We start from the raw sequence: 60,749 nt of genomic DNA, 5'->3' as shown, positions 1-60,749 counted from the left end.
GCGGCCGTGCTGTTTGCAAACACAGGACTCTGTCGCTGTGCGTGCTCCAATGTTATATGCCTGCAGTGTCACGGGCGTGCTTACACCTGCACTGCACACGCATGTGAGAGCGTCTCCCTGTGCTACGAAGGCGACAGGACTTCTTCAGTCTCGTGATCTCGCGGGCAGGCCAGCGTACACGGGATCTATCATTGGTCAAACCGTCAGCACGCAGTGCGTGACTATCGCTCTAAATGCAAGCCTGGCTTTGTTTGGAGCACTGTGTGAGCGAATGAACCACAATAGATGCTTGTTGGCTCTAAAGCGTGAGTGACCGATGAGAGTGGAGTTTCATCCTCCCTAACTTGGTGGTCCTTGCTTTGCAGGCTCCATATATTTTCAGAATGTAATATCTTTTTAAGCACTTTTGCCTTCTTCTGCTGCTTTCCTAAGGCCATTAGCAGGGAGCTGGACTGGAAGTGGAGCAGCCAGGACTTGAACTGGTGCCCATATGGGTCACTGGCACAGCATGTGGCGGCTTTACCCATTATACCACAGTCAGACCCCAGAATGCAATTTTTTTTAAAAGATTTTATTTTATTTATTTGAAAGAGTTACAGAGAGAGGTAGAGACAGAGAGAGAGGTCTTCCCTCTGTTGGTTCACTCCCCAGATGGCCACAATGGCTGGAGCTGTGCCAATCCGAAGCCAGGAGCCAGGAGCTTCTTCCGGGTCTTCCACGCAGGTGCAGGGGCGCAAGGACTTGGGCCATCTTCTACTACTTTTCCAGACTATAGCAGAGACTGGATGGGAAGTGTAGCAGCCGGGACTAGAACCAGCGCCCATATGGGATGCCAGCGCTTCAGGCCAGGGATTTAGCCCACTGCACCACAGCGCCGGCCCCACATTTTTAAATTCACACAGAATCTCAAAGACATGGAGGCTACAGGTGCCTGAAGCTCTCTTAGTCCAGGTGGAGGCGGTGAGTTGACGGAGGGGCTGTCCTTTGCAGGGCACCAGGCTCCGTCTACCTTGTGGCTCAGCCATCCCTGGGCATTTGTCTGCTTGGCCCAAGGCAGTGGACTCCAGGGCCTGACGAGGGCAGAGGGAATAATGACCCAGCTCATATTGGACAGCACTGCCCGAGTCCACTATCCCCTCCTCATTGGAGTGACCCGTCCCCAGGCTGCAGGATCCCTGTAGCTAGCTGGTTTACCATCTGAGCCAACAATCTCTTTGGAATGTTTTCTCATCAGAGTCCGGGGGAGCCCCCTCCCACATTTCTGAGCCCCTGCAAAAAGAAGTAAGAAGGAACCCGGGAGGATCCAGTGGCAGAGGTGTCCTGTGCATGACAGCAGAGAGCTTTGCCGTCCTGTATTCAAAGTGTAGGCTGGGGGCCAGCAGCACCTGCGAGCTTGTTAGAAACAGACTCCCTGGCAGGCTTCCGGCCCCGTGGTTAAGGCACGGCTCGGGATGCCCTCAGCCCATATTGGGGTGCCTGGGTCCTGGCTCTGCCCTTCATTCCCGTTTCTGCTGATGAGCACCCTGGGAGGCAGCAGGTGCAGGCTCAGGGAGCTGGGCCCCTGCCACCCATCTGGGGGACCTGGATGAAGTTCCTGGGCTCTGGTTTCAGCCTGACCCACTCCCAGCTATTGCAGACAGGCGGGGGATGAACCAGTAGATGGAAGATCTCTCTCCATCTCTATCTCCTTTGCCTTTCAAATAAATAAGTATTTAAGAAAGTAACACAAAACCTTGGGACCCTGCCAGCCTCACTAATGCAGAATCTGCATCCTCACTGCCGCCCCGATGAGCCGCGGCCCCGGCAAGGCTGGGCTCTCCAGGATGGCGAGCCTGTCTGTGCGCGGTTTCTTTCTCTCTGGCCTCTGCAGAAGGTGGCTTCCAACCAGGCTCTCCCTCAGCACAGCCAGGGCCTTTCAGAATCTGAAGGTGCAGAGGGACGTTTTTCGTGCCTGCTTTTGTCTCGGCTGCACGTGGGCTTTCTTATAAGCATGCGCAGAGTTGGTTCCTTCCAGTATTCCACAGATGCTCACGGAAGGAGCCCTGCACCAGGGGGGACCCAGCAGTGAGCGGAGCCAGGAGTGACCCTGCGCTGCAGGTGCTGCCGTCTCTGTGGGTCAGAGCAGTGAGTGCCTTCCTTAGCCTCACCGGGAGGGTCTCCGGGGGTCTCCGCACGTTTTCTGTAAAAGCCCAGAGAGTCAAATTTTAGATGAGAAAGGGCACATGTGATGTCTGTGTCTTCCTCCGCTTTCTCAAGCTTCCAAAACTGCCCAACTCATTCCTAGCTTATGAGACGCAGGGCAGGCCTGTGGGCTGGATGCGCGTGGTGGGCCAGGTTCGCCAGCCCCTGATGAGATGCGTGCAGGGCTGGCACAAGGGGACGAAGGCTTTCGCTCTCCTGGCTTGGGCTCCAATCACAGCTTGTGGCCCATGCACTGCCACGGGGGGCACGGCGGCCAGAGTGGGTCTAATGAGCTCTTCCTGATGGCCATCTGTCTGTGCAGCACAGGGTCATTCCCAGGGCAGGACACGGAACTTGCTTTGCTGATTCCCACTTCGCTTCCTGGATGTGGCAGCAGGAGCTGTAGCAGGAAGCCGGCTGCCAGAGCGTGAGCCCGGAGAGGCAGCTCAGCTGCGTGCTACGCCGTTCGTTCGGCTTGCTCAGCCACCATCAGGCAAGCAGGTGTCGGCAGGAGCCGGGGCCCCACGGCCAGTGCGTCCTCCAGGCTCAGCAAAGCTTCCCCGGGGCAGATGGCCTCCGTTTACAGCGCAGCTGAAGGTGTTCCACCCCCGGTTTTATATCCCGGCGGGTGACGTGGATCTCTGGACACCAGCGCTCAGAACCTCCTGTTCTCCGAGAGATGAAGATATGGCCCGGGCTGGTCCTGAGCTTCCTTCCTGTCTCAGAGGGCGGTCTTCTCGGCCACTCGGGAACTTGTCCTCCTGAGCGCTCCAGCCGACCCCCACCCTCTGATCCTGCTAAGTCCATACTTGCCCCTGGCAGGGGTCAGATCGTCACCCCTTCTTTTAGTCCCATCAGATTCTACCCTAGGTGGTGCCCAAGTGAGTGCAGACTATCAACCAAATGATGGATATTCCCACGTGACCGGGACGGACTGCCTTTGGGGGCGTCCGTGTCTGGTCACACTGAACACGTCTCCCTCCTCTCTCTCTCACCTGGAGTTTTATTGGCCAGCCTCGGCCTGTGTCAGCCTCCAGGTATGGGGTCCAACATGGAAGCGTGGGACTTGCCCAGGTGCCCCCCAGCGTACGTGGTAGAGCTGGGAGTGGAGCTTAGGGCAAACCACGCCAGGGCCAAATCCAAGCCCCTCACCACCACACCCTGCCCTTGTTTCTTAAACAAGGAAGCCAATTTCACCCTCGAAGACAGAGGAGAGAGTGACAGTCTTACAGAGACGGGGGTCGCCGTTTGTTCCACCTGGACCTGTGCGAGTTGTCTTTCAAGTGGGCTGGGATCCCAGCTGCCACGGAGCTTTGTCTCCATCAGTCACCACCCTCGTTCCTTTGGCTGTGGAAGAACCTGTTCCTCTGACGTGAATGCGCCCAGGTGGGCAGTGCAGGGTGAGCCGGAGACACACCTGGCTTTGGTGAGGGAGGGAACAAGGTCTCCGGAAGCCTCTCTCTAAAGGTCAGGAAGTCCCCAGGGCGCAGGGTGGAGACGGGTAGAGGTAGCAAGTGGCACCTGCCCCTGGGGCCTGTGTGACCGTGGCTGTAGCACCTGCCCCAAATGGGCCCAGGACCCGGGGCACGCAGGGGCCCTGTCCCAGGGTCACATGGTGTCAAGGCGAAGCTTGGGTGCTGCGAGCTTGGTCACGCTGTCCCCTTCCAGCCCCCTCCTGTGTGGTGCTGCCTGCGCCGCGGGGCGGGTTGGCCTGGGAACAGCTCAGGGAGTCCTTGACCGGGTCCCACGTGGACAGGGAGGCGCCCACAGGTGGACTTGGCAGGAGCGGGGTGATTTCCTGGTCCCGATGTGCACACCGCCTACTCTGGGCTCTGTCCTGTTCTCCGGGAGGGGGCGGCAGCCTCTACTGCGAAGCTGCTTGCGTCGTTTGCACCTGTACATTCCTCAAACACAAAGACCAGTTGCCGCCTTCTCACGGGACAATCTCGCTCTCCCTCTCCCTCCACTTCCCCCACCCCCTCAGGAGTCCTATCTGAGCTGCCCTATGAATAGGCCCACACGGTGAGAAGCCAGGCCTTCTGCCAGTAGTCCCGTGAGTGAATGGAGATGTGGAGCTGCCGGCCCCAGGCAGTTCTTCCGGTTCTGCAGCCTTGGCCAAGAACTTGAATAAGTTCTTGAGAGGCGGTGCCCCAGGCCCCCCAGTGAGCCCCTGCTGGCCCTCGGCAGCGCCAACACGTGTGCGGGGCGGTGGGCTGGGACGCAGCAGCCACAGACCGAGGCAGGTCCACATGCCGGCCCTCCTGGCTCTCAGGCCGGAGGCAGACTGTGGGAGGACACGGGAGGATTATGCCACTGAAGCCCCACTAAGTGGGAGTTCCTTCTGCCCACCCCATTCTTAAGTGGATTTGCCTTCCTCCACCTGACACGGGCCCAGTGGCATCGGTGACGGCCCCCCTGTGCTGTGTTCTTTACACTTAAGAACTCTTCGAGGGGCTGGCGTCGGGGTGCAGACGACTGAGCCACAGATGAGGCATCGGCGTCCCACATCCAAGCGCCCGTTTGAGTCCTGGCTGCCCTGCTTCCGAACCAGATCCCTGCTCACGCACCTAGAGAAAGCAGGAGAGGACGGCCCGAGTGCTCGGGCCCCCACCACCTTCATGGGAGGCCCAGATAAAGCTCCTGGCTCCTGACTTTGGCTTGGCCCAGCCCTGACTGCTGTAGCCATTTGGGGAATGAACCAGTGGATGGAAGCTCTCTCTCTCTCTCAGTCACTTTTCAAATAAAATGAATCTTTTTAAAAAAGATTTATTTATTTTACTTGAAAGGCAGAGTTACACACACACACACACACACACAGAAAGAGAGAGAGGTCTTCCTACCCCGGTTTACTCCCCATGGTCTCAACAGCTGCAGCTGTGCTAATCTGAGGCCAGGAACTTCCTCCGGGTCTCCCACACAGGTGCAGGGGCTCAAGGACTTGGGCCATCTTCTGCTTTCCCAGGCCCCAGCAGAGAGCTGGATCAGAAGTGGAGCAGCTGGGATTCGAACCGGCGCCCTTATGAGATGCCGGCACTACAGGTGGTGGCTTTACCCTCTACGCCACAGCGCCGGCCCCAAACAATCTTTTAAAAACAGAGCTCGCCAAGTCCTCGCAAACACCAGCTGAGGTAGGTGGGCTTGCTCTGTAGCACCTGAGGAAACAGCACAGACAATGGAAGCGCGTTTCCAAGGCCACACAGCGGGTCCATCGGAGCCGAGCTCGGGTTCTGAGCCTCTCTCCAGGGAGCACAGCTCCAACCCCACAGACCTGCGCTGGGCCTGGCCCTGGAGCCACAGTGACTGCAGAGACAAGGAGCCACCTGCTGGAGGCCCAGCCAGAGCGTGAGGGCATGGAGGTGGACGTGGACGTGGGCGTGGGAGGCTCCTGGGATGTGAGTCAGAATCACGCTGCCACCCGGCCGTAGCAGCTGCTGCCCCCACGTTGCACCTGGGGTGATCTTTCCGGTTTCGGGGTCCCCCTCTGGCCAGGGCTTTGACCCGACTGCCCCCGACAGCTCTCCTCATGCCGGGCACACCCTAAAGCAAATCCCTGCTGTCCCTCCTGCGCCGGGCTCGGCCAGAGACCCCTTGCGCCCTCCCACTCCGCGTTCCCAGAACCCACCCCTTCCCCTCTGTCAGTGCTGCATCCCCACAACCCTCACGTTCCCTGGGGCCGTGACCTCCCAGCTGCCCCACACTTCCTCTCCTGCCCCATCAGTCCGTGTTCTCTTCCCTCCCTCCCTCCCCCCTTCCCTCCCTCCCTCCCCCTTCCTTCCTCCCTCCTTCCCTCTTTCCCTCCTTCCCTCCTTCTCTTTCTTTGAAAGATTTACTTATTTGAAAGGCAGCATTACAGAGAGAGAGAAAGGGAGATACAGGGAGATGCTTCCATCTGCTCGGTCACTCCCTAGATGGCCGCAAAAGCCGGGGCTGGGCCAGGCCAAAGCCAGGAGCCTGGAACCCCCAACTAGGTCTCCCATGTGGGTAGCAGGGGCCTGAGCACCTGGGCCACCATTTGCTGCCTTCCCAGGTGTATCTGCAGGGAGCTGGCTTGGAAGTGGAGCAGCGAGGACTGAGCCAGCACCCATAGAGATGCCCGCATCTCAGGCAACGGATTAACCACTGCGCCACAACACTGCCCCCCCCCCCCGCCAGTCTGTTCTCTACAAGGTCACAGAACACCTTTAAGAACACATGTTGTGGGGTCGGCGCTCTGGTTTAGCTGGTGAAACTGCTGCCTGCAGTGTCGGCATCCCATATGGGCGCCGGTTCAAGTCCTGGCTGCTCCATTTCCAATCCAGCTCTCTGCTATGGCTTGGGAAAGCAGTAGAAGGTGGCCCAAATCCTTGGGCTCCTGCACCCGCGTGGGAGACCCTGAAGAGGCTCTTGGCTCCTGGCTTCGGATCGGCACAGCTCTGGCCGTTGCAGCCATCTGGGGAGTGAACCATCGGATGGAACACCTCTCTCCTTCTCTCTCTCTCTCTCTCTCTCTCTGCCTCTGCCTCTCTGTAACTCTGCCTTTCAAATTAATTAATTAATTAATTAAAAGAAAAACCACATTGTTCAGCTCACTCACCTGATTGATGACTAAGAAACCTAAGCCTCCCCTCAGCCTCCCTCCTTTCCCTCCTCTGGGTCCGGCCCTCCCCCCTCCAACATCCCTGCCTCCCTGTGGTCTGATCCCCTCTGACCTCTGCCACTGGGTCACCTGCTATGTTTCCTAGAGCAGAGTTCTCCCTGCAGAGCCCTTGGGTCCCCCAAAGTGAGCCGGGGGACCGAGGGACAAGGGGCTCTGTCCCTAAGGGAGCTGGAGCAGAAGGCTCTCTCTGCTGTCACCTGCTGGCCGTGCTCGGCACGTGCACCACCCCCTTGAGAAACCCGTAGGGATCAGCTCCTCAGTGGTGGACAAGGGGACCTCCGAGAACGCTTGAGCCTGGCGCAGTCTCAGACGAGTCGGCCAGTGCAGGGCTCAGGGCTGCCCCAATGTAGCAGGGAGGCCCTGGGGCGCTGCCTGGAGCTCACCCTCCTGGACACTGCTCCTACTTCTACTCTGCCTGCGGTCCCTTGCCCTCTGCTCCTCCCCACAGGGGGCGCTATGGGTTTCTGGCCATCGGGGCCCTGCTTCTGGCTCATCCCTGCTCCCTACAGACTGGATTGCCAGGCCGAGCCAAGAGAAACACCTCCAGGGACTTAGGCTACACAGTGGCTCGCTGTGGGAGGGCCACACTGCACTGGGCGCCAGCCCAGCCGCCTGCCGGGCCTGCTGGGAGTGATCCGGGGCTGGGCCGGCACAGCCACCCCGGGCCTGCTCCATCCAAGGCACCTGAGGGCCGGCTGCAGACCCTGAGGCGGTGGAGGCTCCCTGGGCTCTGGGCCTCTGGGGCCGCCGTGCCGAGCTGAACGGGGGGCCCTGCCCTGCCAGTGCCTGGCAGTGGTCGACAATGAGACCTCTGTGCATGCATCCAAACCCCACGGCGGAGCCTGCAGGCCCCTGGCTGAGACTTTCTGTTTCGTTGGGCTGGGGCCCAAATATGCATTTTGAAAGATGCTTATGTATTTATTTGTTGAAGCAGAAAGACAGAGACAGAGAGAGCGCTGTCATCCACTATGCATTCCTCAAGTGTCCATAACGGGTGGGGCTGGCCCAGGTGCAAGCCGGGAGCTGGGAGCTCATCCAGGTCCCCAACATGGGTGGCAGGAACCCAACTACTGGAGCCATCACCGCTGCCTCTGAATGACACCTGGGCAGTAGGGACTCCGTTCTGGAGCACCTGGGACTCCATCTTGAACCCCCCCCCCCGCCCGCCCCCCGCCGGCAATAAAGGACGTCAGATTGTGCCAATGTACGGAGTCCTCTGCTCTCGCTCAAGTACAGTGGCTCCCAGGGTCTGCATGAGCCAGAATCCAGAATCGGGAGTGGAGCCAGGACTCTACCTGCTCCCCCAACCACGCGTCTTTAACAAGCCCCCAAGCGCTGTCCACCAGTGTCGCAGGAGCTCACAGCATCTCCCCTTGTCAGGTGTCTGAAGCAGGTGCCAACTCAGCCCCTCCCACTGCACAGCAGGAGGAATGCACGTGCTGTGTCTGCTCCACGGTTCCACGCCTCTGACGCGGGGAGCAAGAATTGCAGCTCCAGGCCCCCACTCCTTTCCCTCACACCTGCACCTTCTCCTGCCCTCCGGGCCCCACTCCTGCCAGCCCAGGCCCTTTTAGTGTCTGTGAAGGACCTAGAGGAGGAGCGCTTACCTGCGGGTGCCATCTGCACGGTTCAGGGCAGCCTCCGGGGTGAGGGCAGAGAGAAGCAGGGCTCGGCGCTGGACGCTCTGCAGGAGCCTCCGGGGTCCCTGGGCCTTAGAGTCCTGCGTCCTCACTGCGGAGTTGAGAGGGTTAAATGAACTGACACAGGGGAAGTGCCGGGCACTCAGAACGCTCAGCTCTTAGTGCAGCTGGAGGCTTACGGGCTGTGTGGGGTGTGGTTGTGGGTGTCTGTGTGTCTGTGAGTGTGTGCATGCCTGTGGGTGTGGGCAGGTGGGTGAGTGCCTATGTGTGTAGGTGTCTGTGTGTGTGTGCATGTCTCTGTATGTGTGTCTGTGTGCATGTGTGTGGGGGGGTGTCTATGTGTGTAGGTGTCTCTGTATGGGGATGGATGGGTGTCTGTGTGTGCGAGTGTGTCTCTGTGGGGGGTATCTACATGTGTAGGTGTCTGTGTGTGTATCTGTGTGTGTGTGTGGATGTCTATGTGTGTAGGTGTCTGTGTTTGTGTCTCTGTGTATGTGTGGATGTCTATGTGTGTAGATGTCTGTGTGTAGGGGGGTGTCTATGTGGGTAGGTGTGTGTGTGGATGTCTATGTGTGTAGATGTCTGTGTGTAGGGGGGTGTCTATGTGTATAGGTGTGTGTGTGTAGGTGTCTGTGTGTGTGTAGTGGGGTATCTGTGGGTAGGTGTCTGTGTGTGTCTGTGTGTGTATGTCTATGTGTGTAGATGTTTCTGTATAGGGGGTGTCTATGTGTGTAGGTGTCTCTGTGTGTGTAGGTGTCTGTGTGTATGTGTGGATGTCTATGTGTGTAGATGTCTGTGTGTAGGGGGGTGTCTATGTGGGTAGGTGTCTGTGTGTGTCTCTGTGTGTGCATGTCTATGTGTGTAGGTGTTTCTGTATAGGGGGGTGTCTATGTGTATAGGTGTGGGGGGGTGGGGGGGTGTCTATGTGTGTAGGTGTGTGTGGGGGTGTCTATGTGTGTAGGTGTGGGTGTGTGGGTGTCTATGTGTGTAGGTGTCTCTGTGTGTGTGTGTGTGGATGTCTATGTGTGTAGATGTGTGTAGGGGGTGTCTATGTGGGTAGGTGTCTGTGTCTGTGTCTGTATGTGTGACAGCGCAGGTGTGTGTGTGGGAATATTCTGTTTCCTACAGTCCACGTCCTTCTAGACAAGCACCACCAGGTGAGGTCATGGAGCCTCCTGACCAGGTTCCCCCGCGGAGTGCAAGGACCCAGGTCTTGTGTTTGTAGCTGTTGCCATCTTGGGGTTTGGGCCATAGTCCCTAAAGACACAGACACGATACCAAGCACCATACCGCCTAATGTCGAAATCTCCAAAGATCAAAACCCCTGATGCTAAAATCCTGAAAGGGCAAAATCCCAAAAACGTCATTCTGGGGAGAAAAACTCTGTGCATGACAGTTACATGGCTTTTTCAAGGGGCTTTATTGGAGTCGTAGCGGAACTCGAGAGAACGCGTCCCAGGGCTCTCACACAACACAGGAAGCCACGGGAACCCGGACACTTCCGCCAGCGTCAGCACTGGGGTGTGCTAACAGCAAGGGCAGGGGTTCCAAGCTAACAAACCGTATTTGGAGACACAGGTCAGAAAGAGAACTGTTTGCTGCCCATCACTGTGGTGGGTAACTGGGCCCCCCCCCACGTCCCCCTACGACTGCAGCGCGAGGCGGACAACCCACACCTCCTGCCAAGATCCATCCCAAACCACGTGGGTCAGCACCCACATGCCGCCGCCCGAGCAGCCAGGCCCCAGGAAGTTTTCTCTTTCGTAATCACGGATGTCCCGAAAGGACAGCGCTGCCCACCAAGGGAGCTTCAGCGTGTTTGTCTACGTGCACGGGGCTTCCATGCAAGGTCAAGGCTGCGATGAGTCTCTGGCAGAGGCAGACTTGGAAGACGTGCCTGAGACACCCGAGGACTTGCCGAAGGTCCGGACACAATCAGATGAGGCGGAGGTGAGATAAGCAGTCTCGCAGAGGAGTTTAAAAATAATGCCAACGGCTTAAAATCATGGAAAAAACTAAAACAACCCCTCCAATTAAAAAAAAAAACCTTATAAGAACATTCCAGAAGGTGTGTTTAAAAGGGAAGCAGGAAGAAGTGTGCTACAGGGATGTATGCGGGCAGCAGTCCCCAGAGCGGGCCCGCGCTCCTGACCCCCAGCTGTTGTGCAGCCCGGCACCATGAGCTAATGCATTTGCTGTTAAGGGCACACTTTCACGGAGAATACGCTCACATTCTTTTCCTGTGGGCGGTCCCTCTGCCAGAGGCTTCAGGCCTTCACACTCACCCACCTGCACCTGCCTCTTCACCTGCCCATCCGCCAGGCCACGCCTCCGTGTTGGCCCAGGTACCTGGAGCTGCATCCTGCGTGCGCCCTCCATGGACCACAGACCCTGCAGGGACAACACTGTTGACAGCACAGAGCTGCACCCTGCATCTTCTTGCCCACAGAGTTTTCACACGGGCGCTTGTAGTTGCTGTGTTGTGTGGCCAGCCTACTTACCCGAATTTCCCCTTCCCCACCCAATTCTGCTTTCTACTTTTCTTAAATGACATTTTTATTCCCCAATGGCAATTGTGCTTTTTCAGGATTTTAATATGTAGGGTTTTTTTTTTTTTTTTTTTTTTTTTTTTGACAGGCAGAGTGGACAGTGAGAGAGAGAGACAGAGAGAAAGGTCTTCCTTTGCTGTTGGTTTACCACCCAATGGCTGCTGCGGCCGGCACGCTGTGGCCGGCACCGCGCTGATCCGAAGCCAGGAGCCAGGTGCTTCTCCTGATCTCCCATGCGGGTGCAGGGCCCAAGCACTTGGGCCATCCTCCACTGCACTCCCGGGCCATAGCAGAGAGCTGGCCTGGAAGAGGAGCAACTGGGACAGAATCCAGCGCCCCGACTGGGACTAGAACCCGGTGTGCAGGCGCCGCAGGTGGAGGATTAGCCTAGTGAGCCACAGCGCCGGCTATATGTAGTTTTTCAATGTTCAGGATTTTAATCTTTAGGAATTGCGATTGGGGAGTTTGATCTTTCAGGATTTCAGCACTGGTATAGCATTAGGGACCCTGTCTTTTGGGAATTTGTTCAACACCAGCCCCCTGGACACCCCCTCACTCCCACCCTCCTGGTCTTGGGGAACAGTGGCCGATGGTCAGGGCTGGGGAGGGCCAGGGCTGTCACCTGCTGACTGCCGCCCCCACCCCAGCTCGCTGTGCAGTGTCCTGGTGGCCCATGAGGGACTGAACCTCCCTCCCCCACTTCCCTCCGCAGCCCCAACCACGCAGCCCGGCTGCCCGTGTCAACACACCCTCCCCGCCTCTGGGACTGTGCTCACTGGGCTGCCACTTAATCTTTGCGCCTTCTTCTCCTGCTCGCCCTGCAACCCCAGCTTCCCGGCACCACCAAAGAGAGCCCCCCGTTGGCACCCTGGCTACAGAACCCCCCCGCCCCCCATTGCTCAGAGCCCTGTTCTCCGCCTTTACAATCCCCAGCTGGACTCCTGTGCGTTTCTCTGCCCCACCCCCGGCTTTTTTTTTTTTCTACACATTTTATTTAAAAAAAAAAATGCATCAGCTTCCTGTTTTGAAACACCTTTGGGTTTAGAGAGAAGCTGTGCAGACCACACAGGGAGGTCCTCCCGTGCTTCTCCCATTCTCCCCAGAAGTCAACATGAACATCTCAGGGAACCACGGAGACTTTCCAAGACCGAGGAGGGAACGCTGGCCCAGCCCAGAGCTATTTGGATTTTGCGTTTTTCCACACAGTCTGGTCTGTTCCGGGACTCCTTCCAGGACCCCCCCAGGACAAGCGCCGTTCTCAGTGGGACTGGTCAGGCGTTCTGTTCCCTGTGCCCCACCCTCTGGGTGCGGCTCCTGCTCCCCCGCGGCTGGGCTGAGGTCATGGATTCGGGGGCAGTCCTTGGGGGGGGTGCCCCAGCCCACCCACCCAGGCCCAAGACGTCGGCAGCAATGTCGACCTTGGCTCCCCGGCCGAGGCGGCGTCTGCCAGGTCTCTGCTGCAGGGTCGCCGTTGTCCACGTTCTGTGCTCAGCTCTCAATGCCTGTCACATGCCGTGATGCCTGGCGTCGGCCCACACGTGATGGGGTTCCCTTTTCCGTTTTATCCTTTAACTCCTTTCAATCTGCCGCCTCCACACCAGGTGTCCCTGCCAAGAGCACGGACTTCTGTTTGCTGCTTCCCCCAAACAAGAGGGATTCTGGCTGGGGCTTCGGGCACTCGAAGGGCTGGGGTGGCCGAAAGGGACTAAATCTTGTGCCCCACCCCCACATTCACAGATTGCAGTCCTAACCCCAGTCCTGCAAAATTGGAACTGGATTTGGAGAGACAATTAACTTAAAGCAAGGCCGTGAGGGTGGGCCCTGCTCCGAGAGGACCGACGTCCTTCTAAGAGGAGATGAGGGCACAGACACGCACAGGGCATCCAGGGGAGGACATAGGAGGAGGCAGCCAGGAGCAGAGTCCCCCAGAAAATCTTGAGCTTGGCCTCCAACCTCCAGGCCAGGGGGCAGAGCCTCTCTGCGGTTGAAGCCGCCAGCTGGTGGCACCGTGAAGGGCAGTCCTGGCAAACGCGCACCCAGGCACAGGCCTGCCCCTCTGTGCCCTCTGAACCCTTGTTCTAGAAGGCGTGAGCGCCCCCTGGAGGGCTGAGAGGCGGCACCTGCTGATGTGCAGATGGGACAGCCAGGGACAGACACGCAGGGCACGGGTGGCTCTGAAGTCCAGATGAAAGCAGAGACTCCACTCTGGCCCCGTGTCCAGGGCCTGTCACTGAGCTGCCAGTGCGTCTCCCCCTCCTCTTTGCTCTCCTTCCGCCCTGTGCTGTTCCACTCTGAACTCTGCTGGAGTCCCCGCCACACCTGGGCCCCTCCCCCCACGCCCATCTGCAGCTGGGCCCTCTGCCTGGGAGTCCCCAGTACGCCTTGTTCCTCCAGATCTGTTCTGTGTTGTCTCTTTCTCAAAACCCAACCCCTGCAAGCCTCACCCTCTTTCTCTCTGTCCCTGAGCTGTGACACCATTCTGTGCATCCCAGGACCCAGCACTGGTGGAGTTAAGCAGCACACAGCCTGGGACGCCCTGCCCCTCTCTGGTGCGGAGCTCTGATGTGTGACACACACGTGTGAGCCCACCCTGGCCCCGCACACAGTAGCTGCTGTCTGACTGGCCTGTGGCCTCGGAGCAGTGCTGGACTTCGGCCTCTTGCAAGACACGCCAGCAGAGCCTCCCCCTGGCCTTGGACTGGCCAGGTAAACAGGGAGAAAAACATTTGCCAGTCCAGCCCAGCCATTGCACAAGAGAGAGACCCATGGGAGGGGGGAAGACCACACCGAAAGGCTGGATCTTAAGGAGCCGCCTGGCGCCTGTGGCACAAACACAGACAAGCTGGCCACAGCCACCTGCCCTGCCATCTGGCCCCCACTGCCACCAGCTGTGACATAGGGACAATGGTAGACTTTGCCGCTCTGTGGAGGGGTAAGGGCAGTCACCATCACCAAGTGCCCGACGTGGCTGGCATATGGTCAGTGCTCAGTGCTCTGGACATGGCCCCCATGTGACATTCTGAGTTTGTCACCTCTAGTGGGCACCGCCTGGAATCCAGTGCAGACCCTGGAATCAGAGCAGTGCAGTGCTGTGGCATGGAGGGTGAAGCCACCGTCTGTAGCACCAACAGCCGATACGGGCACCGGTTCGAGTCCCGGCTGCTCCATTTCTGACCCAGCTCCCTGCTAGTGCTCCTGGGAAAGCAGCAGCAGATGGCCCAAGTCCTTGGGCCCCTGCACCCACGTGGGAGACCTGGAAGAAGCTCCTGGATACTGGCTTCGGATCAGCCCAGCTTTGGCCTTTGCAGCCATTTGGAGAGTGAACCAGTGAATGGAAGACTCTGACTTTCAAATAAATGAATAAATCTTTTTTTTTTAAGAGCAGTGGGCACAGCCTCCAGGAAAGCATTAGAAGGACACGCAGGCTGGGGCAGGCAGGCGCTTCAGGGTCAGATTTGGGGGTGCTGCTCAGGGGGCAGTTGGAGATGGAGTGTGCAGCTTGCTCTTCCAAGAGTCTGGTGTCCTTCGTTTGGCCAACGAGGAAACATGCTGGCTTGGTTGAGGTTGGGAGGGAGCTCACCTGGACCCCGCACAGGGGAGCTGTGCGGAGATGCACTTGGTCAGGGCCTTGTCCATTCCCATTGTCTCCCCACAGGGCAGAGCACTGGGCCGTAGTGGGGCTGGCTGGTGGCCCTGAGGCCACATACCCTGCTCAAACCCCGGCTGCACTACGTGTGAGCTGTGTGACTAGGGAAGCCACAGCCTCTCCGAGCCCCACCTTCCCTGTGTGGAATCCCTGTGGAATGGGAGTAATAGAGGCACCCCTCCCCCAGGGCGGTTGGGAGGGGGGTAGATGTGGCTGTGCAGCTGAAACCCAGAGGCTGTGTGGAGCTTTGCCCATCACTGTTCCCAGAGCTGCTTCCGTAAAGACAGAGACCCCCAGTGTCTGCAAAATCCTTTATTGTTATCACCTATATAAAACCCCAAACGCGAGTCTCCGGCATCTGCAGCTGATGCGCGGCTGTGTGCAGAGGCCTCCATTCTCCCCTCGCCTGCCTGGCCCGCGGCGTTGTAACTGCAGCTGGGAGGGTGCAATCTTCCGCTGGCCCACTTCCGGTCTGAGGCGCCACTGTCGTGCTCCAGGGATGAGACCGCCGGGGAGCGCCCCGGGCTTCCTAGTGATTTCAGGGTCCGGGACCGAATCCTTGCCAGGATGCTCCGATGCCCAGAGAGGGAGGGAGGGATGTCCCCCGACGTCACACAGCAGGTTAGGGCCGGGACAGTGGTCCCTTTCCAGACACCCTGGGATGGTTCTTCCCAAGCACAATGAACTGGCAGGTGTTGCTGATGGGTGGGGACTAGGCTCCGACATGTGACTCCTGGGGGTGCTCATTGCTAGAACACCTCTCCCCACCCTCCTTGGACCGAGCACCACTGGCCTGGGCTGCAGGCATCTCTGCCACGAGCGTGCTATGTGAGCATGGGCAAGGCAGGCGCTGTGTGTGTGTGGGCCCGGTGCTACCCTCCAGCGACAGAGAGTGAGGGGGATGGAGCGGTCTCCAAGTTCTCAAAGGTGCCGCTGTCTTGCGGTCGTGTGCGGAAGCCACCCTCGGGACGGGACGGGAATCTCATGGTTACGATTTGCGATGCCTCACCAGCCAACTACACGGGGGTCGATCGCCAGCTACCAGCAGTGGAGAGATGGGGGCCTGTGCATTCGGGGGAGCCGCCCCTCAGGGCTGCACCACTTTGCCAGCGAAGAGGATGTTGCTGTGGCCGTCCACAATGAGCAGGAGGAAGGGCCTGTTGAACATCAGGGTGGGCACGCCGATTCGGACCGACCTGAACAAGAAGATGGAGGCCGTGGCTGCAGCCGCTTTGGTTCCCGACTCGTCCACCTCCACCACGGCCTTGTGCACCATCTGCAGGGACACGGGCACCGCACATCACTGGGCCGCCGGGGCCGGGAGAGGCCAGGCAGAGGGCCGCTCCGGGCGTCACTGTCCGGGACCCACGTGCCTGAGAGCGCAGCAGGTGGGACGCGGAGTGACCGGGCAGCCGCCCCGCCCACCACATATCACACACACACACACACACACCCCACACACCATACACACACACACAGATACACACCACACACACACACACCATACACACAGATACACACCACACATACCACACACACACAGATACACACCACACACACACCATACACACAGATACACACCACACACACACACCATACACACACACACACCCTACACACATAGATACACACCACACACATACACCATACACACAGATACACACCACACACATACAGATACACACCACACACACACCACACATACACAGATACACACCACACACACACACCATACACACACACACACCATACACACACAGATACACACCCCACACCCCACACACACACAGATACACACCACACACACCACACACACACACCATACACAGATACACACACACCCTACACACACAGATGCACACCACACACACACAGATACACACCACACACACACATACCATAAACACACAAATACACATCATGCACATACACAGATACACACCACACACATACAGATACACACACACACCATACACACACACAGATACACACCACACACACACACCATACACACATACACAGATACACACCACACACACAGATACACAGCACACACACCACACACACACAAAGATACATACCACACACACAGATACACACCATACACACACAGATACACACCACACACCCAGATACATACCACACACACACCATACACACACACAGATACACACCACACACACAAAGATACACACCACACACAGATACACAGCACACACACAGATACACAGCACACACACAGATACACATATAGATATATACCACATACACAGATACACATCACATACCACACACACCATACACACACATACACAACACACACAGATATACACCACACACCACATAGATACACAATACACACAGATGCACACCACACATATACACAGATACATACCACAACACACCAAACAGATACACACTACACACACATATAGATATACAACACACATACAGATACATATCACATACCACACACATACACAACACACACACACAGGGAGGGAAGGTGGAAGGGAGATGGGATGAGAGCACAGAATTCGAGAAGAGAATGGGATTGACAGGAAGGGGTGTGGTGGGATGGGACAGGGTGGGGTGGGGTGGGGTACAATAGGACGGGGTGGGATGGGTTGAGGTGGGACGGGGTGGGGTGGGGTGGGACAGGGTGGGGTGAGGCGGGACTGGGTGGTGTGAGGTGGGACAGGACGGGGTGAGGTGGGGTACAATAGGACGGGATGCGATGGGTTGAGGTGGGATGGGGTGGGGTGAGGTGGGGGGGACAGGACGGGATGGGGTGGGGAGGGGTGGGTGAGATGGCGTGGGGTGGGGTGGGGTGGGGTAAGGTGGGACAGGATGGGGTGGGTGGGATGGGACAGGGTGGGGTGAGGTGGGATGGGGTGCGATGGGGTGGGGTGAGGTGGGGTGGGACAGGACTGGACGGGAAGGGGTGAGGTGGGGGGGACAGGACGGGATGGGCCGGGATGGGGTGGGGTGGGGTGGGGTGAGATGGGGTGGGGTGGGGCGGGGCGGGGTGGGGTGGGGGGAGCTGGGGTGGGGTGGGATGGGGTGGGGTGGGGCGGGGCGGGGTGGAGTGGGGGGAGCTGAGTTGGGGTGGGGCGGGGCGGGGTGGAGTGGGGGGAGCTGAGGTGGGGTGGGGTGGGGGGAGCTGGGGTGGGGTGGGGTGGGGGGAGCTGGGGTGGGTGGGGTGGGGGGGACAGGACGGAATGGGCCGGGATGGGGCGGGGTGGAGTGGGGGGAGCTGGGGTGGGGTGGGGTGGGATGAGATGGGTTGGGGTGGGGTGGGGCGGGGTGGAGTGGGGGGAGCTGGGGTGGGGTGGGGTGGGATGAGATGGGTTGGGGTGGGGTGGGGCGGGGTGGAGTGGGGGGAGCTGGGGTGGGGTGGGGTGGGATGAGATGGGTTGGGGTGGGGTGGGGCGGGGTGGAGTGGGGGGAGCTGAGGTGGGGTGGGGTGGGGGGAGCTGGGGTGGGGTGGGGTGGGGTGGGGGGAGCTGGGGTGAGGTGGGGTGGGGTGGGGCGGGGTGGGGTGGAGTGGGGGAGCTGGGGCGGGGTGGAGTGGGGGGAGCTGGGGTGGGATGGGCCGGGATGGGGTGGGGTGGGGTGGGGTGAGATGGGTTGGGGTGGGGCGGGGCGGGGTGGATTGGGGGGAGCTGGGGTGGGGTGGGATGGGATGGGGTGGGGTGGGGTGGGGTGAGATGGGTTGGGGTGGGGCGGGGCGGGGTGGGGTGGGGGGAGCTGGGGTGGGTGGGGTGGGGTGGGGGGATAACAGCCTGGAGCAACAGCTTCTGAACACAGACGCCCGGGAGCTCCTGGACCCACCTCGGACACCTGGATGTTGGAGTGGCTGGTGATGGCAGACAGGTTGGCGTGGGAGGTGAAGACGTCACTGATCCCCAGCCTGGGCAGGATTTTATCTAGCTGGTAGGAGCCCTTGATGGAGAACTTGGGAAGATAAAGGTCGAGCTGCCTGGCAAGGGACAAGGACCGCGCAGGGACGGCTCTGAGCACCGGCTCTCGAGCCCGTGTCCCGCGCCTGCCCTGGGCCTCACAAGGCGTATTATGGCCGGTGCCCTAGTCTTGCTTGGGGCTTGTGCTTCGGCCGTTGCGGGCAGTCACTGCCCACCCTGGTGCCATCCTGGGAAACCCAGCTGAGCTGGGCCAGGACTTCATGGGGTGCCTCCGGACCTGGCAGCAACTCACTGGCTGGGCAAGTCCCCCCTGCCTCCCCCCACCTCCCTGTACACCCCCACCCTGCTGTGAGGCTGCGGGGCAGGGCCAGGCGCCCCACACGGCCCCAGAGTGGCCGGAGCTGTACCTCTTGGTGAACATCTTCAGCCACTTCCTCAGTGTCTTCTCGCTCAGCCCCTCCTCCACCTGCCTCATCTTGCCTTCTTCAGGGAGAATGAAGAGAGCCGTGGCGTTGCCCTGGTAACGGAGCCCGAGCACCATGCAGGAGAGGTTTCGGTCCAGGAAGTAGAGATACTGGTCCTCACGATTCATCATGGGCACCCGCACGGAGGCCTCGGGGCGCACGTGGAAGTCATGCTCCCGGGTGTCCTCGGGGCTGAAGCTCATCTCCCATTTAGCTGCAGAGGGGCCGGGACTGTGTGTAAGAAGCAGAAACTCTCCCAGACGGAAAACACAGCCCCCTGGAGCAGCCTTGGCCGCACTGATCGCCGGCTGCCGCGCCCTTGGCCGCAGAGCCAGGTCCCTTCACGAGTTCCAGACAGGCCTGGGTTTCCCTGGGAGCACGCCCTGGCTTTCCTGTCTTCAGAGGCCTCCGATCCCTGATGTTTGCTTAATTAATTTATTTGTGAGGCACAGAGAGAGAGAGAGAGAGAGAGAGAGAGAGAGAGACCGACAGAGCGCCCATCCTCTAGTTCAGATGGCCGCAATAGTCCGGGCTGGGTTGAGGTGAAAGGTGGGAGCTCAGTCTGTCAGCCTAGGCTGAGACCACAGGTAGGGGGCAGGAGCTCACTCCCTGGGTTTGCATTAACAGAAAGCTTGGATCAGGAGCCAGAGCTGGGTGTTGAACCCAGGCAGTCTGAAGTGGCACAGGCGTCCCCTGCCACCTGATGTCACGGGGACAGCCCTGGATATGGGGACAGGGGAACTTGGAATCCAAGCTTGATATGCATGCCCTGCCTCCAAGTGCCCAGCCTCGAAGTGACCGTGCTGGGAGGTGGAGCCTTGGGAAGGGACCAAGTGGGGCCTTGGGAGGGGACCAGGGCTCTTCCCTGGGCGCTGTGCGTGCCCTCCTGCCTGGGAAGGATGCCATCCAGGACTCGGGGAATGGGCACTCCCCGGACACCGAAGGTACCTGCTCCTTGATCCTGAACTTCTCAGCCTCAGAACTGCAAGAAATAAATTCCTGCCTCCAACCCGCATGTGTGTGTGTTGGAGCAGACTGGGCCCCTAGGAAGGCAGGCGGCTTCCAGTGGGACTCCATCCCCTGCAGCCAAGGAGGGGCAGCTGTGAACAGAGTGGGGATCTTCACAGGAAATGCGGGGGTGCAGGGGGATACACGCCAGGCCAGCTCTCACTAAGAGGCAGACTCTCCAGACGGTGCACACAGGTGCAGTCTCCAGAGGTGCGGGTGCTTGTCCGGGCTAAGGGTCGAGCGTCTGTAACCCTGCCCTGAGTACCTGTGGCCTCGGTGGCGTCTTCCCCATGGTGACCACAAAGAACTCACGCTGTGGCATCAGAGTCCCCAGGGGCCCGCCAGCGTGGGGGGTGCAACACCCTGAGCTTCTTGACAACCAGTCCACCCCCAGCAGCTCCTCAGCCCTCCTTCCACTGCAGGCCCCAGGCAGGACTAATCCACCCCCGCCCACGGGAAGTTGGGAATTGCTATTGGAAGCAGCAGAAGAGAAAGTTCAGGTTTGAACTTCGAGTCTCACCTTTGAAGAAAATGTAATTCACCATGACCATGACCTGGGTGCCGTCCAGGTGCTTGAGCAGCTCCACCACCTTGCCCTTGGTTTGCTTGGCCACGTAGTCGTTGATCTGCTTCTTGGCTCCCACGAAGTCCTCGAAGTCGGTGGAGAAGGCGTCTGCCAGGTACAGTGTCCTTATGGCGCTCAGGAAGGCGTCCTGGATATCCAACTTGCGGTCGATGAACAGGGTGTTGCCAAGGCTCAGCTGCAGGTCTTCTCTGGGCTGGGTGAGCTCGTGCAGGAGCTGCTGGAAGCCGTGGTGGACCTCGTCCTCCGAGCGGGCCTGGAGGTCGAGGCCCAGGCCCTCCAGGATCTGCGTCTTGGTGTTGGACCGCGCCCCCAGGGCCAGCATGGCCAGGCTCAAGGAGATGCTCAGAGGGGAGAAGAAGACGTTCTGGCCCGGGGTGGTGGAAGCCAAGGCCCTGTAGAGGTCGAAGGCAAAGTCCCTCCTGCTGGGGGCCGCCGTGGCCTCCACGAGGGGCTCCTTCACTTTCTTCCGCATCTCCCGGGGGTGATGGCGGCGGGGGCTGGCACCCTGAGGGCTGAGGAGCAGCAGGCACACGAGGAAGAAGAGCTGCATTGTGGCTGCTCCTGTTCTGGGAGGAAGGGAAGGGGGGTGGTCTCAGAGAGAGGGTCTGGGCCCCGCGCAGCGTCTCCTGGCGGTGAGCTGGGAGGGAGACAGGAGACGGCCTGCTGGGCGCGAGTGACATCTCAGGATGTCACACCCAGCCCCAACAGGAAGGTCTGCTTGGTGGACTGGCGATTCTGTGAGGCTGGGGGTGAGGATTTGTGGAGGGCACAGGGCCTGGGGGACGTGGACGTCCAGCCTGGAAAAGGAAGGAAGTGGTAGAGGACCCTGCCCCTTGTCCGCATCCAGGGCCAGGCTGCCTTGTGGGCCTCTCAGAGGCTCTTTGGGAACTGTAAGCCGGGCCCCTTCTCAACACGGCCTCTGACCTTCCCTTTGGTGTCCTGTGCCTCTGCAAATTCAGAGCAGCTGCCCGCTGTGGGCTCTGAGCCCTGCTGTCCCGGTTCACACCGTGAGCTTCCCCTGTGCCGGGCAGGGCACCGGCACACAGACAACTGCCCCTTCTCTCCCGGTAGCTGAGCAGGCCACCCCCGCTCAGGAAGTTGCCTCTTACTGTGCGCATCCAGGCCCCTCCTCTTCCGTGTCATCAGCTGCTGTGTGGACATCCTGACCCTGAGACCGCAGGATGCATTTAAAGACAGAGCCTTGATAGAGGTGATCGAGCCAAAACAAGGCCACTAGGGAGGGACCAGACCAATGTCCTCATAATAGAAGGGGAGGTGAGGACGCAGATAGGTGCAGAGGTGAGGACACACAGGTGCAGAGGGGCTGTGGACACACAAGTGCAGAGGAGGTGAGGACACACAGGTGCAGAGGTGAGGACACAGACAGGTGCAGAGGTGAGGACACACAGGTGCAGAGGTGAGGACACACAGGTGCACGGGGCTGTGGACATGACAGGTGCAGAGCAGGACCACGGTGGGACACGGAGAAGGCAGCATCTATCCACCACGGAGGGGCCTGCAGAGACCCCCTGGCACCTCGGTCTCAGGCTTGGCCTCCAGCACTAGAGAGGAATTTCTGCTGCTCAGGCGGCGGCGGGGGGGGGGGGGGGGGGGTTGTCTCTGGTGCCCCAGGACACAGCCCATCTTCTCTTTCCATCTTCCAGAGGAGGAGGCTCTCCGCGTGGCCCTGGGGGCCGTCAGGTGGCCTGTGTCAGCTTAGCTCTTTCTGCCTGCCTTCTGCCTTCAGCACCTCCTCCCTCCCTTCCTCCACCCTGGAGCCATCTCCTGTTCCTGCTTCCCTGTCTGGCTTCTGTTCTAAGTCCCTCGTCTACCCCACGGCTTTGCAGAGCCCACACTGCAAAGCCCACTACCCGGTGCCAATCTCAGCCCTACTGCGGCCTGGTCATGTGATGTGGGGCAGGTCAGTTACACTGGAGCCCCCACTCCCACCCGAAAGGCAGAAGTGATATCAGGACCGGCTCCCTGGGCACCTGTGGCCTTCAGCTGATCACCATAGATAAAAGCTGGCAGAAGTGCCAGTGCATGAGGAGCCAGTGGGGCCACGTCTGGCCAAGGCCTCGCCTGAGACCCCATTTCATCTGCTTTGCGTGGGGTGCACGCCTTCTACACGTACCCTCCTGTGCACCTGAAAGCAGCCCCGGCAGCCGATTGCCGAGCTGCGGATGGCCTGCCTGCTTCTAGGCGGTTGTCCCCGCTGCGTTCCATTCCTGGAGTGAGTCCCCTCCTGCTGGGTTCTCTCCCACTCTGGGCACCATCCTATCGGGCCCTGCAGGCCCAGGGCAAGCGGGGCCAGCCTGCCGGTCACCTGACCCCAACCACGCCCAAGGGGCCCCCAGCAGTGGCGTGGGAAATGGTTGCTGAGCCGGGGAGAGATGGGCAGACCAGGGCTGCAGGTCTGTCTGTCTGAGCCACGTTGAGTACTCCTGGCCTCCACGCTGCACGCTGAGCTTGGAGAAGGAGGCTGATGGAGGAGGCTGTGCCTGCAGAGCCACAGCCCCCCGGCACCAAGCCAGCAGCCTCTGCCATCGCCGTGCGGGAGGCCCAGGCCCATGGTGGCGGCGGCACCTCTGTCGGGCACCGCACAGTGTTGACATTTCTGCTCCTCCAGCCTCACGCCTTTCCCACGGAGGCAGCTCCATTTCACAGGCAGGAAGACTGAGGTGCACCACTGCAGGGGTCCACTGTGACCCTGACCCTTGAGGCCCCAGTGACCTGGCTCTCCCAGCCTCTCTGGCCCACTCTGCCCTGAGGCCCAATTCTCCCAGTGCCTCAACCCCACTCTCTGCAGTGAGCTGTTGCTATCATGGACGAGGCGGGGCGAATGAGTGAGTGAGTGAGCAGGTGAAGGAATGAATGGACCTTGGCTCCTCCTGTGAAATCCGCAGGTGGCGGACGCCTGCTGGACACTGAGTGCTGGCACCAGAGCCAGGCTGGGCACCCGCAGCTGAGCTCTGCGGGTGACCTTGAGCATGAGCAGAGCGTGTGCTGGGCTTCCTCTCTGCTGGTCTGAGCTGATTTCATGAGCTGCCCCAGCAAGCACACGAGTGCGCACCATGAGGCCACCCGACAGTCAATGCCAGACGTGGCCGGCACCTCCCGCACCCCGGCTCTCAGGCTGGGGTTCCCTGAGCTGGGACCCAGGGCCCTGGCCCAGGGTAGCCTCTGCTTTGATTGCCGCTTTAGCCCAAGGGGCCATCCAGAGCTGTTAACTTCCTTTCTCTGTTTGTTTACTTAACAAAGCGCCTAAGGGCTCCTGGAGCCACCCCACGACTGCCCCTGGGGGCAGCCCCCAGGCAGGGCCCTTATCTCGGGGAAGGAGTTATCTTTGGCCATTTCTCCTGGTAATTTTTCTGAGTCTCTAGGCCCAGAAAATAGCACGAGCCACCACTGACTGAGGGCTGTCTAGCAGACACCTTCCCGCTGCTTTATTTCAGGGCTCCCTGACCTTGGCCCAGGGGGCACAGGCAGCAAGATCCTTCCCTCTCCGGGGCCCTGCTGTACACTGGGGGGTGTCTGGCGATGTCCCTGGCCTCCAGCCCTTAGTACCTGTCCTACCTTGTCCAGCGGTGACAGGCCACCTGTCTCCAGACACTGCCGGCTGTGGTGGGGTGAGAGCCACACCATGCAGAGGCTCTGCCACATTGAGTGTGGAGCCCGAGGTCCTGGAGCGGGGGTGGGGGGACCCTCTCTGCTGCCTCAGAGCCCCGCTTGCCCCCTGACCCTGCAGGGGCCCTTCCAGCTGCTCTGACACTCCCCCAGGGCTCTTGAGCATTGTAAGCCCACCATGCTCCAGGCTGCCTGTGCCCCTCCCTGCACTCCTGTGCCTCCCACGGGCCCCCCGGGAGCAGGAGCTATACTTACTCTGCAGGCCCAGCGTGCACAAAAGGAGGTGGCGGTCTGTCGGACACAGCAGAGGGCAGAGGGCTGCCTGGAGACAGCCAGCCTTTGTACCTGACTGACCACGGTGGCTCTGTCTCCACCCCTCCTCTGGCCCCGCCTGGCCCCGCCTGGCCCCGCCTGGCCCGCCCTGTCCTGTCCCAGCAGGCTTCCTGTTGAAAGCAAAGCAGCAGGAGCCAGGGGCTGTTACCAGGCCCCTCTTACATGCTCCCAAGCCCCACACTGATCACCACTTGCCTGGAATGGAATGGCCACTCTGGGGTGGGGGTGGTTTACACGGGCCACTGGCTGCTGCCTTCCAGAAATGGGGAGGGGGCACCCTCAGGCCAGTCCTTCCCTTTCACTAGTCTCAATTCTTTTTCTGCAGATTGGGAGAGCGTGGCTTGAGCCTGGGCTGGGCTTACTGCATCACAGACCATGGCAATTGGAGGAGAGGGTCTCCGTGAGCCCCCCACCCCCACCCCCCACCCAGCTGAGACAAAGGGTCATCACAGAATCCAACCCCCTGAGTGCACTAGCGCCTGCGCCGAGGCTGCCAGGGCAGAAGGAAACATCCAGCGTCACACATGGTGTTAGTGGCAGAAAGAGGCTTGGTGCCCGGGGGCTGACTTCAAGGCCAGCGCTCTTGGCTGCACTGACCCTTCCTGCCTTGAAATGAGGGTCTCCAACTCTGTCCTGGCCTCTTCAGAAGACTCCCAAGCGGCTGGCACAGGGGCCTGGCTGAAGCCTCGCTCCATGACCCAAGGCCCCATGCTGGGCTTCCGCTCACCGCAGGGTGCTGCGTGTGGGCGCAGGCGCAGTGTGGAGCTGGCTGAGCAAAACACAGACCGGGTGCTTCCCGGGGGAGGCGTGTCCCTCCCAACGGCCGAGACCCCACCTTTCCCTTCTCCCTGACTTTGGAGCCCAAAGAGTTCTCTATGTTTCCCCAGCAGAGATAAGAGGGAGTGTTTAGTAACACTTTTTTATGTATTTATTTTGTATGTATCTCATACTTACAACATTAGAGACATAGTAACTCTTCCCACCGCACCCGCCCTCCCACCCACTCCCCCCTACCCCGCCTCCTCCCTCTCCTGTTTGGTCCAAGAAAGAAAAAGAAACAGAAAGAATGGAATTAAAAAACTAAGAGGATGTTCCTCAATGGTCTGGACATTCTTGGGGTCTTTAAAGACAGTGAAGTTTCTAAAAGGAAAGAAGGGGAGGAAGGAAGGGAAAAGAGGAAAGAAAAGGAAAAAAAGCGAAATCATCACCTTCGAGAAGCAGCAACAAAGAACAGCCCTCGTCTGGTGATGCTTTTTAAAGGACCACACACCAAACCCAGGGCTTCGGGCACGCTGTCTTTGCAGTCTTTATAACCATGCTGCAAGACAGCTGCTGATGGCTGGCCCGGTCCTGAGACAGGCACACATTCGCAGGGTCCCGAGACGGGCACACTTTTATAGGGTCCTGAGATGGCCACACTTTCGCAGACTCGGGCAATTGTTTTGCTTAGCGCCAACACAGTGCAGCAACAGACAGGTTGGGCCATCAGCTCACAGTCACACAGCAAGGAACGAGGGGAGGGGAGGCTGTTCCCCCACGGCCAGGGTTTGCCTTCTTTCCATCATACCCAGGGGGTGGAACTCAAGCTACAGACCTGTGTGGGGTTGCTAGGGGACTTGGATATTCCCGTCAATGCCTGGAATCTGGAACAGCAGGAGGGACTTTGCAGATGGCAGGAGGTGTAAAGTGGTTCCCTCTGAGTTGCAGGGGCCCTTGAAGCAAAGCGGGCAGGAGACTGGAGGTGGAGGAAGGCCACATAATGCATTTTCTCACGGTTGAGGAAGCTGCAAGGTCAAAATCAAGGTGGGTGCATACATACACACAAATACACACACATGTTCATACATACATGTTCATATACACATGCACACAGCACACATACATGCATGTTCATACACATGTTCACATACATGTGCACACAAATGCACAGCACACACAAACATATGTGTTCATATATACACACATCACACACATATTCTTTTTTTTTAACTTTTATTTAATGAATATAGATTTCCAAAGTACAGCTTATGGACTACATTGGCTTCCCCTTCCCCCCTGATGACTTCCCTCCCACCCGCAACCCTCCCCTTTCCCGCTCTCTCTCCCCTTCCATTCATATCAAGATTCATTTTCAATTTTCTATATATACAGAAGATCAGTTTAGTATACATTAAGTAAAGATTTCAACAGTTTGCACCCCCATAGAAGCACAAAGTGAAATATACTGTTTGAATACTCGTTATAGCATTAAATCTCAATGTACAGCACATTAAGGACAGAGATCCTACATGAGGAGTAAGTGCACAGTGACTCCTGTTGTTGACTTTACAAATTGACACTCCTGTTTATGGCATCAGTAATCTCCCTATGCTCCAGTCATGAGTTTCCAAGGCTATGGAAGCCTTTTGAGTTCTCCAACTCTTATCTTGTTTAGATAAGGTCATAGTCAAAGTGGAGGTTCTCTCCTCCCTTCAGAGAAAGGTACCTCCTTCTTTGAAGACCTGTTCTTTCCACTAGGATCTCACTCACAGAGATCTTTCATTTAGCATTTAGTGTTTTTTTGTTTGTTTGGTTGGTTGGTTGGTTGGTTGTTTTTTTTTTTTTGCCAGAGTGTCTTGGCTTTCCATGCCTGAAATACTCTCATGGGCTTTTCAGCCAGATCTGAATGCCTTTAGGGCTGATTCTGAGGCCAGAGTGCTGTTTAGGACATCTGCCATTCTATGAGTCTGCTGTGTATCTCGCTTCCCATGCTGGATCACTCTCCCCTTTATTTATTCTATCGGTTAGTATTAGCAGGTACTAGACTTGTTTATGTGATCCCTTTGACTTTTAGTCCTTTCATTATGATCAACTGTGAACTGAAATTGATCACTTGGACTAGTGAGATGGCATTGGTACATGCCACCTTGATGGGATTGAATTGGAATCCCCTGGTATGTTTCTAACTCTATCATTTGGGGCAAGTCAGCTTGAGCATGTCCCAAATTCACACACATATTCTTACACACATGTTCATACACACATATACAAATACATAACACACACACAATACACATGTTCATACACACATGGTCACATACACATATTCAGTGTTAGACACAAACACACACCCCACCTATGCATACACGTATGCACACATGCACAAACACACAGCGCACACGTTCATAAGTATAGCCCTCCGTGCTGGAGGGAGCTGCAGGCCAGGTGAGCAGCTCACCTGCTCCTGGGTGCGAGTCCTGCTCTGGGCCTTTGCTTAGTAACTGGCCTTCTCCTCCCAGGCTTCGTGGAGCTGCTCCTGCCTCCAGCACCTGCTGTGTGCCTGTTACCTACCGCCAGGCCTCGCTTGCCTGCCTGCCTGCCTGGGTCAATACACGTGGCCCTGATCCCTTGGCTCCCTTCACCCCATTTTCCCTCCTTTTTCTTTTCTTTTTTTAAAACTATTTTATTTATTTGACAAGTAGAGTTATAGACAGTGAGAGAGAGACAGAGAGAAAGGTCTCCCTTCCGTTGGTTCACCCCCTGAATGGCCGCTACGGCCGGAGCTATGCCGATCCTAAGCCAGGAGCCAGGAGCTTCTCCTGGTCTCCCATGCGGGTGCAGGGCCCAAGCACTTGGGCCATCCTCCACTGCCTTCCTGGGCCACAGCAGAGAGCTGGACTGGAAGAGGAGCAACCGGGACCAGAACCCAGTGCCCATATGGGATGCCGGCGCCACAGGTGGAGGATCAACCAAGTGAGCCACAATGCTGGCCCCTTTCCCTGCTTTTTCTAAACTGTGCACCCCCATCGGTGCTTCTTGGCACTCATCATGTTCTGGAAAGCACTCCTGGCCTCCAGAAGCAGCCGCAGCCTGCGTGGATGAGCCCAACCCAGAAGACAAGGAGCTGACAGAGGCCCCTGTGGTGAAGACGCCAGGGCCAGGGCCCCTTCCTGGCTGGAGGGAGGGGTGGCGTGGGAAGAGCTGCTTGGAGATGGTGACCTTGGAGCTGGGCTTTGGGACACAGTGGCCCTGGCTGGGTGGAGGAGAGAGGCAGTTGGATTCAAGCTCGTTAGTCCAAGGGAGGCTGCAGGAAAAAGAGCAGTGCAGCCCAGAGACCAGGGGGTGGGGGCGGGGTGGGGTGGGGAGTGCCAGGAGGCGGGCGGGGAAGGAGGCAATGAGCACAGAGAAGCCAGGGCCAGCTCGGACATGCAGGGCGTGGGTGTCCTTCATGCCGGGGTGGGGCAGGGCTTGACTGCTCAGCTGCGGAGAGAGCAGCATCCGAGGCAGGTGTGGAAGTGCTGGGACCTCAGGTGCCAGACGAGGGCCTGGGCTGAGGCTGCCTGGTGGGGCTGGAGGGGATGCAGTGTGAGGGGAAGGTGGGAACGGGGCCTAGGGAGCCCCAGGGGCTGCTGGTGGAGAAGACGATGGGGTGTGGGGGAGGTGAGTGGGGCTGGAGGAGGGGCCTGGGCCAGGGGCAGAGAGGGGGCTAAGGTGAAGGGAGCAGCTGAGGGTGGGATGTTCTGGAGACGGGGGAGGCCGGACAGGAGGACGCAGAAGGGAGCTCTGGGGACCCTGAGCAGAGGACGAAGAGCACATGGGGGGAGTGGAAGGAGGAGGTGCAGGCAGAGGCAGAAACCGAAGGAGGGGGAGGGGGCTGTGGTCAGCGTCAGATGCAGGAGGATGAGGAGGGTCCGTGGGCCCCAGGCCACCAGGTCACCCTGGTGGGAGGTGGAGCAGGGCCCAGGGCCTCAGGTTGAAAGGTCAAGGGGTGACAGGGCAGAGGGCCCGGAGGTGGGAGGAGGGAGCTGTGCACGGGGCGGGGGGGATGGGCTGGGAGGGAGGGCTAGGGTTGGGAGGGAGATGCTATGGGAGGGGGTAAAGGACAGGGCTGAGTCCAGGGGCTCCAGAGAGTGGAGAGCAGGAAAGACAAACGGAGGCTGGTGACTCCCAAGGTCGGCACAACAGATGACCTTGAACTGCATGCCTTAAGGCAGAAATTTGCTCTCCCACCATTCTGAAAGCAGATTGGAACCAAGGTGCTGGCAGGGCTGGGCTCCCTCTGACTGCAATCACCCCAGGGGAACTCAGCCCAGGACTGGGTGGCTCTGGGGACCTGGAGGCCACAGCCACGCCCTGGGGTTTGTCCTCAATCCCTGCCCAGCGGCACAGCACCCAGAGAGGCAGCTGATGCTGGCGAGGGCTGCACCTGCCTGACGAGCGGGGACCGGCTGGGCCCAGGTGTGTCCTTTCCAGGCCCAGCAGTCCTTAGTTTTGTTCTTGCACAGAGGTGGCCAGCCCAACCCCAGGCCAGGCCCATCCTGAGTCACTTGTTTTTCTCTGCACAGGAAGAGGAGCAAGAGCCCCATGCCCAGCAGGTGACTTCCACACTGCAGAGAGGGTGGGGCTCGGCCTGCGGCGCTGGCCACAGAGCTGCCCAGAATGCCTCTCGGTGGGCTCTGGCTGCCCCTGCTGCCCACCTCACCGTGCAGGGAGCTGCCTGGCCTGGCAGGCATTTGCCGCTGTGCCGCCTGCTCCGGAGCACAGACTGGGGGAAAGAGAGGAACCGAGGCAGCGTGTGTCAGTGCCGCTGACCCCCGGGCTGTGCGCGCAGTCACTCACCAGGTGCCATGGTGGGCTCCTGAGTCGGGGGTCCTCACTGCCTCTTACTGGGGAGGGGATTGCAGCTCAGAGAGACCCAGGTGCCACACCCAGTGACAGGGGCTGAGTTGTGTCCCCTCCCCAAGTCCAATGCGGCTGGTTTGGAACCAGGGTTCCTACAGGTGAAATGAGTGATGATGAGGCTGCCTCACTGCAGAGTGGGCCCCTGGGCCAGGATGAACGCTGGTGTTTAAGGGGGGGGCTCTGGACCCCATACCCACAGAGACTCCTGTGAAGCCGGGGGTGGGGCTGGAGGTGAGGCCTCCGTGCCCAGGTGTGCCCAGGGCAGACGAGGCCTGATCTCCTTCCCAGCCGCCCCAGCAGGAGCCCACCCCTGACTTCGGCCTCCCAGCCTGCAGGACGCCAAGGCCAGGCCTCCCTGGGGCTGCAGCGCCATCTCAGGTCCTTTGTTCTGAGTGGATCTGTCACTGGTGGGGCTCAGATTCAAATCCAGGCATCCTGGACCGAAGTCCAGGTTCTACCTTCGGACGCTCCGCAGTCTCTGGGGCATCCAGGAAAGCTCTGGGCCCTGTGCCATGGTCACAGCCACTGCTCAGAGCCTGGGGACTGTAGGTATCCACTCTGCCCCTGGTCGCAGAAAGCCCTTCCTTGCCGGGCAGGCAGAGTTGGTGCCGACTCCTTGCTGCCAGAAGCCAGAGCCCCAGGCCAGCATGTGCAGGGCATCCCATGTCTGCCCTTCCGTGCCGGGCAGGCAAGTAGCATCCCATGTCTGCCCATGTTCACGAAGCCACTGTGCAGGGACCTGTGTCCCAGGGGCCACCTCCCCTTCCAGGGAGGAAGTTCATAAGCTCCGAGGTGAAGGAGATGCCCCCAGCCTAGACTTCACAGAGAAGCTGGGACCGCCACCCAGACTGCAAGTACACCCTCCCCACCCCACCCCCAGCACGGGGAGGCCCCTCTGCTACCGAGCAGAGCTGTGGCACTGTGATACAACAAGGAATATCAGGGCTGGTGCTGTGGCGTAGTAGGTAATGCTGACCCCTGCCACGGCAGCATCCCACGTGGGTACCGGTTCAAGTCCCTACTGCTCCACTTCTGATCCAGCTCCCTAGTATGGCCTGGGAAAGCAGCGGAAGATGGCCCAAGTTCTTGGGCCCCTGCACCCACATGGGAGACCTGACTCCTGGCTCTTGGCTTTGGCTTCACCCAGCCCTGGCCTTTATGGCCATTTGGGAGGTGAACCAGAGAATGGAATGGCAGATCTCTCTGTCTGTCTGTCTGTCTGTCTCTCTCTCTCTGTAACTGTGCCAGCTCCTGAGACGAGGTCTTAGCATCGTGTCGATGGGGCACTAGGGCGATGCAGGTTGTAGTTGTATCTTCGATCCCCATTCCTGACACAGAGCCCCTGAGACCTTGGCCACGTCCTGAGGGACGGGAGCGTGTCTCGTCCTGATGAGGGGACCTTGGGAGCCTCCTGGAAAGCCTCAGGGTGGTGTCTGGTGCCAGGCCAGTCTCGTTCCTCACCCCCTCCCTGCCCCCGACCTCTGGGGTGGGGTCAGGACAAGCTGGATCAGTCCCAGTGGGTGTGGGGAGCGTCTGTACAGAGACGGTGGTGGGGGACTCCAGCTCATGCCTCTCCCCTGTCCCTGGCCCTGCGTCTCTCTTCTCTGTTCTCTTGCAGCCGCCACTGACGCAACAAACCAGCGAATGCTCCAAGCATCCCCCAAGTTCTGCGTGCCACTGGTTCATTGAACCCAAGGAGGGGCGTGGGAACCCCAGTCCATAGGCCGTAGGTCAGAAGTACAGGCGACAACCTGCTCCTCGCCACTGGTGTCTGAACTGGGGACACTCTCGTGGGACTGAGCCCTCAGCCACGGGCTCTGCCTCTACCTGTAGGTAAATGCGGTCACATGGATTGGACTGTAGACATCCGGTAGGTGTGGATGCACACTGGTTGTCGGCAGGGAGAACCACACATGTCTGCCCACACAAACGCGACGTGTTGGGGTGACTGTGACAGTGGTAAGGACAGTTTGGCTTTTCCCAGCTCAAACACGGCCGACCTCCACCTTGTCACTGATGTAGATCCCAAACTGTGCGTCTCTCTGTACCACCAGGGTCCCCACGCTGTCACCCTCCTCTGGGATCTGGTCTCAGGGGCCCGGCCCATGTCCCTGCCGCTATGCTGTCCCCTCTGCCCTCCCATTATGGAGCACAGGCGAACTCCACTTCTCCTACAGGAAGATGAGGGCAGGACTCACACATGGGGCACCCGACCTCCAGGATGACAAGGGTAAGGAGAGGCCCCGGTGAGTGGCAGACAGGAGACCACCCAGATCCTGCTCTGGACAGACACCATCTCCCACACGGAAGCTTTTAGTTTAGGCTTGTTTTTGTTTTTAATGCATCAGCAGGGCATTTTGAAATCGGGCCTGCAGGATTAAATATTTACCCAATCAATTCCGGGGGTGTTTCAAGGGGTGGTGACACAGAACAAATAGCTTGGTGACCTCGCTCACAGCTCACCCTTTGCATCCACCCAGTCACCCATCCACCCACCCACTCACCCACCCACCCACCCATCCATCCATCCAACTACTACTGGTTGAGGAAGATTTTCTGTAACTAAAATCACTGGATACAGGGCTGGTGTTGTGGTGCAGTGGGCTCAGCCACTGCCTATAAAGCTCCACCCATATCGGAGCGATGGTTCAAGTCCTAGAAGCTGTGCATCTGATCCAGTTTCCTGCTAATACGCCTGGAAGAGCAGCAGATGATGGCTCAAGGACTTGGCTCCCTGCACTCATGTGGGAGACCTGGATGGAGTTTCAAGCTCCCGCCTTCAGTCTAGCCCAGCCTTGGCATTGTAGCGATTTGGAGAGTGAACTAGTGGGTGAAAGATTTCCTCTCTCTCTCTCTCTCTCTCTCTCTCTCTCTCTCCCCATATGTGTGTGTTTGTGTGTGTATACATCTTTAAAAAAAAGTAAAACAAGGTCACTGGATACATGAGAACAAGAGGAGGGACGGAGGCAGGAGGGCAGGAGAAACAGGCAGGGACCACCCTGTGGCAGACAGGCGCCTTGGAACCGTTTCTTGAGTGGGAGAGGGAATGTCTCAATCTGAACAAGGAGGCTGGCCTGGGGGTGACTTGTCCATCACACCAGGGCATCGCTCATCCAGGCACTACCCACGCACGGCCATTGCTGTAGGGAACCCGTCTCCGGCCTTCTCCCAGGCCTCTGCCTGTCGCTGGTGTCCACCCGCTCAGCTGCCTCTCCAACTTCTTAGTAGGTATGGGGGCAAGGGGTCACTATTCATGCTTAGCAGGCCCGCATGTCAGCCGGTAAAGCCAAGGGCTGGAAAGGAGGCTGCTGCCTAGAGGCCCTCTGGGGTCCCAGGGAGTTCACAGGGCCTCATGATCGTGCGTGGAGCTGGCGAGCTGAGCCCAGGACACCCCGGCTTAGACATTGTCTCCCTTGGGTGCTTTCCTTGTCATTGCTCTCCCGAGGCTGTCCTGTGTCCGGCTCGGGGCTGTGTTCTGGAGGCAGGAGGGAGAGGAAGTCCCCAGGGCGGCGGCCCCCTCCCTTCAGCAGTGGCTATCATTCTATAAAAAGGGGTCTGCCTGTTTCTTGGGAGATCGGGTTCCTGATTTCATGGCAATAAGCCAATCCCTGGGGCTGCAGCAGTACTGGGGCCAGGCGCCATGTCACAAGGTCCCTGAAATATTTTGCGTCATGAGCAGTCACCTAACAGGAAGTGTTTCTCCTATTGCACCCTGGGTTACTACTGGTGACAACTCGGGTTGGGACAGGGAAGTGTCCTGTGAGCCGGGACAAGGGCCTGGGCCAGCTGGCTCTTGCTCTCAAACCCATAGCCCGAGTTTTCAGAATGGACCTCGGGCCTCCTGGACACCCAGCAGGACCATGGAGGGGGTGCAGCCAGCAGCCAGCTCTCCTGGAGCCAAGATGATTCCTTGAGCAGGTCCCAAAGTAACAGCCCCCGCCTTTGCATCCAGAACAGAGAGCCAGGAGCCCTGGCTGGATCTACTGAGAGAAAGGGAGATGAGTGATGATCTAGAACCTTCCACAGGCTCCGTTAGGAACCCCAGCAACAAGGGCTGTGAGGACAAGGATGACAAAACACCTTCAGTTTTGGATCACCCTACTGGGATTCTGGGTCAGTTTTCCCGAGTCGTGAAAGTGCAAAAATGAGAGGGATTTGGGGTCCCCATGTGGCACATGGATTTGGTGGGGAGACCCCCCCACACACTCAGAGCTGGTGGGGGCAGCCCGGGTTACCCAGAGCTGTGGGATATGGCTAAGAGCCATTGTTGTGGCACAGCCGGTTAAGCTGCCACTTGCGATGCTGACGCCAGCATCCCATATCTGGAGTGCTGGGTCGGGTCCCAGCTGCTCTGCTTCTGATCCAGCTCCCTGCTGATGTGCCTGGGACCCCGGCAGCAGAAGACGGCTCAAGCGTGCAGGCCCCTGCCATCGACATGGGAGACCTGGATGGAGTTCCAGGCTCCTTGCTCTGCAGCCCGGAGGCCATTCGAAGAGTGAGCCAGTGGACGGAAGATCTCTCTCTCTCTCTCTCTCTTTCTCTCTCTGCCTTTCAAATAAATAAATAAATGAATATTTAAATAATACAGTTAGTGTTTGCATAGCACTGTTTAAGACTTCGCATATATGGCAGCTTTTTAGCCCTCACAGCAGAGCCATGAGGTAGACAATCCTCTTACATAGCTGGGGACACCGATGCCCAGAGAGGTGCTCAACTTCTCCAAATTGCACAGCTTCTAAGCAGCAGAGCTGGGATCTGAACCCAGGGATTTTGAAGTCCACGTACCGACAACCTGTGGGAGCAAGACAGGCTGCCTGGCTCCAGGCCAGGGGTGAGCGGCTGGAGGCAGAGCCTTGTAGGAAGTCTTACTCCAGACCTCCCAACAGAGGGTGAGCCGGGCCCAGGGAGAGGCAGGGAGAGCCCCTCCTTTGGGCAGTCCAAGCTCACTCTCCCAGGGGTTCCACTGTCACACTGGCCACCACGAAAACCCGCATTTGCCAGAAGTCCCTGAGGCTTGGGGCACACACAGCCAGCTCCTGCCTCTTTCCACAGGCCTCTGGGTTATTTCCCCGGACTCTGGGGGGACCCTCCCCCGAGAATACAGTGCATGTATGCCAATGGCGAGAGCTGGGCCAACTGGGCCAGCCTGTGCTACTCAGGAGGAGCGGGGATTTGCCTGCAGCCCCAGAGCACATCACTGGCACAGCCAGCACAGAGACCAGGGCTCCATTCCTGAAGCAGCCCGGGGACCACGCCATGTACCCAGGAGAGCCGCTGCTAGGGCGGGGCCTCACCAGGCCCCTCCTTCAGGCCGCCGTGTGGCAGCCTTGGTGTGTGCGCTCCCCGCAAAGGCCTCCCAGACCTTGCTGTGGACACAGGCACTGGCCTGCCTGGGGGGCAGCCGGCGCTCCACCCACATACCAACAAGCCCTGGAACCTGGAGGGAGGGGTCGGAGCCTGGAGGACCAGGCAAGCACACCATAATTAAACACCTGCTGTGTGCGAGCTGTGGACCAGGACTTCAAAGTTCTACCTCTGTTTAATCCGCACAGTCACCCTGGGAGGGTTTCTCCCTCCATCCAGCCCATCTAGGGACCACCACTCCCGCCCCTCACCAACCCCTCTGCCCTGGGCTCCCGGCACCATCCTCGGCCCCCACTCGGCACAGGGAGCTCGTCCCAGGCCATGCCTTCCCGCTGGAGGAGGCTACAGCTTTGTGGGGTTGACGACCCTGCCCAGGAAGAGCACATTCTGGGTGCTGGGGGAGGAGATCACCACCAGGAAGGGCCGGTTGAACCACAGGACTCAGTGATTCTTCTGGGCGGACAGCAAGACGATGGAGGTGCCCGTGGCCGCCGCTGCCTCCGTGCCAGCCTCGTCAATGTCAAGGGTGGCCTTGTGGAAACTCTGGGAGAGAAATCACAGGCATTATCCCCGGGGCAACCTACACGGGGCCTGGGCGCCTGCTTGAGCCCAAGGCTGTGTTTCACGAGTCACGCTGACTGGGGACAGCACAGCTGGGGTCACTGCACCCGTGGGTCATGGAGCTGGATGCTCGTCCAGGATACGCAGTAGCGAGAACTATGCTCAAGTGAGCACCTGCTCTGGGCCTCGGGCACAGCACCTGTCGTCTTGTGTGATCTTCCTAGCCAGCCTATGAGGTCAGCCGTGTAATGCCCACTTTACAGATGAGGAAAATAAATTCAGGAACAAAGCAACCCCAGCACCATACGAGACAGACCTGGAGCTCGAACCCTCAGACTCGAGACACCTCCCTCGGGTCTGCATCTGCTTCTCTTAGCTGAAGCCACAGGTCTGTTTTTCAAGTCTTTCCCCAGGATAACACCTGCACCCAAGCCAGCCTCGTCTGCCCCTCCTCTGTCCCTCCCATGGCGTTGTCACCAGCTAGGCGAATGCTGTCTCCCAGAGTAGAGCAGGAAAGGTCCCTGAGGCCAGGCACTGGGGGACACCTAGCTCCACGCCCAGCACGTGGCGGTGGATGACCGAGCAGCCTCGGGCTTGGAGACTCCATGTGGCGGCAGGGCGCACACCTGCTGGCCCCAGCAGCTTCCTGGGGGCAGAAGTCAGTGCCCTCCCAGGTCTCCAGGGGCTGATGGTGGAGATGACTCACTCTGGACACCTGCAGTTTCTCACGTTCGCTGATGCCGGAAAAGTCAGCCCGTGGGGAGACCAGTTCTGTGAAGCCGAGCTTGGGCAAGATCTGATTGAGCAGGTAGGAGCCAGAAATGGAGAACTTGGGGAGATGCAGCTCCAGCGGCTTGTAAAAGTTCCTGCAAGTGATACTGGCTGAGGACAGCGGGTCAGGACAGGCCAGGGGCCCTGCAGGGCACAGCACGCCTGCCTGGCACTCTGGCACCACAGCACCCCCTGCGGCAAGAGCCCGCAGTGGCTGCAGCCCAGGCTCCCTAGCCCCGGGCCCTCGGCCTGGGGACCTCCCCCATGGCACAGGCTGCCCTCTGCCTGGGTGCCAGTGACTCTTGGTGGCACACAGGCATTCACCTCTGTGGGAGCCCTGTGGGTCTCACTGTGTTTGCTTGGTGGGACTCCCTGTACCACCAGGGCTGTGTCAACTTTCCCACCCACAGCTGATGGCCACTGGCTGCTTTTCGGCAGGTGTTGGTTGGACCTTGTTTCTCATGGCCACAAGCCAGTGGGAAGCTTCTTGGCTGTGTCCTGGGGTGGGTGGGTGGAGCTTTATTTATTTATGTATTTTTTGACAGACAGAGTGGACAGTGAGAGAGAGAGAGACAGAGAGAAAGGTCTTCCTTTTTCCGTTGGTTCATCCTCCAATGGCTGCTGCGGCCAGCGCGCTGCGGCCAGCGCACCGCGCTGATCCGATGGCAGGAGCCAGGTGCTTCTCCTGGTCTCCCATGGGGTGCAGGGCCCAAGCACTTGGACCATCCTCCACTGCACTCCCGGGCCACAGCAGAGAGCTGGCCTGGAAGAGGGGCAACCGGGACAGAATCCGGCGCCCCAACCGGGACTAGAACCCGGTGTGACAGCGCTGCAGGCAGAGGATTAGCCTAGTGAGCCGTGGCACCGGCCTGGGTGGAACTTTCTTAACCATCCCCACCCTGGCAGGGCCAGGGCTGACCCCAGAGAGGCAGACTTGACACAGGCCCCTTTCCTCTTGGGGTGTTTCTCTGCCCTAGCGAAGGGAGCCTCATTTTAACTACAATGGGAGAGTTCGTTAGTTAAGGATGAGGCTCAGAGGTTCTTTCGCGATCCGGCCAGGGGGCGGGTGCTCCTGGCTTTCATCAGAAGGGCCTCTGCAGGGCCGCACCACTCACCTCCTGCTCAGCAAGCTGTCCCATCCCCGCAGCGTCCCGGGCGTCAGCGCCTCCTCCACTTGTGCCATTTTGCCTCGGTCGGGAAGGACAAAGAGGGCCGAGGCGCCTCCCTTATAGTCCATGCGCAGCACGGAGCAGGCCAGGTGCTGGTCCTGGAGGTACCAGCGGTGCTGCTGGTGCTGCAGCATCATGGGCACCTGGACCACTGTGCTCTCGTCCACGTAGAAGTCTTGGGGCTTGGTCTGGGCGAGGATGAATGGCTTCTCCCACAGCGCTGCAGCGAAGATGGACCGAACAGCACAGGAGTTTCAGATCCTCCCTTGCTGCCCCCACACAGTGCACCCCAGGCCTTTCACCAGCTGACTGCCCGGGGCCTGGGGCCTTAGGGCTCACTGAACTGTGAGACAGGATGGGGGCAGGCGGCACCCCCGTGCAGATGTGTGAATGGGGTGGGCACAGAAGGCAGAGTAGGGGCCAGTGTTGTAGCAGGTAAAGCCACCACCTGCGATGCCGGCCTCCTATATGAGTGCAGGTTCAAGTCCTGGCTGCTCCACTTCCCATGCAGTCCCCTGCTAATGCGCCTGGGAAAGCAGTGGAAGAAGGCACAGGTGTTTGGGCCAACACACCCTTGTGTGAGAGTCAGAAAAAGCTCCTGGCTCCTGGTTTTGACCCGGCCCAGCCCTGGCCATTGCGGCCATCTGGGGAGTGAACCAGAAGATGGAAGATCTCCCTGTGTGTCTGTCCCTCTCTCTGTAACTCTGACTTTCAAACAAATACATTAATTAAAAAAAAAAGAAGAAGAAGAAGAATGCAGAGTAACAGAGGATGCTGGAAAGGGGTTGGGTTGGGATCTCTAAGACAGAAAGAGGAGACGCTGGATGTGGGAACGGACTCCACCCTCCTTAAGAGAGGAGGGCTCTCAGCTTGGGCTCCAAGTGCAGGCAGGGGAGTCTGGAGTCTGGAGGTGAGAAGTGGGGGGACTTCCTGTTTCCCCGGCGGAGATGAGGCGAGGTTCTCAAGTTCAAGTGAGCTGTGTGCAGGGGTTGGAGGAGGAAGAGGCAGTTCTTGGTTTCGGGAGAGTGGAGTCTCACACAGGGTGGGGGCGGTGTGGGGTGCCCAGGAAGAACCTTGCCCACAGATCCCAGGGGAGGCCCACAGTCCAGGGGGGTCTCCTTCTCCACCCTCATTCAGCTGCCGATGGAGATCATGGGGTTCAGGCAAATTGGACCAGGGAAGTGGGAAGGAGGAGAGAGCCGAGGAGGTGGTCACAGGGCCAGCACTGCGTATGGGGGCGGTGCCTGGAGGGAGGCGAGGACAGGAGGGGATGCACATGGCTCCATGCCAGGATCAATCCGGACAAAATGGAGAGACCTGGGAGTCCGGCCAGTGTCTTCCCGACTGCGAAACCCACGCTACTGGTTTCCCTCCTTCCTTGGTTATTTCAAAATTAAAAGTATTTAAAAGTCCTCCGTAGTGTGGAAAATCCCGCGTGCTGAAGGCGCGATGAGCAGCCTGCCTGGACCACAAGTCTGGGAACGCGTCCCGGAGTTTCGCGGCCTGTGGGTTCTGGCTTTGCGCTGGTGACATGTGGGATTTGGAAGGAGGCGAGAAGCCACCATTGCTCCCCTTGAGCCTTCACTGCAGAAAAGCAGGAGTGAATCCTACAGGATCCCAAAGGGTAGGGGTGGGGCCTATAGGATGGGTGAGCCCTATAGGAAAAGGGTGGGGCCTATAGGAAAAGGGTGGAGCCTATAAGATGGGTGAATATGTTAGGATGGAGTGAGTCCTATAGGATCCCATAGGAAAGGGGTGGAGCCTATAGGTTAGGGGTGGAGCTTATAGGGTAGTGGTAGATCCCATAAGATAGAGGTGGAGCCTATAGGATGAGTGAATCTGTTAGGATGGAGTGAATCATATAGGATGGGGTGGAGCCTATAGGAAAGGGGTGGAGCCTATAGGAAAGGGGTGGAGCCTATAGGATGGGGGTGGAGCCTATAGGGTAGGGGTGGATCCCATAGGGTAGGGGTGGAGCCTATAGGGTAGGGGTGGATCCCATAGGGTAAGGGTGGAGCCTATAGGATGGGTGGATCCACTGGGATGGAGTGAGTCTATAGGATGAGGTGGGTCCTATGGGGTCAGGGTGAATCCTATGTTCTCTTTCACGTGACTTGGAAGCTTCAGAATGAGAACTGCTATCATCAGAGCAATGGCAAGTGCTTTTCATGGAGCGTAGGGAGCGGCCGGGTCAGCAGGCAGAGGCAGTCGGCAGAGATGGCGTCTGGGGCGTTGTGGGTCATTCAGTCTCTGCAGCTGACCCATCCCTGCTCCATCCGTCATGGCAGCAGGAACTCTGCCAGGGCCCGTAATGAACGGGCGTGACTGTGTGCCAATAAAACTTCAGTTACAGGGGCACGTGGCCAGCCAGAGTGGGCACAGGGACTGGGGTTTTCTTAGCCCTTTAGGCCTTCTGCTCAGGAGCATCCGAGTTCCCATTGTCTGCGGGGCAGCTGGTGGGCTATGGTCCACGTCCCCCAGGGATGCACGGAACCACGGACACGACGGAACCCTGCATGCTCTTTTCTAGACACACAGACCCATGCTAAACTCGACTTCTGAATTAGGCACAGTTGAGATCAACAACAATGATGCGTGATACAACAGGGAAATTATAATCGTATACTGCAGAGTTCTTTTAAAGTGGCAGGTTGTTTATTTCTGGAATCTTCTATTGAATCGTTTCAGCGCATTACTGAAACAGCACAACGCAAAACCTGAGGTAGAGGAGGGCCTTTGACAGTGGGCGGAGCTGAGTGCAGATCTGGGCCCAGCAGCTCCCTCTGGTGGCTGCCTCTAACACAGTCCTGTCACTTGTATTGCAAGAATAAAGTCGAGGTAGGAAAACTGGCAAACACAGGACAACGCTGGAACAGGATGTCCCTGGTGGGCTGCGTGTTTCCGTCACACCCAGCCTTCCCAGTTCTCCTTTTGGATATCTGAACACTTGGCAAATTAGGGTGCGGGGGGGGGACCTAGGACCCACCAAGATCCAGACTCTTACCCTTGAAGTAGATGTAGTTCGCCAGCACGAGCTGGGTGCTGGGTTTGAGTTCTCTGACCAGATCTGTGATCTTGCCCCGGGTCTCCGCCCTGACATGGTCATTGATGAGCTGGGCTGCATCCTCGGGCTCTCGGAAGTTGGTGCGGAAGAGCCTGGACGTGTAGAAGGCCATGTGTTGTTCAGGAACCTCGGGAGGGGCTCCAAGTCTTGGCTCAGAAACAGGGAGCTGCCCACGTGGGTCTCCAGCCTGTGGCCCGAGAGGCTGAGTGTGTGCAGGAGGTGCCGGAAGCCCTGGTGGATGGTGGCCCTGGGCAGCTCCGTGAGGTTGAAGCCCAGGCCCTGGAGGATCTGGGTATTGGAGCGGGCCCCCAGGGAGAGCAGGGCCAAGGTGACCGAGACACTCAGTGGGGAGAAGAAGATGTTCGCCCCAGGCCGTTCGGAGGCCACCAGGTGGTAGAGGCGGAAGGCAAAGCCAGTGTTGCCAGGCAATTTTGAGGCTGGGGAGCCCTCCTCTGTCCCTGGAAGCTGCTGCCTGGAGGCGTTGGTGTGCGCTTCACCCCCAGCTGCCCACCAACCAGGGCCAGGGGGCCGGCCAGGAGGAGGAGCAGGTGCACAGCAGGGAGCATCCTCTGCGCTCTGAGGCCTGGAGATTCCCCAGCGGACACCCGGCCCCGCCCAGAGGATGGGCAGAGGCCCTGAGTAACAGCCTTGGCTCCTGTAGGGGGCACTCACCCTCACACTTGGGTGGCCTGGGTGACACAGCTCTCCTGTGCCGATGCAGTAGATTTCCAAGGCACACCTGGTGTCCACCCTCTCCCTTCATTTCCTGTCTCCGGGAGCTCTGCCTGCCTCGAGTCTCCATTCCAGCCCGCAGCGAGAGAAGCCAAGGGTGCAGAAGGGACTTCTCCAAGCTGGTAACCAGCAAATGTGGGAGCGAGGCCCCAGTCTGCGGGCCCTGCCCAGGGCAGCCTCCACCATGCTCCGAGGTGCACGTCACCGGGTGCCAGCCTCTCTCCCACCATCAGCGAGGGCAGCGGAACGGCGCCTCCTGTTAGTGCCCGGTCCAATGAGCACGCTGACCCCAGTGAGCCATTTGCCCGAGGTTGCAGGGATGGGATCCGTCACCTTCTCATAATGACCTGATCCTGCCCACGCCAGGATGCTCTGATCTCCGCCACCCAATCTGCTCTCACGCCACCAGCTGGCCCTGCCACCCCTGGTACCCCGCAGGCCATCCCTAACCTCGCCCTCACCTCCTGCTCCCCCACCCCAGCTCAGCTCTCAGGACGGCCCAAAGGCTGCCCCTCCCCTGCTGGGACCCTCGTCTGGTCTCCAATAGCTGCTCTCCGTGTGGCCGGCACAGCCGCACACACTCACCCGGGGCATGGCTGGGTTCCACCAACCCTCAGTGTACAGACACAGAAGTTCCGGTTCTCTCGATTTGCATGTGCTACATTTACAAAGTTTATCACATGCCCTGTAGCTCGTGGGGGTGGAGTCAGCTCCAACCCAGACCATTGTCATGGCTTCCTCTCTAGGAGGGTCCATCCTGGGATTTCATGGGTTGGGGTGAAGCTGACGTGGGACCCTTAACACATGTGCTTGGACCCCACCCCGCCCCACCCCCACATCTGCCTCCGTGGCTGTCCAGTGGAGAAACCCAGAATGGCCCCACTTGAGCGCCACCAGAGCTCCAGGACTGGGTCCTGGCTGACTGCCCTGCACCGGCGGGGCCCCAGGGAGCAGAGCCATAGGGTGGTTGGCTGCGGTGGCCTACAGGGGTCACTCTGACCCCCATTTCTCACCTCGTTGGAGGGCGCCCACTGTCCTGGCCTGTCCTGGACTTGCCTGGTGACCCCGGGAAGCTCTCAGTCCTACTCAAGTGGCCCCTTCCTCTGGCAGGGGTGGGGACCGGCTGCCCCACGGGCTGTATCAGGTCTGTAAAGTCCTGTGGTCCAACCCTGTCAAGGCAGCCGCAGGCAGGACTGGAAATTCAATCGACCTCTAGCAGGCTGTCGCAAGTTGACAACTGTGTGTGGCCCGTGAATGACGTTATAAAAAGCCAAAGGGCCCTCGGCAAAAACAGGTTCCCCTGCCCTGGCAGTCTGCAGTCTCTACCCTCTCCCGGTTACTCACGCAAGTGGGTCCTGGAGTGGCCCCCCGGGGGCTGTCTGACTTCCAGAGGCGGCTTCCCAAGCCCAGGAGATCGAAAAACAAGGTCCCACCTCTGAGCGCCACCTCCTGGCCAGGTAATGATTAATGAACAGCCCTGGAGGGCTCCACCGGGAGCCTCCCTCTGGGGACCCAGTGGGCTGCACCTGCTCACGTTGGGGGAGAACAGGTTCTGGCTTCTCCCAGAGGCCCAGGCTGAGACCTTTGGCGGGTCTGGTCTCCATGGAGACCCTCACTTGCTGCCCACCCCCCTCTCTGCACCTCCGTTGCCTGCCTCCCACCAGGGGCTGGGGCCAACCCCCAGCAGTGAGCTACAGGTGACTTGGTAAGGTGCACACTGGACTACAGACTAGACACCCTGCAGCCGCGCTGGCACCTGCCCGGAGCCCCAGTTTGCAGCCCTGCACTGTAACTCCTAGACTGGCATCCTGATTCCTCATGTTGATAGCCGAAAAGGACAGCGCATTCCTGGGCAAGGGGACCCCGTCTCTGGCAGCGACTCGCCCTGCACATCTCCCCTTTAACGAGGGAGCTGAACCCTGCTGTCGGTTGGAGAGTGGGAGGAGTACGGCCCCCCGTGAGCTGATGTTGGCAGGGACGGGTCCTATAAGAGGTGGGACCAAGTGCCCACAGGCTGGGCAAGGACTTCTGGGAAGGCTGGGCAAGGCGGCCCCGCCCTGTGTCCGGCTTCCTGCACCTTCCTCCCTGTCACTCCTTCCCCTCAGTGTGACCACAGCTGCCACGAGGCCCTCACCAGAGACCGCAGAAGCCGAGCCGAGCCTGGGAACCAGCAGAGCCAGGTTAGACTTTTTCCTTCATAAAGGCACCGGGCCTCAGCTATTCATTGCGGTCAGGAGAGTGGGCCAAGACCAGCCCCTCTCCCGATGGCGGCCAGGCCAGGGCGGACGAGGCCCAGGGCCGGGGGACAGAGGGGACAAGGCCCAGGGCTGGGAGGCAGAGGGGACAAGGCCCAGGTGGTTAGCTTCGCGGGCCTGCCCCCCGGGCCTTGGCCTTGCTTTCTCTTTCTCTGAACTCACGGTGTCCTCCTGCCCCCTGCAAGCCGGGAGGAACCTGCGTCCTGGCCGTGGCTGCCGGCAGCGCACCAGCCGCCACTGGTGGGGAGAAGCCGCAGCAGCTAGTAGGCACTGTCCTCACCTCACAGTGCTGGTGCTTTTGGGCCCAGCTGGGAGGTCCCGCCTGGGGCTGTCCCAGGGGCTGCAGCTGGATGGCACTGGGAGGGGGCCTTGGGGACAGAGGGGCTGCTCCCAAGCCACGTCGCCCACCCTGCCTGGTGATGCGACCACAGGACGTCATCCCAGGACTCTCAGGAAGTGTGCTCCCTCCCCACACATGAGAGGGGGTGATGGGGCACAGAGAGGCTGAGCGTCTTCTCGAGGTCACACAGCCGGCCCTGGCCCTGGCCCCGTGCTCTTTAGCTCCACTTTTGACCCCTGCTGTTCGAAAGAGGGAGACCTAAGCCCAGCCTGTGGTGGGGCCTGCTGTGGGCCACTCCCTCGGAGGGGACTGGACCCTGCTCGGGGCGGGGTGGGGGCGCCAGGGCCAGGGAGCCCTGCGTCTCCCAGGTGAATCCTCTGCTCAGCCAGGCTTGGTCACAGACGCTGCCCGAGAGGCCCCAGAGGTGGCGGCGGCAGCACTGGAGGACTCGACAGCTTTGCCCAGAGCCACGCTCCCTGCTTCAGGGTGGCCCTGGGGGCCTCCAGAGGGCAGCTGGTCACAGCCCAGAGTCGCGGGCGCTCCCACCAGCCCCCTGCCTCAGAACCATCGGTGGGCGTGGCGTCAGGAGGGCGGGAACCTGCATTTTCCTGAGCTCCCCACAGGGGTCTCAACTCCCTCACCCATGACTCAGTGCCTGTGCTGTGCAGATCGTCCCTGCAGTTCAGCGATTCACCAGAAGAGGGCGCGCCGCCCTTGCCAGCGGGCCGGCTGAGCTGTGGGCAGTTCCTAAACCCTTGCCCAGGGGCTGGGGGGACAGAAGCGCAGCAGGTCCCGCAGAGGGGCCGCCTGAGGAAGGAGCATTGGCACTGAGCAGCAGGCGGGGCATCGCCCAGGGAGGAGAGGGTGGAGGTGGAGAACGGTGTTCTAGGCAGACGCAGCAGGTGCACCTGTCCTGCAGGGAGCAGGGGGTGGTGTGAGGATGGGGCCCCCAGGCTGCTGGGGGCCGGGCGTAGTGGTTGGGGTGACAGGAGAGGCAGGGTAGGCGTCGGGACGCACAGCTGCACGGCCTCAGCCTCAGGGAGCAGCGGGGGCGACAGGGGGAGCCCCAGGCCAGGCACAGTCACAGGCAGGGGTAGAGAGGGGCAGATAGGCGGCAGCTCCCGGGGGGGGGGGTGTTTAGCCAGAGCCTGGTCTGGTGGTGCAAGGGCGCTGATCTGACCGGGCAGAGCAGGGGCCGCCTGAACATGAGGGCTCTCTGTGGGATTCGAGCAGCTGAGGTGGGGAGGCAGGACCCTCCTGGGCTCACTAGCAGAAAAGGAGGCAGACGGGGCTCCCTTGTCCAGGCCCATCCTTCTCGCCCCTGGGCAGCTGCCCACCCTGCCCCCACACTGGCAATGCAGTGTTCAGGGCTATGGTGAAATAATGAAGCAGGCCAACCTCACAAAAACAGAAGCTTCCTTAGCGCACAGCCCCGGAGCTGGAGGGCAGGGCACCGGCATTGGCCGCTTTGCTGAGGACATCCTGGGGGTCGCTGCCTGGGAACCGCCTCTGCCTCTTCCTCCGCTGGGCGCTTGCGGCACACACCAAACCTCTGTGCTGCCGCTGCCCCCAGGGTGCTGCTCTGGGACATACAGGGCTCTGGGCTGGGGCCCCTGCAGCACGAGGCAGCCTGGGCCCAGCAGATCCACTGCACCCCGCTGGGCAGGGGGATGTGCGTCTTGCCAGAGCCACGCAGCACCCGTGCCTCATGGTTCAAGGGGGGATGAGTTCTACATGGGCTCAGTGTGGCCCTCTGGGTGGTTCTGGTGACTTTGAGGAGGGCGAGAGTCCAAGCCCCAGAGACCCTGACAGCCTGAGAGCCTGAGAGCAAGGGCTCCTGGGAAACTCTGCCTCTTCTGTTCTAGGAGACACCTGAGAGTGGGAGGGGCTGCGGGGAGGGGTCGGGGGCGGGGAGGAGAGGTGACCAGGGGACAAGGGCTTCCCCTTCTGCTGTGGGGACTCAGCGCACGGTACAAGGCTTGAGCAGCCAGCTGTGGGAGCAAAGAGGGCATCCTGGAAATGGGCGGCATGGGAGGGGAGTGGCCTGGGATGGGTTGGGCATCCAATGGGATGGAGGGGACAGTATGGGGCGGGGCAGCTGACAAAATGGCGGGGCAGCCTGGGAGTGCGCGGAATTGCCTGAGGGTGCGTGGTGCTGCCTTAGGCAGAGATGCCAGCGGGCAGGGCTGCGTGGGTCAGAGGCAGCCTGGGAGTGGTAAGGGCCCTGGCGGTGGTGGCAGGACTCCAGGGTGGGCTAGGCAGGCCTAGGAGGATGTGGACATTCGGTGGGCCTGGACCCCCAGCCTGGAGTGAGAACCACGCCATCCCTCCAAGATAACCCAACGAGGCTGGAAAGCCGGGAGCGCTTCTGGGAGCTGAGGGCCTCAGAGCCTTGGGTGCAGGTTCCCCACACTCATCACCGCCCACATAGCTCCGTGCTGCACAGGGACCTCATGGGCTTGGCCGTGGGCGGCACCGATGCAGTGGAGACCACATGAGCTCCGGGGCGGCCAGGGTTCGCAGGTGGACTCTAGGAGGAGGCTCAGACTTTATTGTGTTTGGGGCAGGGCCTGACGGGGGCGGGCCCTGATGGGGGCTGTTAGCCTTGGCTGGGATTCACCACTTTTCCCAGGAAGATGGGAAAGTTTATGGTGACATCCATGACGATAACCAGGAAGGGCCTGTTGAACTTGAAAGTGGGCTGCCAGGGCCACGGGCCCACATTGAAATGCGAGCCCTCAGTAAATGCGTCTTCATCCAAGGTCAGCACCGCTCTGTGTGTGGCCTGCGGGGCAGAGAAGCAAAGCCCGGAGCCTGCGCTGTCCACACTGAGGCTCCAGGTGGACGCCGCGCCCTAGGCACTGCCTGTCCCCTCCTCCCTCCGCTGCAGTCACACCAGACCTTTCTCTGTGTCCCGGGCTCTGCCCCTCCCAGGTCCCCACCTCCCCTCTCTCAGCCCCGGGCTGCACCCCCAGCCTCTACGGGGCCTGTGTGCACCACAGGGCTCTTGGTTCTGTGATTTTCAGATTCTTTAAGACAAAACGGGGAAGGTGATGCCCTGGGATCCAACCAACCAGGCTCAGGGGCCCCAGGGCAGGAGGGGATCTGGGTGCTCAGGGCTCCCTTTGCTGGAATCCCTCACACTCACACTTGGAGGCACCCAGGGCTGCGCGGCCCACAGAGGGAAGGAGCCGGGGACTGCCTTGACTCACTGGGCCCCGCTGCAAATGTGGGGAAATCGCGGCCCAGGACTGCAGGGCCCTCGGCAACCTGTGGACAGGTCAGTGACCCGACCGCAGGGGAGACCCCGACAAGGCCAGCGGCACAGGAAGCCCCCTCCCCAGCTCTGCCACCTGACACTTCCCGTCCCGTCCCAGGCAATCAAGAGGCTCCTGGGGAGGAGCCAGGTGGCCCTGGTGTGTGTCCTTGTCCCTTCCTCAGTCTCTGGTCTGGATCCGGCCCCTCCCGTGCCCTTGGACAACAGGGACAGCCCACCAGTGGGACGACTTCACCTGGGAGAGCTTCAGGGGGCCCTGCTCCGTGATCCCCGAGAAGTCAGCCTCGTCGCTGAAGACGTTGGTGATGCCCAGTTTGCCCAGGAGGGGTTTCAGATCGTGGGTCCCAGAGATGGAGAATTTGGGGAGGAACACGCTGGCAGACCTGCCGTGCGGGAAGACAGTGCAGACGTCTCATTCCTGCTCCCCTCCTCTGGGGCCCAGTGTGGGCACTGTGTTCTTTCCTCCTGGTTTCTCCCACTTAGCCTGGCCCCTCCCCCACACCCACAGGGACGCTGACTTGGTCATTGTCCTCGTAGCCCCCATTGCAGCAGGTGTCAGAGTGTCAGCACCCACAGGGCCCTGGAAAGCTACCTCCCCTGAGAAGCCCGCCAGGCAGATCCAGGGTGTCCCTGGAAGAGCATCTAACCTGCCCTGCAGTGTTGGTGCCCCCACAGCCGGGGACTCCCTGGTGCCTGGCTCCCAGGGGAACGTGGCTGGCGGTGGCAGGTGCTGAGTGACAGCTGTCTCGTGGGTAGGAGAGTGGACCCAGCAGGCTTAGGGCTCAGTTCTGGTTGTGGGGAGCAGGTGCGGGCTTTGGTGGGCGGGCAGACTGGCACTGGGGCTCTGTGACGAGTTCTGGCCGTGGCTGCTCCTGGGCCCCTGTTCTCATCCCTGGTGCAGGGACCTCGGGCAGGGTGGGGCGGGGCAGAGGGCTGAAGGCGTCCATTCGGCATTGACCCTCAGCCCTGTGTGTGCAGTCATGTGTGTCTTATAGGGCACAGCGGGCAGCAGCTCTGCGGGGCACGGGCACGGTTCCAGGCACAAGTCTGTGTGGGTGTTGGGTGTGCTGGTGCCCTTCCCTGCTGGGCCAGGAGAGCACTCGAGTGAAGTCACAGCGACACCAGCTCTCTGCAGACGGGTCCAGGCCTCTCCCACTCTGGCCCTTTCCTTTGCTGGGCCTCTTCCCCTGCCCACCACGGACATCTGTGCTTGGACCCCAGACTCAGCTGCTGCCTTTGCCAGGGAGCCCTCCTTGGTTCTGCCGTAGCCTGTGCTGCTGTTACTGTCACTACGTTGGGCACGGACGTTGGGAAGTGGCCGTGTCCATGCTGGGGGCGGAGCCCGCAGAGACAGGATCATTGCCTTTTCTGCGGCCAAGGCCATTTCCCAGACCCCAGCCCACAGGTCCGGAATGGAGCCACGCCCCCAGGGAGCACAGTGCATGCTGCGGGTGGCCCCTCCCCTGCCCCGGCTGGTCCTGCCCAGCTCGGGCAGCTCCTGGGCAGCACCCGGCCCCGGGAGGCACCTGATGTCCGAGGGTGTCAGGAGGCCGTCGAGCTGCTCCTGCGTCAGCCCTCTCTCCAGCTGCTCCATCTTCCCCTCGTCGGGCAGGACGTAGTAGGCCACGGTGTCCCCCAGACAGTGCTGCGCCAGCACCCAGCTGGAGAAGTTGGTGTCCCGGTGCAGGTCAAATGCACCCAGGCGGTTGACGGTGGGCACCCTGACGGTCGTCCTCTCGTCCACGTGGAAGTTCTCCTCCACCGTGAGCTCAGTGTGGAATTCATCCCGGAGTTTCCCTGGGGACACGGCGAGGTGGGGTGGCGGTTAGGGACCTGCGATCAGTGAGGAGCCCGGAGCCCCCTCTGTGACACAGGAGTCCCCGAGCCTCAGCTTTTCATCTGCAAATGGGGTGGAGACGCGAACCCCAGATTGCAGGACAGCTCTGTGACAGCTGCCTGACGTCACAGGAGGGCCCCCGAGTCCTTGTCCTGGCTCATTGCTGAAAGTACTTCTTCACAGGGTTAGCAATTGTGTGTCTGTGCCAGACGCTGGTTGGGGGAGGGCTTAACAGGAATTAGGGGTAGAACCAGAGCTCGGAACTTGTTTGCCCTGGGGCTCCCTGGCCCTTGCTGATGGTGGGCAGTCATCACCCAGGGCGAGCACGCTGCGTGCTGCTCCTAAGTCCGTGTCCTGGGAGCTGCAGGGGGAATGCAGGTGCACGGGCAGCCTCTCCCTGTGTGGCACCAAGAGGACCCCACCGTGAATACAGCCAGAGAGGCAGGTGCCCCGGGGACCCTAGACCCTCCTTCCTCCCTGGAGGGGGAGGTGATGGTTGGGGGGGCAAGCCCTGTGCTAGGTCTCAGTGGAGCTGGGAGCTCGCTGTGCCGGCCCTGGCTTGGAGCCCTGCACTGCAGGACTGTGCAGGGAGGGAGCCCCAGGGGGAGGGGAGGGCCCTGGCCTTGACCTCCACCGCCCTCCTCCCTCTCCCTGGGACATGGGAGTGGCCTCAGAGCACCCTGTGGGCCCCACAGCCCTGACCTTCTGAGTGCTCAGAGGCAGGGGGCAGCTGGGAGCCGAGGTAGCTGGTCACCTCCTGGGCGCCACACAGCCCCCGTTCTCTGTCGTGTGGCTCATCCTCCCGGACACCTGACAACAGGGCCCTGATTTGGTCCAAGATAAGATAGGACAGCAGCAACCCAGAGAGGTCAGGTGGCTTTTCCCATATCCACAGCGAATAAGTGAGAAGGCAGGACCTGAACCCACACCCTACAGACCCCAGAGCGAACTCTGGTCCCTGACCCTGGAGCGGTCTGGGGGGCGGTCCCTGAGCCCTGGAGGGGGCTCTGATTGGTTTGTGCGGCTCCTCGGCACAGGAGACTGACACCTGCAGTGAGTGCTTGGATAGTGATGGCTCTTGCTGGGCCCCTGGGCAGGCGGTGACGTGGCTGTCTTCTGCTCCTCTTTCCCTACTTTAGCTGCTGGGGTGTGGGAAGAAAGCAGCCCTGCGGGACCCCTGGCGGCCCTGCACTGCACTTCCTGGGAACGCTGGGGCGCTGGCAGTCTCGGGACACAGCTGGCGGCTGCCCTGGCCCCGCGCAGGCACTGGCTCCGGCTCACCGTGGAAGGAAATGTACGTCAGCAGGGCCAGGCTTGTGTCGTTCTCCAGCTCTTGGACCAAGTCCGTTATCTCGTTTTTTGTTTCCCTCCTCAGAAAGCTATTGATCTTCGTCCTGGCCCCGTGCGTGTCCCTGAGGTTGATGGTGATGGCTTCAGTGTGGGACAGCTGCTGGACGCCCTGCACAAACTCAGCCCTCGGCTGCAGACGCTCGTCGATGAAGAGGACGCTGCCGGCAGCCAGCTCGTTGTCCCAGTGCTGGAAGGTACGGAGGAGCTGCTGGAAGCAGGCGTGGACCAGGTGCTCCTCTGCCCCCAGGAGGTTGAACTCCAGGCCATTCCAGATCTGGCTGTGGGCGTCAGCCTTGGTGCCCAGGAAGAGCGTGGCGAGGGCGGCAGTTACGCTCAGTGGGGAGAACACGATGTTACTGCTCTTTGAAATCCAAGCTAACTCTTTGTACAGGTAAAGAAAGATGTCAGCAGTGTTGTTGAAGATGCTTTGACAAAAATGATGCTGGGAATGTATTTCAACAGGCTTGGACTCCTCTGACTGCCGGGCACCTGTAGCCTCTGGTCCCCACAGCAGGCAACACAGCACTGCCAGCAGCAGGGGGCGCTGTGAGCTGGAGGACAGCATTGTCCTGCAAGAGAGGAGCAGCAATCCCTGAGAGTGGCCCCTTGAGGACGTGGCCTGGCCCTCCCGTGACCTCACGTCCCAGCACCATGGTATGACACCTCTCCCACGCCCCGACCAGGCCCACACACGGCTCCATCATCACCATTCCAAGAATCAGACGCGACCACCTGGGCGTCGCTCACCTCCTGCCCAGCACCGCCCTGGTCTCACGGGCCTGGACTCCCTGCCGCCCGCACACTCCACCAGTGCGCACACCGCTGTGCTGCCCTGACTGACGAGGAAGCAAAGCCCAGAGGGTGGGCGATGCCCGAGGGCAGCTGGCAGGTCCAGGCAGAGCCGCAACCTCCACCCGAGCTGGGCCAGAGTCCACTCCCTGCACAGCTCCGCTCACTCCTGCATTGGCCTTGACGTGCCAGTGTCCCAGCCCCCGGGGTACGACAGAGGACGCTGCCGCACAGCAGGCAGAGGGGACTTGCCCAGGGCTCTCCTGGGTCACGTCAGGCTCAGGAAGGACGTCCAGGCCTCAGAAAAGTCACTGGGGGCCGCACCGATGGCCACTGTGCACCGCCCAGAGGGCCGGCATCTTCCAGCCATGCGCGGCCAGAACCCGGGGCAGCCCTGGCCCTGAGGCTCTCAGGGACTCTGCCTCTCATCCCCAAGTGTGACTCAGCGTCTCCACTGCAGAGGCTCAGCGTGACTCAGCAGTTTGCTCAGGCCACCCAGCAGGGCAGGCTGGGACCAGCTGCATCACCAGCTTTTGCGTGGGTGCCCCGTGTTCAGCTCGTCGCCTGTGCACCTGCTGGTGCTGAGGCTGCACCTGCTGCTCAGCTGGTCCTGCCACTCGCACTGTGGGGCCGGGTGCGGCTGTGCTGGGCGGGGCGGGGCTGTCCTGTGCAGGGTGGGCCAGGCAGCAGCCCTGCTCCCTGGGTGGCAGTGCACTGTCTCCCAGCATCACCAAGGGCCTCCTGGCCCAGCCATGCAGGGGCTCAGGACCCACCGGCTGACGGGGGAGTCCCCTGCTCCCTGACTGGCTCAGACTTCTCTCTGCTCAGAGCAGGCTTGGGTCATGGGAGACCCAACCACATTCACCTCCCTTGGCCAAAGGTCCCCAGGAGCCAGGAGTTGGGGGCGCCCCTTCTTCCTGTGGCAGGGCCCTGTTTGGGGCCCCCGGATCCCCCCTGGCCTGCAGGGTCAGGCCTGAAGGAGGCCCCAGCCGATCCTCTCACCCTCACCGTGGGGCTCAGAGCCCCTGGGAGCTCAGTGCTGTGCCCACTGAACCCTTTCTGGGAGCTGCTGTCCCTGCAGCTTCCTGGGTGCGCCCCGGGGGGCCTGGGCTCCTGGCCCTGCGCATGAGCTGAGATTCCTGCCAGCAGCTCGTGGCCCGTCCTGGCCACCACCTGTGTCCCAGCCACAGCCAGCACTGATGGGGCAGGGACCTGCTGGTGTCTCCAGGCAACGCAGGTGTGTGGGGAGGAGGGGGTGGCCCAGAGCACCAATGACTTTTCCACTGCACAGCAGCACTTGGACCCAGGCAGGCATTTGACCTGGGCAGGTGCTCGCCGAGAGAGGCCTGTGGGAGAATGAGTGCAGCCGATCTGGAGTCAGGCCTGCACCTGGTCTCTCCGAGAGAATAGCCCTTTCGGGCAAGAAATCAACAGGTGTTGTAGACTCTGACTCTGCAGGATGGGGGGGGATGACATTAGGTGACAGGGCTGTGAACCCAGAAAAGACAGAGGGGGAGGCGGCTGGAGAGGCAGCCGGGCCAACTTAGGAGTAATGAACACACCCCTCCCTTGCAGGCAGCTGCTCTAGCCAGGAGGTCAAGGGCAGGGCCCCTGTGGCAGGAGGGTGGACAAAGCAGAAGTGAGAGGACCCGGGCCATCCTGTGGGATTCTGGGTAACCAGCCGCCATGGGCCAGAGGTAAGAGGGCCCCCCTTTCTCCTCCAGGGAGTTGAGCAGGGCAGGGGGCAGGAATCCACAAGCCGAGGTCTAGGACTGTGGCTCAGCTGGGGGAGAAAGGAGGACTCCAAGGAGGAGCCCCTGAAGGGATGCATAGGGAGGGGCTGTGGTGGGGGTCCTCCTCCGGACCCTGCAGGTGGGAGGGAGCCAGGTGAGGCCCAGGGGACACAGGCTGAGTCTGAGCCCAGGCGGGGCGGGAGCAGGAGGGCAAGGAGCAGTCAATCAGCTCCCCCTCCCCGGCACCTGTCCATGTGGGCCCTGTGTGCCGGGAGCTGCCCAGTGAGGCCATGGCGTCTCCCACCTGACTGCCCCGTACCATGACCGAGGCCTGGCTGCCAGCGCTCAGTCTTGGCTCTGCCACAGGAGTGCAGCGCTGCGTGCCTCAGTTTCCCCGTGTGGACTGGGCCCAGCACTCACCCCACGGCAGCTCAGGAGGCTCAGCAGAACCTGCGGGTGCTCAGGTGGCTTGTGGGGCTGGACCAGCGCTGCTGGCGTCCCACACTCACGCACAGCCTTCAGGGACTTATAGCGCTGTCCAGGGGGCGTGGGGACACTCAGTTCCCATGTGACCAGAGACTCCTGTCCTGAAATGAGCCCGGCACAGCTCCAGCCCCTGGCCAGGTGTGTGCTGCCCGGGGCTGGCCACCTCCCAGGGCCTGGCTGTCCTGCCCTGAAGTGGCTTAGTCCTGCGGAACCCCCGGTGCCAGGCCACCAGCAAGGACAGAGTCTCAGAGCCCTGTGGCCACCAGAGACCCAGGGCTCTCTGCTGCTCAGCCCCTCCTGGAGTCGTCGAGTGGAGCCAGGGAATCCTCACACGTCCAGGGCCTACACGGGCACCCGAGCCTAACATCGTCTACAGGCAGCACAAAATCACCAACTTGAACAGGAGCCTGCTGGAGATTGACTGACTTTCCAGTCCTGCCTGTGGTGCCTTGGCCAGGCTGGAACAGTGACATCACAGGCCTCGCACGGCCCCGGCCAGACCTCCCCCCCCCAACTTCCCCACCTGACAAGGACTGGCAATCTGCGGTAAGAGAAGCCATAACCAGCACCACAGGCATCTCGGCCGGTTCGGCTGGCACGACTCCGAAATAAAGCCCAGCACACCTGCCCCGTGATGGCCGCTGACGTGTGCCGCTCACATCAGCTGCTGTCAGGTGCAGAGGCTTCCATGGGGATTTTACAAATATTTATGTGTTTGAAAGCAGAGAGGGAGAGGGAGAGAGAGGTTTTCCTTCTGTTGGTTCACTTCCCAGGTGCCCATGCAGCCAGGGCCGGGCCAGGCTGGAGCCCATTGCTGGAACCTGCAGCCGGGTCTCCCACGTGGCGGCCAGGATCCAAGAGCGCCCGCAGCGTCTGCTGCCTTCAGTCCTCCCGTTAGCCGGAGGCTGGGTCAGGAGGCAGAGCAGGGACTGAGCCCAGGCACCCCCAGGGGATGTGGTGTCCCACGGGGCAGCTTAGCCTGCAGCACCCACACCCCTCCCATGATCCTGTAGGAGTGGACAGGAGGCTGGTGTCATCGCTGCAGTGTCTGGATCGTGCTGACACACAGTGTCCGTGTCTTCCTCTCCACTCCACTTCCCAGGCGCCTTTGGGAACCCCCGATCTCTGCGCTTTCTGGCAGCGCAGCTGCGGAGCCAGAGCCTGCTGATTCCTGGTCCCGAATACGCCTGGTTTCTCTAGCGACAAAGGGCAGAAGGGGCCAACTTCCCCTCCGTCCTCCGGGCTTGTGAGGCTGTGTTCTGTGCTGTTTTAGGGCAGACGATTACATGGCTGCATACGCAGGTTTCCTTCAGCCTCAGCTTTGCATGTGGGGAAAGGAGCTAGCCTTTTGTACAGAGCGCCTTCACCCGGGGGTTTTATCCTACTTCCGTCTGTTTAAGTCACTTCTGCTCTTAACGCTCGCAGCCGCGTTGCTTATGAAGGTCAGACACGCGACAGCCATCACTCTAGCTCGTTCTTTCCATTGAGCAACTTATGTGATCCGGGCTAACAGGGCTGACTTTGGCCGTAAACCCGGGTGGGAAATGTTACACCCCCGGTGCAGGTGCAGGGCTGGGGGCTCTAAGACGTGCCCTTGTAAGGAGAGCGAGAAGCCAGGCTTGAAGGTCTTCCCTTGTGAGCTGAGGGAGGAGACAGCCACCTGCAGGCTCCCTGCACAGGAGCCCAGCCTGGCAGTGCTCTGGGCAGCAGCCCCATCCCCCGGGGAGCCTCCTCCTGGACGGGCAGCCGGAACACCCACGCGCACGGAATCCTGGCCTCGGCAGCAGTGTGGTCGCAGAGCCCCACAGCCCAGAACACTGACACAACCACAGGCAGGTTGTACCCTTGTGCTCAGTGGACCCGGGGGCCTCCTGGAAAGCTCTGGGCCCGGTGTCATGGTCGCGGCTGCGAGCCCGGGGATGTTGGAAGCTGCTCAGCCTCTGCGCCCAGAAGGCCCTCCATGCTGGGCAGGCTGGGCTGGCGCCAAATCCTGGCTGCCCTCACTGCTCCCCTGAGCTGGAAGCTGGGACCCCGGCCGGCACGTGCAGGGCATTCCACATTGGCTGCCTCTCCCTCTAGGGAAACGGTGTCCCGTGGATTGGATTGTGGACACCCAGCAGGGGTCTAATGCCCACGTGGTTGTTGGCAGGGAGAACTCGACAACCCACGCACCAGTTTATCTTTCCATCTCCAGCACAGCCAAGCCCTCCGCGTCAGGGTTTGTAGACTAACAGTGAAACCACATCACTCACTAAGGTCACCAGACATGTCACCCCCTCTGGGGTCCGTCTCTGGGTGCCCCTCACACTGTTCCCTCTGCCAACCCCTGTGAGACCAGGTAGGACTCCCACACAGGGCTCCCTCCGTCTTCAGGAAGTCAGCCTCCTTCGTGCGTAACCAAGGCAACAGGAGGACGAGGCCCCGGGGAGTAGCAGAGGGCCAGAGAGGGCCCTGGCACTGCTTGGGACAGACAACACCTCACATGGAATCTTTCAAGTTTTTTTTTAAATGCTTCTAAAGGGCGTTTTGAAATCTGCCTTGCTGGACCCAGTGTTTGCCCAGTCAACCCCAGGGCTGTGGGAAGGGGGGTGACGCAGAGCCAACAGCCCGGGGACCTTTCTCCTGGGTCGGCTTTGCTGGCTGCTCACTGGTTCGGCAGAGACTGACTGGGTCTCTGTCGCACACAGCTGTCCTGGGGCCTGGTGAGGACAGGATGGGGGTGAATAGGGCCCCACCTTTCAGATGTCCCATATCCAGGGGCCAGTGGCCGGGCCAGAAATTATCCTCAGGTGGGGCCTCAGAGGGCAGCTGGTCACAGCCCAGAGTCGCGGGCGCTCCCACCAGCCCCCTGCCTCAGAACCATCGGTGGGCGTGGCGTCAGGAGGGCGGGAACCTGCACTTTCCTGAGCTCCCCATGGGGTCTCATCTCCCTCACCCAGGGCTCAGGGCCTGTGCTGTGCAGCTCGTCCCTGCAGCTCAGCGCTTCACCAGCAGAGGGCGCGCCGCCCCTCGCCAGCCGGCCGGCAGCTCCACAGCTGTGGGCAGTTCCTAAACCCTTGGGCAGGGGCTGGGGGGACAGGAGGTGGCTTTGTGTTTGGGAAGCACCCCGGGCGCGCTGCCCTCCTGGAAGGCTGTCCTCAGCTCCAAACTCCTCCTCTGAGGGAGGGAGCAGAACTCGCCCCAGGCAGGTGCAGGGGGAGCCGGGCTGAGGGAGACGCCCAGCTCCTGCGCACCACAGCCCTTCCTCTCCTGGACACTGATTGTCCATGGCTGGGAGGGGACGGGGAGGAGAGGGCTCAGCAGGACGCTGCGTGGCTCCTCACTCAATCGCCCTGCGCTCTGCACTGAGCCGGCTGCAGGGAACAGATCCGTGTTCTGTGCAGGCGCCCCGGCGCCCCGTGGGCAGCCCTGCAGGGGCAGGAGTTGGCGCTGCCGGCACGGGGACTGCTCTGGGTGCGAGGTGAGGGCAGCAGGTCCCGCAGAGGGGCCGCCTGAGGAAGGAGCATTGGCACTGAGCAGCAGGTGGGGCATCGCCCAGGGAGGAGAGGGTGGGGGTGGAGAACGGTGTTCTAGGCAGGTGCAGCAGGTGCACCTGTCCTGCAGGGAGCAGGGGGTGGCGTGAGGATGGGGTCCCCAGGCTGCTGGGGGCTGGGCGTGGTGGACGGGGTGGTGGGAGAAGCAGGGGAGGTTCCGGACGCACAGCTGCACAGCCTCGGCCTCAGAGAGCAGCGGGGGCGACAGGGGGAGCCCCAGGCCAGGCACAGTCACAGGCAGGGGTAGAGAGGGGCAGATAGGCGGCAGCTCTGCGGGGGGGGGGGGGGTGTTTATCCGGAGGCTGGTCTGGGTGGTGCCAGGACGCTGATCTGACCGTGCAGAGCAGGGGCCACCTGAACATGAGCGTAAATTCACTTCCCGTCCTGATGTCAAAGATGGGCCCTTTAAGAGATGGTTAGGTCGTGGGCGCGCCACACTCAGGCATGGAGGGACCCGTGCTGGGAGGCAGTCAGTCACTCCGGGGGGTTTGCAGTAAGTCCCGCGCCCTCTCGTGCTGGGATGCCGCCGAGGGCCCTCACCAGGGCCAGCACCTCACTCCTGGACCCCTCAGTCTCACCTGAGAGCCAAACGAACTTTACTTATTTATCAAAGATTTCTTTATGTACTTGAAATATATTTAGAGAGAGGAGAGCCAGTGGGCACGGGGAGGGGGCGGCACGACCACGCGGGTGCACAGGGCGCCTGGCGAGCTCCCCGCGTGCCAGCACCCCCGGCCCTCCCAGGATGGTGAGCTGGGAAGGCGCTGCTTAGCCCTGATTGCAGGGAAACAGGAACTCTCTGTCGCCCCCTCCTGGTGACTTGGATCCTGTTCCCCTCTGTGCCTGGCCCAGTCTGAAGAGTGCTGGTCCCCTGGACCCCGCTTCTCTTAGCCGTCACAGGGCGTTGATTCAGGACTTGTCGCACGGCCTCGCCTTCCGCGGCAGCACCGCACCGTGCCCGCCAGCCCAGCTCCTGGGCCCCAAGCAGCCCCTGGACTGGCCCAGGTCCCTGCAGCAGCCTGTAAGAGCACACAGAGGCCATCCCGCCTCTGGGCGCCCTGATGACCCTGGGCCCCGCCCTCTCCGGGTGTGTGCTTTCCAGACGCATGCGCACCGCAGCTGACCCTGCGCACCCCTCCTATCCCCATCTGCAGCCCAGCCCAGGGCTGCCTGCTCCCTGGGACACTCCCTGCACTGCCCCTCCTTCTATCTGCACACAAATAACCAACTGACATCTCACCTCCTCCTGAGAGCCTCCCCGGATTCCTCCCTCTTAGAAGAGCCCAGCCCTTCCACGTCCCGCACTGTGAGGTCCTGCTTGTTTCCTAGGGCGTGGGCTGCGGGTTGCCTGAGCGCTCATCACCCAGCACCCTTCCTGCTTCAACATGTCGGCCACCAGCACCGCGGCCCTGGGCCTCTGTGTGTCCAGCCCCGGGGAGGCAGAGGTGGGCGGAGACCGCCTCCAGCCCTGGGGAGGGGGTGGCCGGCGGCCCCAGGTGTGGTCTCCCTCGGGGGCTGCCCTTCCCGGGCAAGTGGTCTTTCTTCAAGGCCCAGCCGCTCCAGCCCAGCAGGGGGCGCTGCAGAGCAGGGTTCACTCCCCAGCCCGCGGGTGGCCTGAGCTCCGCCCACAGCATTGCAGCTCCGCTCCCTGCCCCGCCCTGCGCTGCTTCCTCCTGGCCGGTTTCACAGGTGTGCGTGCCTCAGGAGGAGCTCAGCATCAGCTCCCAGAGGGCCCAGCCGGCCACACCGGCTTCCCCCGTGCATCTCTGCGTCTGAGCTCAAGGGGCAGGACACTGGGCAAGCTGGTGAGGGCCCCGTAAGGACCCCCTTTGAGCCTCACCTCTGTAAACCCCGGTTTCCTGGGTGCTGGGTCTGGGGGACAGCAGCCCCGTTTGTGGGGAGACAGAGAGCGCTTCCATGCACAGTTCGCTCCCCAGCGTGGCCTCCTCCCAGCTGGCACTCCGCTTCCAGAGCGCTGCCCCTGGCTCCACCTGCCTGCCTCTCGGACCTCCCACCTCCTCCCAGCCCCATGCCTGAAACCTCACAGATTCCCAGGACGCGGGGCACCCAGGATCCTCAGACCGCCATCCCCCGGCCAGGGTGAGGCAGAGTTCGGTCAGGGAGTTGTGCGCCTCCTTTTCCCTTTTGTCAAATTTCTGGGTTTGGGACCTAATTGCTGACGTGGGCTGACTCCCAGGCACAGCCGGGCCACGGGTATGTCGCAGACGCTTCTCTCGCTGGGTCCAGGTGTCAGAAGGCAGAGCCACTGAGCTTGTGTGTTCAGAGGCCCTGGGGAGGACGGGTGTTGCTTAGCGGACTCTCCTACAGAGCGCCGGCGCGGAGGGGGCGGTCACTAACAGCCCCTAGGTGAGTGAATGGATGGACGGATGGTACTGGGCGGGAGGCCAAGGGAGGAAACCCCACGTGGGTACCCCAGGCCCAGCTCCTATTCCCCGCCCCCTCTAGAACCTGACTCCTCCCCCATCTGTCCATCAAAGGCCTCCATCCCTAGGGGGAAGGGATGACCCAGGACAGATCAAAGACCAAAGCTCCCGGCTTGACTCCCAGGAAAAGGCATGAGAACTACCACTGCGTGCTGGCCAGTGACAGTGATGAAGTCTCTGATCTGCACCAGCAGCGTCACCGGGGCAGCTCCGCTGCTCACCACGTAACAAACACCAAGCAGGAGGACGGTGACCTCGGCTCCTGGATCTGGAGGCTCAGGGCTAATATCGGGTGGCCCCGTTGTCTGTGTCTGCTGAGGGTGGATGCTGGCAAAGGCCGAGCCTGGGTGGAGGAAACACCAGGTGCACAGCGGGCAGAGAAAGGCAGGGAGCCTGCTCTTTCCCTTGGAGCCACCAGCATGAGGTGATGAGGCTCCACGCCCACAACCCCAGCCAGACCAGTGTCCTCCCGTGGGCCCTGCCCTCAGACACCAGGACTGGATCAGGCCTCGGCCCTTAAGCACCACCACAATGACGCTTTGATGTTTAACCGTCTACATGAGTGAGGTAACCAAGACCTGTTCAGATTAGAGCCACCCTCACCATCAAGACCACATTGCCACCTCCATCACCATCATCACCACCACCATCATCAACACCATCATCATCACCACCAACACCATCAACACCATCATCACCATCACCATCATTAACCCATCACCATCATCACCATCATCACCACCAACACCACCAACACCATCAACACCACCATCAACAACATCACCATCAT

General features: G+C 60.4%; 3 protein-coding genes and 1 long non-coding RNA gene across 5 annotated transcripts; 1 reads left to right on the top strand and 3 right to left on the bottom strand.

The window, feature by feature from the left end:
- Window positions 1-14,949: 14,949 nt before the first annotated feature.
- On the bottom strand, window positions 14,950-24,654 carry LOC100359259 (plasma serine protease inhibitor). Of its 2 annotated transcripts, none has more exons than XM_051839124.2 (5): window positions 24,516-24,654; window positions 20,568-21,194; window positions 18,983-19,253; window positions 18,487-18,634; window positions 14,950-15,928 (listed from the first exon to the last, which is right to left on the bottom strand). In XM_051839124.2, exons 2-5 carry the CDS (start codon window positions 21,181-21,183, stop codon window positions 15,740-15,742), a joined length of 1,224 nt encoding a protein of 407 aa, XP_051695084.1. In that variant the 5' UTR covers window positions 21,184-21,194; window positions 24,516-24,654; the 3' UTR covers window positions 14,950-15,739. The 2 variants fall into 2 exon arrangements, with proteins under 2 accessions (XP_051695084.1, XP_051695083.1); XM_051839123.2 differs by having other exon boundaries at window positions 20,568-21,199; window positions 24,516-24,646.
- A 9,759-nt stretch (window positions 24,655-34,413) lies between these two features.
- On the bottom strand, window positions 34,414-43,101 carry LOC100359005 (kallistatin; the record flags this gene model as incomplete). The annotated part of the gene is made up of 4 exons (XM_070065349.1): window positions 34,414-37,045; window positions 38,066-38,339; window positions 41,124-41,275; window positions 42,929-43,101. Coding segments are annotated over 4 exons (1,068 nt in total), but the record flags the coding sequence as incomplete, so codon positions are not given.
- Window positions 43,102-43,237: 136 nt separating this feature from the next.
- Window positions 43,238-51,131, top strand: LOC138847297 (uncharacterized). Its single transcript, XR_011385057.1, has 3 exons — window positions 43,238-43,372; window positions 44,021-44,095; window positions 51,000-51,131. It is a non-coding gene; the product is annotated as an uncharacterized lncRNA (long non-coding RNA).
- LOC100358746 (alpha-1-antitrypsin-related protein) lies at window positions 47,040-54,023 on the bottom strand. Its single transcript, XM_008251304.3, has 5 exons — window positions 53,917-54,023; window positions 50,906-51,543; window positions 49,314-49,584; window positions 48,023-48,170; window positions 47,040-47,295 (listed from the first exon to the last, which is right to left on the bottom strand). The coding sequence occupies exons 2-5, from the start codon at window positions 51,537-51,539 to the stop codon at window positions 47,110-47,112; spliced, it is 1,239 nt and encodes a 412-aa protein (XP_008249526.3). The 5' UTR covers window positions 51,540-51,543; window positions 53,917-54,023; the 3' UTR covers window positions 47,040-47,109.
- Between the last annotated feature and the right edge of the window lie 6,726 nt (window positions 54,024-60,749).

This window comes from Oryctolagus cuniculus, chromosome 20 (genome assembly GCF_964237555.1).
Source record: "Oryctolagus cuniculus chromosome 20, mOryCun1.1, whole genome shotgun sequence".
Classification (NCBI taxonomy): domain Eukaryota; kingdom Metazoa; phylum Chordata; class Mammalia; order Lagomorpha; family Leporidae; genus Oryctolagus; species Oryctolagus cuniculus.
This window is presented reverse-complemented; position numbering and strand designations above follow the sequence as displayed.

What these genes read in the sequence shown, in the direction of transcription:
- LOC100358746 (XM_008251304.3), bottom strand. Translation starts at nt 51,539, where the DNA reads ATGCTGTCCTCCAGCTCACAGCGCCCCCTGCTGCTGGCAGTGCTGTGT. An exon ending in CTGACACCCTCGGACATCAG is followed by an intron (nt 48,171 to 49,313) that starts GTGCCTCCCGGG and finishes CCCGCACGGCAG; the next exon opens with GTCTGCCAGCGTGTTCCTCC. An exon ending in GCCCCCTGAAGCTCTCCCAG is followed by an intron (nt 47,296 to 48,022) that starts GTGAAGTCGTCC and finishes TCTGCCCCGCAG; the next exon opens with GCCACACACAGAGCGGTGCT.
- LOC100359259 (XM_051839124.2), bottom strand. Translation starts at nt 21,183, where the DNA reads ATGCAGCTCTTCTTCCTCGTGTGCCTGCTGCTCCTCAGCCCTCAGGGT. An exon ending in GAATTACATTTTCTTCAAAG is followed by an intron (nt 19,254 to 20,567) that starts GTGAGACTCGAA and finishes GCCCCTCTGCAG; the next exon opens with CTAAATGGGAGATGAGCTTC. An exon ending in CTGAAGATGTTCACCAAGAG is followed by an intron (nt 18,635 to 18,982) that starts GTACAGCTCCGG and finishes GTCCCTTGCCAG; the next exon opens with GCAGCTCGACCTTTATCTTC.